This window comes from Scophthalmus maximus, chromosome 19, assembly GCF_022379125.1.
Source record: "Scophthalmus maximus strain ysfricsl-2021 chromosome 19, ASM2237912v1, whole genome shotgun sequence".
NCBI lineage: Eukaryota > Metazoa > Chordata > Actinopteri > Pleuronectiformes > Scophthalmidae > Scophthalmus > Scophthalmus maximus.
The window spans coordinates 11,431,474-11,502,181 of record NC_061533.1 but is presented as its reverse complement, the minus strand read 5'-3'; the positions used below and the strand labels follow the sequence as shown (position 1 = coordinate 11,502,181).

The 70,708-nt window shown below is 41.5% G+C and overlaps 5 protein-coding genes across 10 annotated transcripts in view; 1 reads left to right on the top strand and 4 right to left on the bottom strand.

The window, feature by feature from the left end:
• LOC118314463 (pikachurin) overlaps positions 1-15,871 on the bottom strand; it is a 29,621-nt gene extending 13,750 nt beyond the window's left edge. Inside the window, exons 1-6 of one of the 3 annotated variants that reach the window (XM_035640943.2) lie at positions 15,537-15,871; positions 4,645-4,754; positions 3,219-3,305; positions 2,477-2,503; positions 2,109-2,226; positions 1,869-2,004 (exon numbers count right to left, since the gene is read on the bottom strand). In XM_035640943.2, the coding sequence (XP_035496836.2) occupies positions 1,869-2,004; positions 2,109-2,226; positions 2,477-2,503; positions 3,219-3,305; positions 4,645-4,754; positions 15,537-15,567 (509 nt within the window). In that variant the 5' untranslated portion in view covers positions 15,568-15,871. Of the gene's footprint in view, positions 1-1,868; positions 2,005-2,108; positions 2,227-2,476; positions 2,504-3,218; positions 3,306-4,644; positions 4,755-8,676; positions 9,306-15,536 lie in introns of those variants that run through there. The other 2 variants (XM_035640941.2, XM_035640942.2) reach the window with 2 other exon arrangements.
• Positions 15,872-15,881: 10 nt separating this feature from the next.
• On the top strand, positions 15,882-19,045 carry LOC118314464 (glial cell line-derived neurotrophic factor-like). Its single transcript, XM_035640944.2, has 2 exons — positions 15,882-16,374; positions 17,248-19,045. Exons 1-2 carry the CDS (start codon positions 16,143-16,145, stop codon positions 17,808-17,810), a joined length of 795 nt encoding a protein of 264 aa, XP_035496837.1. The 5' UTR covers positions 15,882-16,142; the 3' UTR covers positions 17,811-19,045.
• A 13,054-nt stretch (positions 19,046-32,099) lies between these two features.
• ndc80 (NDC80 kinetochore complex component) lies at positions 32,100-39,505 on the bottom strand. 2 transcript variants are annotated; one of them, XM_035640962.2, is made up of 17 exons: positions 39,374-39,505; positions 38,844-38,942; positions 38,529-38,612; positions 37,843-37,969; positions 37,239-37,411; positions 36,867-36,969; positions 36,634-36,723; positions 36,350-36,443; positions 36,091-36,191; positions 35,641-35,785; positions 34,983-35,188; positions 34,645-34,794; positions 34,390-34,479; positions 34,184-34,276; positions 33,541-33,671; positions 33,286-33,388; positions 32,100-32,685 (listed from the first exon to the last, which is right to left on the bottom strand). In XM_035640962.2, the coding sequence occupies exons 1-17, from the start codon at positions 39,487-39,489 to the stop codon at positions 32,557-32,559; spliced, it is 2,034 nt and encodes a 677-aa protein (XP_035496855.2). In that variant the 5' UTR covers positions 39,490-39,505; the 3' UTR covers positions 32,100-32,556. The 2 variants fall into 2 exon arrangements, with proteins under 2 accessions (XP_035496855.2, XP_035496856.1); XM_035640963.2 differs by lacking the exon at positions 39,374-39,505 and adding an exon at positions 39,071-39,297.
• A 608-nt stretch (positions 39,506-40,113) lies between these two features.
• On the bottom strand, positions 40,114-66,662 carry nipbla (NIPBL cohesin loading factor a). Of its 3 annotated transcripts, none has more exons than XM_035639901.2 (49): positions 66,282-66,662; positions 64,734-64,805; positions 63,184-63,333; positions 62,841-63,006; positions 61,861-61,961; positions 61,640-61,745; positions 61,180-61,343; positions 60,043-60,191; positions 59,188-59,278; positions 58,664-58,885; positions 58,288-58,539; positions 57,397-58,148; positions 55,963-56,176; positions 55,643-55,819; positions 55,329-55,502; positions 54,582-54,743; positions 54,353-54,456; positions 54,133-54,219; positions 53,641-53,872; positions 52,788-52,939; positions 52,589-52,669; positions 52,331-52,431; positions 52,019-52,148; positions 51,804-51,886; positions 51,563-51,695; positions 50,444-50,587; positions 50,215-50,301; positions 49,638-49,858; positions 49,343-49,445; positions 49,121-49,219; positions 48,890-49,036; positions 47,503-47,637; positions 47,260-47,358; positions 47,121-47,174; positions 46,919-47,027; positions 46,691-46,821; positions 46,286-46,426; positions 46,070-46,163; positions 45,716-45,870; positions 45,391-45,481; positions 44,930-45,103; positions 44,543-44,733; positions 43,947-44,054; positions 43,516-43,716; positions 43,042-43,188; positions 42,509-42,885; positions 42,221-42,395; positions 41,528-41,725; positions 40,114-41,395 (listed from the first exon to the last, which is right to left on the bottom strand). In XM_035639901.2, the coding sequence occupies exons 3-49, from the start codon at positions 63,245-63,247 to the stop codon at positions 41,033-41,035; spliced, it is 7,641 nt and encodes a 2,546-aa protein (XP_035495794.1). In that variant the 5' UTR covers positions 63,248-63,333; positions 64,734-64,805; positions 66,282-66,662; the 3' UTR covers positions 40,114-41,032. The 3 variants fall into 3 exon arrangements, with proteins under 3 accessions (XP_035495794.1, XP_035495798.1, XP_035495795.1); XM_035639905.2 differs by having other exon boundaries at positions 57,973-58,148; XM_035639902.2 differs by lacking the exon at positions 64,734-64,805.
• Positions 66,663-69,230: 2,568 nt separating this feature from the next.
• slc1a3a (solute carrier family 1 member 3a) overlaps positions 69,231-70,708 on the bottom strand; it is a 15,521-nt gene continuing 14,043 nt past the window's right edge. The window contains exon 10 of the mRNA XM_035640860.2: positions 69,231-70,385. Coding sequence (XP_035496753.1) covers positions 70,178-70,385 — 208 coding nt within the window. The 3' untranslated portion in view covers positions 69,231-70,177. The remainder of the gene's footprint in view (positions 70,386-70,708) is intronic.

Sequence of the window (70,708 nt, the reverse complement as noted above, 5' to 3'; positions counted from 1 at the left end):
TATGTCCAGCTTCCATCTCAAGCTGCTGTGTTTGTGTGATCATTTTGGGCGCCTGGAGCTACAGCTATCTGCTGAATAGAGGCGTCTTCGTCACCACTCAATGCCCCCCTTCAGCAAGACCTCTTTTGATGTAAGAGGAGAGAGATTTGCCTATGAGATGGCTCTTTTGTGTGGAAATTGCCCGCACAAGCAAAAACAGACAGTGATTCATGTGTAACTCTTTCGTAGTAAGTGACAATCTCTCGCGCCCTCTCTTTGCTCAGTGGCAGGGTGTTAACTCTTCACCATGATGTGCTCTGTTTTTAAAGCTTGTTTCCTTTTAAATAGTTACAATTTCATCATTTTCTTGTAAAAGCAAAATTATGATGGGAGCATTATGAATTCTATCTGCTTCTTTTTTTCGTATGATTGGTAAATCATCAGATGACGCTTGGCAGATTCTTTCTGACCTCAACTTCCTTCACATTGTTGCCAGAAAACTTGTTGAGACAATGGAAGATTGTGTGTGTGTGTGTGTGTGTGTGTGTGTGTGTGTGTGTGTGTGTGTGTGTTTGAGGCTGGACGCTACTAGACAGAGTATGAAGTTCATTCTTTCTCATGTCAGAACAGAAATGGTTACACTGAACAGAGCTCACGGAGATTGACTGTAAAGGAGCTGTGTGTTCTGTATTACAGTGATGTAACACTGAGAGGATGCAGCTCGTCTGATCAGATAGTCTAAACATGCAGCTAACTTCACCCATAAATGCACACAGATAAAAGTTTGGAAATAAATTAAATTTAGTTTAGACTGTGCACGGTTTCTTAAGTAGTCGAAATCTCCTTGTTTCCTAAAATTTTTGGCGATACATTCTTCCATTAGATGTCGACTTCTTAAGAACGTGCACAGTCCCTCCATGTGTCTCTCCATCCTCAGCCTACAATTCTCCCAGATGGGACGTAAACAATGTGTTACAGATCTCGTTTTAACGAGAATATTATTACGTTTGACTGAGAATATTATCTCATTTTGAACAAGAGCATTATCACGTTCTAACGAGAAAAATAACCTTGTTTTAACGGGAAACACCAAAGATATTTTTATTTCCACAGTGGCAGTTCAGCGCTTCCGTACTTAATTGACGGTCGACCACGGTGGTATATAACTCACTAACTAACATAAAAAGATTTTGAAAATGGGATCTGAGGTTTTAATTACTGAGCTTCGGAGGCGCTGGTAGGTGGGTTTTGTTGCCTTCAGACAGAGCCAGAGAAGCTGCTTCCTCCCTGCTGCTGGTTCCAGATACATTATTAATCCTTACAGGCATGGAGGTGGTATTGATTTTTCTTATCTAATGAGCAAGAAATTGAATCTCAAACTATTGCTCTGAGATACTATTATTTCACTGGCTGCACCATTACATCTGAAACTCTACCAGTCTTGTTCATCATCTTTGATTTTTTTTTGATTTTTTTTATTCTCTTTCAAAACCTTGAAATCTCTATTAGCATTTGGGCTTGATCACTGCCTGTGATAATGGAGCCATCAAGTGATCTGTCCAGGGAAAAAGCTCTCTGAATTGTCTTCTTCACTCAGCTTATCAAGAGAATGGACAGGCAGCCCCATAAAACCAGTCAGCTTTTTCCTTTTTCCTCAGAGTAACACAGCTTTTTCACTCTAGATTTCCCCTCATTGACATGACCACTTCAGATTAGTATCAGTGGGCTTGTTCGATAGTTCGTACTGAATGTGTGTGAGTGTGTATGATTAAATGTATGGTATGTGCCTGTGAACGTGTCTGTGTACTGACTTCTCGAGATGAGGGTCTAATGGACCTAAAGCTTTCCTTATTTGTTTTCTGAAGACTGATCAATCGTTTCCGACTGACCTGATGTAAGCCACCAGGAAGTGAAGGACAGGTGCGCTACCCTCGCTCTCTCCTTGCTGCCATGACAACGCCAGCTCTGTGTCAGACACAGCCATGACAACAGGCTGAGTGGGGGGAGATGGCGGCATGCACATATCTGAAGAAGGAGAAAGAAATTAAATGCATTCAAAGTTATTTTAACTGTGGTATTAATAATAGCATCAGCTGTACAACGGATTCCTACTACTCACATATTCTTACCATGTGAAGAGGTGCTGATGTCTCTGGGCATGCTGGGTCTGCCCTCCCCTGCCCAGCCATACGCTCCAACACTGACTCTGTACTTAGAGTTAACCTTCAGCTTACCAATGTCCACGTCCTAGAGGGCCATTCATATGGGGCAACGGGGTAGAGACACAGATAGAAAATGGAAAAATAAGCAAGAGCACAGCAGCAAGGGTGGTTAGAGGAAGAGAAGAAAAGACCGGAGGCAAAAAGAAAATGGAAGAAAGATGGTGAAAGAAACTTACTGGGAGTGGAAAGTATGTCACATCTAGCTATAAATATTGACTGCGATGAGAAAACAGTGAAAGGCTCTAATTCACGAAAAATGGCTAAATGACACTTACAAAGCTGGCTTGTCCATCAAATTGTCCCTTTGAGAAAATAAGAGCAGAAGTGTCTATAAATGTTTGAGTATCACGGCACAGACATTGCTAAAACGTAATAATAATTACAATAATTTCATACTAACATTAAACATAATGTAAGTAATGTAATTTTACATTTTTATAGAAAGAGAGAAAGGAAGGGCATCGTCACCAAAATATATCAATATGTAAATTTTAAAAATATAAGAATACAGTTTATTTTTCTGTATTTAAAGACTAAATCATTACCTTAACAGCTGGTTCAAGCTGCAGTGATCATGTTCCTCATTATGTAGCAACACGTCAACCAGTGTGACTTGTGTTTTTAATATTTTTTGCACAACAGTGGATCGATGGCACAGAGGAATTACACATACCAGACTTTGGATGCACAGAAAATATTTGGTAATATCAATTCACTGTTTGGTTTTGGTCTTTTTATTGGATTAGTTAAAAACAGTAAAAAAAACAAAAAATTTGAGTATATTGCCAACCTTATCTTCTAAATGTTGGGTGTTTATGTATTTTTTTTAAAACATGTTTCAAGGTGATGTTGTTTTTTGATGCTCTGATAAAGCAGCACTATCACAGTTGGCATTTTTCTTCATTGTCAAAGCTGAATGTTAGAGGCACATCAAAATGTTCCTACATTTCTAAGTGCACTACTTATTTGAATGTAGCATTCAGTGAAAAGCAATGTCAGAACTCTCTGTATACTCACAGTGGTCAGCATATCCAGGCTGAGAGGCACCTCCATCAAAGATGCTGAACCTACTGGATGTCCATTCTTTATCTCAGTATAGAAGACCTGAAAAACATTGACATATGAAAGAGAAACACATGCATAACTTTGTTTACATGAAATTGCTGTTCCAGTTAAATCAACCCTATTTTGGCAGTGTTGGGGTTTGGCAGGCATTCAAAAATTGGCTCATAGAATCATTGTCCATCCTTTTAGCTCCTACTATTGTCACTTTATTGACACACTTGTTGTTGTCTACAACCTATTATCAGTCATAATGCAAACACGGAATCATATGGAGGGAATACCATGAGGAAACAGAACTTTCAATAAACTTCCAAAGTGACTGGCTAAAGGAACGTATGTTTATCTGTGAGTCGTGAGGAAGCTCGGTAGTTGACTAATCCTCTTAGAGCAGACATATGGTCAAAAGCAACACACACACACACACACACACACACAGAGTCATATTAATCCACATTTTGTTAATGGTTAACTTAAATCAAACACTACAAAGAAGGAAGGAAGGAAGGTGGGTAGGGTATTAGATCTTGTTCAAAACTATATATATATTTTTAAAAGTTACTTTGGTGGAAACAAACATGGATGCTCAAAAAGTTATGTCAGAATAAAAAAGAAGAAGGGAGAGATCCAGTGATCAGTCCACTTTGTGCCACAACAATGTTAACACTTTTAAATAACAACCAATAAAAGTATGTCCTTCACTGTATGTCTCTACTGAGTAAAGCAAATACCATCAGTACTTAAGTGCAGCTTGCCTCGGGTGGACCAACAAATCTAGTCTAAAAAAAGAGATTTGAGACAACTACTGTATATTGCCTCAGATGGAGCACACGTTTGGTAGTGAAGGGGTTACATTTATAGACCAAAATGTCAATCAAGCCCTCAAGGCCATCTTGCCAGACAGCCAGTTTGAAAAGCACTTTGAAAGCAGAAAAAATAAGGGCAGCACCTCAAAGAGGGAAATTTGATTTGTGGCATTTGTTAAAAACCTCTCCAAGCATTTCGAAAGAGAGTACTTGAAAAGGAACACGTAGGGGTGTGCTTTTAACCAGCTGGTTATTATTTATTTACATTTTCCTATTTGTCTTGAACTACTTTCTTCAAACTATTTACTTTAAATTCCAGTGTGTGACCTTGCAAGAAAGCCTTTATAGTGAAATGGCTTGAAATATACATGATCAAAACTTTATGGAACCTAAAGACTAATGTTAAATAAGTAGAGAAATTTAAAATGAATAGAGGTGTGTATGAAAAAAGACCTATCAATACAAATCGCCCATTTTTACAACGTTATTGTGTTGTTCATGTCAGCTCACTGCGTTTGATGGTATTGAAAGTTATGTCATTATGTTGAAATAAAATCATGAGTTTGTGATCATACCTTATATCCAGTGATGGTGCTCACATGTCGCCGGGGCATCTTCCATCGCACGCTGAAGGCTGTGCAGTTGATTGTGTCCAGCTGGATGTCTAAAGGTGGACTCAGACGATCTGGTTCAAACACAAACACAGAGACATATAAGGAAACGGGAAAACAAGGAAACAAGCAAAGAAAACGGAAGACACACTCGGAGAAAAGAGCACATTTTATTGTGATTAGGCAGCTACTATCACCTTTATTTAGTTGGTGTGTTAGCTTTAGTTAATATTCAAATGGGGAAAATACAACATACAACAATAATTCATTATTATTTGTCATCTCAACATTTTACAGATCTGATATCAGCATAAGATATAGAAACAAATTTAAGTGAGTAAAAGTTTAAGGTGTTTTACTCAATATTAACAAGGGCTCAAATTACTACTTACGACTACTTATTACTACTACGTTTGTCGTGTGATCAGAGCTCACCACTCTGTGATAAGACTCTGCTCTTACACAGAGCAGACACTAAGAGTTTCATATTTTAGTGTGCGCAGTATTGATAACTGGTATGTCACAAATTATAGTTTTTTATTTGATGTACGTAGGTGCTATCGCCAACAGACTAAAATCAATGAAATGGTTCTCATGTCTATATATGTAGTAGATGGTGGGGTCATGTGGGGAACTTAGGCATTTGGTGTTTGCCTGAAGATTGTAATGGTGACACTACGGGCCCAACCCTTGTTGATTGTGTCTACAGCTTACTGTGACCAAAAATTTGTAAATGTAGGTCAAATAAAGATAAAATAAAGCCTTTTTAACAAGAGCAAGTCCGTTGAAGTATCTTTCAAAATAGCCAATTATATTCTGAACATAACCTCTTCTCTGTATTTCACCTGAGTCCATTAAAACCACTTGAGGTGACATAACCGGCAGCCCGACATGCTGGCTCATAATATCAACTATCTGTGACTTGGGGTGTCATTATTTTCATGGTCTTTGTTATCAAAACCTGGGTCATTCTGTGGCACTCCAGGAGATTGTGATTACTCTTCCAGTGCTCAACCGTGACCTGAAAATAATTCAGTCTCTTTCAGACTCAGAAAGAGAAATGGCCACAGATCTGTAGATCATCGCTGCTGCTGATGATGACCTATATGCATTACCAGGCTTTAATGAGCAGACAAGGGCCCTCAGATTCTCATAGACTTAAACTTTCTGTCATACTATGTACACACACTGGGTGATTACTACATTCAGACCATCAAAAAGCTCCATGAAATGATAACAATAGCTGAATATGTGCATTTTAAATTGCATTTATTTCGATTTTAGAGTAGATTCTGATATGACGTAAAAACACGTCTGCACAGTATTGTTAGTACGTTTGCAAAAAGCTGGGACCAATTGTGCCAAAGTGTTCTCTCTCTGTCTGAGTGACAAAGGACGAGACATGGCTAGTTTAAACTGACACTGAGATGACACAAATCTAAATATAGCAGAGCAGAACTCAGTAAATTGAAATCTCGTGTAGCTACAACACTGCTGTTTTCCACTTTCATTTTTCTCTCCTTGTCTATTTCTTGTGACGACCTCACTCCTGTGCAGTCCTCCGGACTCATCCCCTGTCTGCATCCCTCCCCCTCCCTCGTGCCCTTCTCCCTGTTCTTCCACCGGAGCAGAAAATGCAATATGTCAGCCGAATTCCCCGATCATCCATATCTCCCCAGGGGTGCGGCCCAGCAAACCTTTGGGTGAGCTGAACTCCCAGAATTATAGCAGATAGAAAAGGGGTTCTCAAATCATCATTGCATGATTTTTTTTAAGGCTCAGAGCGTCTGGATGTTAAACTGGTATCTGTGGTCAATATGAATCCTTAAAAGCTTAACATAAACCACGAAACTGGTGGATTACATTCGATCGGCAAGAGATTGGAGTATTGATCCTGCTGCCTCCTTCGGTGGCCTCCTGCTGTAGCTAATGAAGCTGTTCTTGAGCCAACTGCTTCTTTTGATTAGCACCAGGCTGAAGTTGGTGTTTGGACACTTTTTGGACACTCACATGTGTAAAGTTCAGATTTATCATTCTTCCACAGTATATCGTTTGAATGTATATGAAGATGGACGACACGACAGCTCCCCAAAAGCGAAGCCAAATCATCTCGACCGCCCCCTGGTGGCTGGCTGCAGTATAGGTCATTATCCTCGCCTCCTCCATGTTAGCAGACGTGACATGGGTCAAACTTGAAAGTCAAAGTACACATTGAATACATTTTTTACCCCAAAGCTGGTGTCTGTCATTTTTAGGTATTTCTTAACGCTGATGGAATGTTCAAGTTTTTTAGTTTTTCTCATAAGTTTGGTTTTAATTAGTTATTCGATGCTTTTAAAACGAGGTGAAACATCATGATTGACAGCTGTCAACTGTCAACCATGTCCGACTGACGATTGTTCGGTGAGAACTTGATGTCACGGCTCCACAGCGCGGTCACTACTGTTCAGTATATTTCAAGTTTCTTGAGTTTTCCAATATTGTACAGTAAACAGTATTATGTCTCCCCAATTATTTATACTCGACTCGCCGATTTCAACAGATGCTCTTTGAACACTTGCTCTTAAATTCAATTATTGTGTTGCTTGTGAACAAGTCTCCCTTTCTACCGCTCTGATTCTACACCTAAGTGCTGCCCTCTCTAGGTCTGAGTCACCCAAAAATGGACGAGCACAAAGACGTGTGCTCCTCTTTGGCATTCCTTCGGGAATAATAAACATTACCTAATCTGTTTTCTTTGCCTTTTACTAAGAAAAGTGTCATACGTGTGAGGTGAGGGAAAAGATCATTTATAATGCACGTGTTTCATCACAAGTTAAAAAGTTTTGATAAGATATACAATACGCTACAATAAGTGTAAAAATGAAGCTACTGAATAATTCATTGACTCATTTTAACCAGGGTTAATGTCATTCAAATTAAGACCTTTCCTACTACAACCCATTTTGTTATTTAAAGGCTGATGTGATTCAACGAGACATCGAGCGCTGTTTACATTCCCCCCCTCCTCCCAGAGAATGAGGCAGAAAGGGAGACAGCCGTGCTCTGCATGGCAGTCTTGACTGCGGTGAGTTTTCTGCACTGACAGACAAATGTAATAGTCAGCTTGCCATGGCCTGTGGGTCCAAAAGAGTAAGGGAGGGAGGGATAAATACAACAGAGAGAGTGACAGCGGGAGAAAATGGAACTGATAGAAAGAGGGAGGAGGGAAGGAAAGAAACTGGGATGGAGAAATATGTTCAGGGTGACAGGATATCAAAGAAACATATGGAGGGAGCGAGTGAAGACGCTGTGGAAGTGACAAAATCAACAAGGATCTTCGGATCGTCTTCCCAAAGGAGCACACTGCAGGAAACTTTGAAGATGGGCGTGCTATTGGTTCAAAGATGAATATTACCATTCATTTCTCTTTTTCTTTTAAAATGTCTCCAAAGTTGTGCACAGAAATATAAGGACATATAGGCACTTCTTATTTAAAATAAAGAGAACAAGAAATGATCAACAAGCATTAACCGTGATCTTTTCCTCTCGGCTGCGAGTCCTCAATGTGTTTGAATATCAGTTGGTTACATTCCAGATGTAGTGTAATTCTGCTCGTCAGTGAGATGGGAAGTAGCACGTTGCACTGAGCTTTGTTATGGAATTCAATAATGACTTTTATAATGATGATGCTGATGCTGATGGTGTGTCACACTGATGATGAGCACCCAACAAGTTTGTTTTTGTCTTTTTGTCGCATAATGTACAGTTCAAGGACTTTGCAAGTCAAAGAAAGCCACACAGGTTGTCATTATCTGTTTCTGAATGTGAATTATTGCAGTAATATTATGTTTCATCTAATAATTCAAATGTGATCTGACATAGGGTTGGGAAATAGGGTTCATACTTACTACACATGCAAAAGCTGCCCCCATCAAAAAAGTTTCAATTGTTTATTATTATTAATATCATACACATATTTACTGCTTATAATCTGATTTTAGCAATTGAACTTACCAGATCTCCGAACATTTGATCTTCTCGCACAAAGGCAAACGCTGGCTGTGCATATTGCAAAGAGAAGTAAGTACAGAAGACTCCTTTCTTTACGTGTCGATTCCATGTCTTCTTCCGGTCGAAAGTTTCAAAAAGGTCAAATGTTCATTTTGTGACACATTCAAACGCGCCTTTCAGAGCCAACGGAACGGATCCCTTCACCGATACAAGTTGTCACTGTCAAAACACGTTTGTCTTTTTTTTTCTTTTATCCAAATCTTGGCGCAAACGCCAACCGGAGGCAGGCAGAGGCCGCCCGAGAGGGAAGCGCAGCCACGGTTTGACACGGATAAGATTACGGTCTGCAAAAGATCAGTGGGTTGCGCACCGCTCACGGACGGACCGGCTGCTGGAGCTCCCCGACGGGCGCACGGAGGGCGACGTTGACGGTTGTCCGCACGATTCACGCGTAAATGCGCATCAGCGAGTAGCGCGACCGAGCGGCGGGCGCGACCATCTTTACGCACGAGTCTCGCGTTTCGCGTCAGTGTCCGGTCCGCGTCTTGTAGCCAGCGAGGCGCAGGGACGTGGTGCCATTTAGAGCTAAGAGGATAATAAGCGTCTAATCCGCACACTGGACACAGATGGAGAGCGTGTCTTGACGCAGGAGCAGGAGAGCGACTCGAGCCACTGTCACTCCATGGGGATACTCTTTGTGTGTGTGTGTGTGTGTGTGTGTGTCTGTGTGTGTGTGTGTGTATGTGTGTGTGTGTGTGTGTCTGTATGTCGGTGTGTGTGTCTGTGTGTGTGTGTGTGTGTCAGTGTGTGTGTGTGTGTGTGTGCGCGCGTGTTGATTGACTGTTTGTGGGTACAACAATGACCAAAAGGGCAAACCAGTGAATCAGTTAATCCATGGTGGCCAAGCTGCTGTGAACCCATTAATAACTGACCATCTGATAACGGAGTGAGGTCAAAAACCTGCATCAAGGAAGAGCACAGACCACTACGCTGTTTCACCCCCAAAACTTCGGTTCCCATCCGCATCTGAGAATGTGATGTATTTGTGAAGATAGGACTCAAAATGTCACGTTTTTACTGGAAATTACTCAAAATGTCAGGTTTCCTAATCAGCGCCTGGATCCCTCAAAGAATGTAATCACCTGTTGCCATAGCAGAGACCTATCTTTGATCGTTGAAATCCATCCGTAACTTTGTGAGTAATCCTGCTAACAAACAGACAAACAGACAAACTGAGAGAAGAAAAAAAAGTATAGTTTCAGGCCTGACTGCAGCGAGGACTGGAAACTATATGTGGCCGCAGCAGCACCAGACATTTTCTAAGTCAAAGTTGTCCACAGCCACTGACTCATTACACACGTCCTGCACAAATCTCTGTCAAACCGTTCTGAAAGCCTTTGAATAAGCCCAGCTCCTTTACCCCAGTGGGCCACATTTTCACCTTCTCCTGTCGCTTTTCTCATTACAGTATTCTATTATATCAGAGATACCATGGCAGAAAAATCTCAGCAGGAGCCAGAAACCACGCAGGCTGCTTTGTTAAGACCATTTCATTTTCACTCTGCTGGTCATCTACTTAGAGACTAAACCTTCAGACTAAATTCAGAAATCACTCAAGCCCACAATTTGTTTAGAATAATTTATATCTGTCTAATTATGATCCCACATTTTTTTCACCTGGCCCACACTGTCAGCTACGGAAAAAAATCTTTCCACACAGACGTTTAAAATAATCCTTTTCATGACACCTCGAGCAGCTTTAAAAGCTTCATTCTACCTATTTCAATATTAGCCTCACAATGTTAGTTTCTGTTCCTCTGGTTACCATCCTTATATTCATCAGGTAATTACACATAGTTTACAGCATTTTATGGTAATCAAATATTTCCAGCACTGTGTAGGCACTGTCGGTGCTCAGTAACTTATAAAAACAATAGAGATTCAATGTTTTCTGTTTTCTTTGTGCTCTCACACAGTCCTCGCAAGTTGATTTTTGACCAAAGGTATACACTGATATATAGTGTATCTACTGTACCCCATAGTGTATTAATTGTACTCCTTTATACTAATGAATATACTGTATTTAACTACTTCAGTGTATTCATACCTGCCAATTGTCAATACTGTTCATACTGCAGAAATCCTATTTATATTTTACTATACATGAGCCTACTCTGCACTTTGCTGCTTTTTTGCACTTCTGGTTGGATTCTAACTGCATTTAGTTGCCTCAGTACTTAATGACAATAAAGTTTATCCAATCTAATATACAATATATAATACTGTATTATAAGACCTGATGAAGCACCATGTTTTACATTTCAACCCAGTCTTGGTTGACGGTTGAAGCTTCTGACACACCTAAAAGAAACAGTAATGTTAAATGGACTGTATCTATGCACCACTTCTCTAGTCGTATTGTCCACACAGTACAAGTCACACACACACACACACACACACACACACACACACACACACACACACATCACTTTTATGTAGAGCACTTTTTCTATCACACATTATTCCTACGCTGCTGTCAGGGGCAAATTTAGGGTTTTGTGTCTTGTCCAAAGACACTTCAGCACACAGACTGGAGGAGCCGGGGATCGAACCACTGACCTTATGGTTAGTGGACAACCCTCTTCAACTCCTGAGCCACAGCCACTGTCCTCAATGGCGTGCCCACTGAAGTTAGCGCTAAAGTCATGTATTTTTTATTTTGGCATGAGTGAATCAGAATCTGTGGACTGTGGGCACTTTGCATCTGGACCGTCTAACAACTGAGGATGGTTATAAAGTGTAGAGTGGTGATGTGCAGTGGCTGAGGTGATGGACACTGAGTTACATGAGTGAAACTCACTGGTTCCATCTCCTGGACAAATACAAACACACAGGAGACGAAGGAGAGAGAGAGACAGTGATTCAAATATAAACAGAGGTGCAGCCACAAACAAAAATTTTTTTTTTACACTTAACATTGTCATTAAAACAACCAGTATTTCTATCTCTAGTTTCTACAGTAACCTAATAAAAATAATAACCTTTTCCTTCTGGTAAACCCTTTAACTCAAACTACACAGGACACGTGATAGCTTCACGATAGCCTTGTTGAAGTAAAGAAATTATTTGTCACATTTGTATACCATCATAAAACAAAAATAAAAAACAGACTGGTGGTTTAGAAAATTGTGCAGCATGTAGTCAAAAGATTGTGACATGTTTTTTTATCAGATTTAAGGGGAACTAATTGGTTCTTGCTCACCACAACACAACGATAACACTAAAAATATCAACATTGATTATATTCATAGCAAATATAACCTCCCCCTCTCTTGAACTGTCAATGATCAACATCCAAAATGTTTATAGTTTTGGAGGTTGATGGATTTCGTTGTATCAGTTACATGCATCTTATTGCCACCATGTGTTTAAAAATAAAAAGCATCCCTTTTAATTATTTCAGTGTAGCACATCTGTCAATCTGTACCTTCACAAACAGCTGTAAACAGTGCCCACTAGTGGCAGCTTTTACGTCCTACATGCATGTGTGCGTGTGGAATCAGCACATCTGGCTTCAATGTTTTCAACCGGCAGTAATCTGGAGTGGACTCTGCAAGTCCGAACTTTACGTACACACACATTTGCCAGAGCTTTTAATCCAAACAGACTTACAAATGAGGGTCAGCACCCAAGCTTCAGTGCGGCAGGAGAAAATGGAGTAGTCACTGAGGACCAATAGAAGACAAAGTGCTCAGGTAAAGAAGAGCACATCAAGTGTGAGTCAGGTCTGATATGGTGTTAGGAAAGGAGTTGCTCTTGATGAGACTTCAGGGGATTCTTCAAGATAAATATAGAGACACCACTGCTCTTTGGCGGCTCGTTCCACCATCAGGGAACCACAACGCAACAGTCTGCACTGAGATCGCCTTGCGTGTGGGGATGGCATTGCCAGACAACATTCTTGGGAGGAAATGCAGTGGCCGAGAAGGAGCATAATGAGCCTGTATGATTGAAATAAAAGAGATGAGGGCAGGTGCAGGGATCACTCTGTCTTTAAAGGCCTGATTCATCCACCTGCTGTCACCTTCTAAATCTTCCTGACCAGTGATATCTTTTATTAGCCTGCACTTTTAGTCGTGGAATATTCTGCATTTGTGTTCATTTTTTTCTGTCTGTAACTAAATTTCAACTGATCTATTTTGTTCTATCGAGAAAAATTCCCTCAAAGTAATATGAAAACTTAACAAAGTAAAAACAATGTTTATTATACTGATTCTGAAAAATGCAATGGATGCTATTTTCTGAAGTTTGGCTGTAAATTTGGTATTCATTCATTAAATCCCTTTTCAAAGTGGCCCTGTCTTCAGACTGTGGTGATGTCACCGAATTGTACAAATTCAAATCTGTGACCTTGTATATCAGTTGGGCCACTGATCAAGTCTCTGATGTAGCCTATATAACAAAGAAAACTATAGACCAAAATGTTAGTTTTAAATTGAAATTGAAATTTGTGTGTCAGGCTGCGGGGGCCCTGTCCTCAGGGAGAGGGCTGACCATGGTGAGAAGTGAGCCCGTTACTGGGGTAGACTGGTTCTCTCTATGCACCCAAAACATCATGGGAGAGGTTTGTGTCTGGTGGAGGATTGAGTCATGTTTTGGGAAGTGGAACATCATTTACGAGTGTCTCGTTTTGTCCTTCTAAAAAGCTGTTTTGGCAGCACTGATTCTGAGCGAGTAGGAGAATAGGATCAACCGATAATTCTGCAGAACAGCTGGACTTTACGCGATTTTCTCTCAGCAGCTCCGATATTGGTACGCAGCTCTCAGATGTACCTGCCAGCCGTGGGTGAAGCAGTTGAGACCGAGCAGGTCTGTGATGGGTAGAGGACACAGGCTGTCTGGACATGAAAAATGTGATAAGAGAAGGTAGAGCGGAGGCGACCAAATTTCATGGCAAATCCATCAAAGAGCTGTTAAGATTTCTCAGCCTGGACCAACTGACTAACTAATATTGCCTTCACTTGACCCAAGTGCCTCAAGCATGAGGCTCCTTTAACAATATCATTAAACCACTTGCAAATGCAGAAAACAGGACTACAGGACACATTATCGCAAATCTCCCCTCTCTCCCTGTCAGTAGTCAGGATATTCTTTTTTTTTCTGATAATTACTGCACCGGCAGCCATTCCCCAAATCATACGTCCACTCCAAATGTCAGCTCCTGCCTCCCACAAGCCATTCTGGCGCTGCAGTTTCATGTTGGCCGATAATGACGAGTGAAATGACCTGCGCAATCAGCCGATTACATGTGAAACAAACTGCGCCCCCCCAAATGGCTGACAGATTACATTGCAGATCAACCCCCCGATTAGCCCTCTTGCCTTGCAAGCAGGGAAATGGACATCTGTTTGGTAAATCTGCAGCTTGGCAAGAGTGTAATTGAGGTATTTCCATACAGTGAAGCGAGCGAGTCAGTGGAAAGACGAGCTTCTCTTGTGTGATTTCTACACCCATTTCTAAAAACAAAAGCAGAAGAAAACTCTTCTTCTGTACGACTTCACAGTTGCAGCATATTTGAAAGCTCAAATGGTTTTTGCACGTTCAGTGTAGTCAAGTAATTGCAATACAATGTGGCCAACATGTGTACGTGCACTGACACAAACATGATTCATCACGAAACACTATACTTCAAGGACACATGGATGTGTGTATGTGTGTGTGTGTTTACACATCTGCATAAAAATGTCCATGGATCTACAGTATGTATTTTGCATCAGCCGCCTTCATGAAAAAAGGAGAACGTTTGTGTGAAGCAGAGCAGATAGACGATATCACTGTCAAAGAAAATCAAGGCCTATGGTGACAATGAACATCACGAAGGAGAGAAACGTTTCATTTGATTATTGAAGTCCAACAAACTGAGCCTCGATCCATCTGGACCTCGACTCAGATAGAGGATCATGTGGAATACGTTATCATCTACCGTAGATATACTATTTGTTCTGCTTAACCCGACCAAAAAGTCTTAAAACATTACAGCTGTGTGTGCAGGCACTTTTCACTGTGGCGCAGGCTATAGTCAAATAAACAACTTTTAACTACTCTTGGAAGGAGATCCCTTCCACTCGTCTCTCCTCTGTTTCCAATCACTAAACATAGTTTTGTGCATGCATATGCCTCCCTTGTTATGTTCTCTAACACAGTGGATAGGAATATTGAATTTGTCACATTCTTTGATTGCACGGGGAACGGAGGAGGTGGATGCTGACAGTAAAAAACACAAAACACGTGTGGTAAAATGATCCACACACACAGTCTGTTGTCTTTCCCTGTATCATTATATCATGGTCTGATTTTATTTTTGTATCTCAAACATGCAAAGACTAAGCTACTCAACAAAAAACTGAAAATCCATTCAACATGATTTGACCCGTTTAAAATGCTCTTTTGAACCATTTGTTCTTCACATGCAGCTTAATGACCAGAACATGGCATTAATGGAATTAATGAAAATCTAATGATATTACACTTCAAATAAGATTTCATATTGCTGAAGGCGTAAGATGGAAACGATTAAGTTAACCTGTGATGGATGTCAGCTCACAGCCCTTGATGTTAAATAGCATCTGCTCATGGAGTGATTTCAAGAACTAGTAGCAACACAATCCATCCCGTCTGTTTTAACTGGCTGATTAGAATCACATTCCTCATCCAATATCAACCGCAGACTTAATATGGAATCTGATGCATTGTTAGTGGAAAGTGTGAAACTTCTCTCTCCCTCTCGGCCATCTGAGTACACACACACACACACACAAACACACACTGAGCCTCTTTCATAACACAGCTCTTCTCTCACTTACTCTGGAGTTCCATCATGGGTTTGGACTCCATCCCTCTGTGTGCAGGCTGCGAGGGTGGAGACTGGACGAGGCAGAGGATGGACCGTCAGACGTCACCGCCGCTCCCCATCTCCCCTGTTCGACCTCTCTCTTCTCCCCAGTCAGGGTTGATGGTGAGTGGGGATGAGCAGGAGTCTGCGTCACCGCGTTGTGCAATAGAAACCACTGAATGGAAGGACTGTAAAAAAAAAAAAAAAGGACTAAAAAAAACAAGTGGAAATCGTGTTTGGTCTTCCCAGCGTCGTGGGATCCAGACAATAACTTCAAGGGGGGGGGGGGGGGGAGTTCTTTTGCGCCACTGGCTTCGCTTCCGTGCGCCTTGGATCGTGCGCCTTGGACCGTGCGCCAGGCTGCGAGGGACCCGGGGTCTCCAGCTGGCGCGTGAGACTTGACAATACTCCGGCAGTAACACGCTGCTCTTCACCGTTTCCCGTGACAACAGCCCGAGCTGATGTGTCTCCTCTGGCAGCTGGTCGACGTCTTCCAACGCGCCGCTTGTCGTCGTGGCCGGGCGATAACTGTCGGTTTTGCATCGCGCCATGTCCTTCTGTCGGACCGAGGTGGACAATGAAGTTATGGGATAGTCTGACCACTTGTTTGATTCTGCTGAGCGCCGTGCGCGCCGGCCCGCCGCTCCGGGGCAGGCAGCGATCGACGGCCGCCGAGAGGAGAGGGCGCGCCGCCGAGAGTCCCCTGGAGCTCCCGCCGGTCCAGACCAGCCTGTCAGTCACAGCCGCGGGCATCAGGCGCGCCGACGCGGACGCGGCGGAGTGGGGAGAGGCGGCGGCGGCGGCGACATGTAAGAGCCCGCGGATTTGAACGCAGTTGACAAAACCGTTTGCATTCAGCAGGCTGGCAGAGTCTGGAATTCTTTACATTATCTGTGGCCAAAAGATCAGCAAGAAAAAATACACTACAAAAATTGGAAACATGTGGATCTGACCCCTCGATGGGCATTTGACTTAATGAGAAAAACAACTTTCGGCTGCGTTTGATGCTGAACAGCTTATTGCAGAGGACATCTTTTAGATACATGTATTTATTACATTATATTTTAGATGCTACATTGCAATGCTATCTCATTCTGCCCACAAACCCGCTCATCATTTCGGCCTACATCATCCAGAACAAGTGGTTGTTGATGTTATTACTTTCTTCATACAGTTCCCACAGTGTACAACTGTAGATTTGACATAAATAAGTGATGGTGCATGTCGGTTGCTTGATTCAGCTAATTTGGTTAAGTTAAGTGTTATAATGTAAAAATGTTCAAGGGGAGGTGTCTGTTTTGTCCATCTTACTGCCTAATACATATTCATATTTGAACGTTTAGCATATTTGAATATAGAAAATAACTTTTTGACTGATTATTAAAATAGTTTTCCTTTCATTTTCTGTGAATCCACTAATGGATAAATAATGTTTAGCTGTTGTGCTATGTGCCACAAAGCTACATATTGACTGTTGGAGCTTTAATGAAGTCCAAACAGATGTACAGCTTTTCGTTGCATAAAAAAGAATGGGATCCATTTGTGACTTGGAGTTCAAAACACAAACAATGTGTGTGTGTGTACCATTTAGGCATTTGCACATGCAGATGTGTGTTAAACAATACATTCTGTCCAATATGAGATGTCCTTCTAAGAGTGCCCTTTCCCTCAATGTGTTTCAGACATCATGGAGGAGCCCCTGCCAGGTGATGTTGAAGACTTGGTGGACTTCATCAAAGTGACCGTCAGTAGAATTCGCCGCTCCTCCGTGTCCTCGCCTACCTCTTCCTCCACCACCTCCTCCCCCTCCAGAGAACACTTGAGCACTAACACTCGAAATAGAAGGGAGAGGAAGAAGGGGGCAAGCCAGCAAAGTGGTAAAGGAGCAAGAGGAGGAGCTAGAGGTGCGGAGACGGGCAGGAAGGTTAGAGGAGGACGCGGTGGACGAGGACAGGGCTGTGTGCTCAAGCAGATCCACCTCAATGTGACGGACCTGGGTCTGGGCTACCGCTCCAGCGAGGAAATGATATTCAAGTACTGCTCAGGGCCCTGCAGGAAGTCAGAGACCAACTACGACAAAATCCTTTACAACCTCGCTCATAATAGGAGGTTTCTTCCCAAAGACACGCCCCCTCAGGCTTGCTGCCGGCCAATAGCATTTGACGATGATCTTTCGTTCCTGGATGACAACCTTATTTACCACACCGTGAGGAAGCACTCTGCCAGGAAATGTGGTTGTGTGTAGGGACCGTGAACTGGTGTACGTTTGCTACTGAGTGTGTTTTATTTCTCTGAAGACTTTTCACATTGTGAGGAAACTTTCTGGCATGATGGCGTGAACCATGTAGAGTACTTAGTTTGTCTGTAACTGAGTAAACAAGGAGAAATTTGTTCCTTTCCCAAAGCAGTGACTCCGCCTCTCCACCTCGGCCCCACCACAATATCCACGTTAGACTTTACCCCTTAGCTCACAAATGTCTTCAGTGTAATTTGACATATTTCCTTGGATACTAACCAAAATGACTGAAACCAGACAAACTCAAACTCAACTAGAATGGCCCTCAGTAGAGTGCATACCTCCGCCTAGGCTCCTTAATATGCCTGATTATTTTCATCAAGATCCATGCATTATTCCATGGGACATTGGGGAAAATGTAAAAAAAAAAGGAAAAAAGTCCTATCTCGAAATGTAAAAGGAATCTGCCCCTTCATTCAGATACGACACCAAATTGTAATGGGTTCTTTCTTGTCCCATGTCCAATCTTTTCACAAAGTTGTGGAAATCCATTCTGAAGTTACTGTTTAATCCTGCAGACAATCAAACAAACTAACCATCAAACAAACAAACGGACAGGGGTGAAAACGTAACCTCCGTGGTGGAGGTAATGAATGACGCCGCAGACTCATTATGAAAAGTATTTATGAAATGTTGAATGTATTAACTTATTGATATTTATTTCAGTTTTTATATGAGGAATAAATGTTATTTATTACGGTTTTGTGATATCTTACAGTGTGCCAAAGCTTTAAATAAATTAAAGACTGGGTGGTTTACATTGCAAAAATGTTGTTTTTTGCGTCAGGATCTAATGTTAAAGGTGCCCTGTTGAGTTGTCTTGTTTGCGAGCTCCTGGGCACGTGCATGATACAAATAAAACATGTGGTTGAAAAACTCCACAGGGCACCTTTACAATTTTTCTTTGCAGGAAAACTTTCCTCAGTATCTTAACATTTACAATGTCCTACAATATCAGTGTATTTGACTGCATTGTTTGTTTTGTTACTGGGTAAAAAAAAAAAAAATCTAAAGTTATAGCAAAGCGTTTTGTTCCAAAGATTTGAGGAATAGTGGATGATTCACTGTTCTCCTCTACGATGAATTGGTGTGGTACTGAAACCAGATATCCTCATTTTGGAGACATAACTACAGCATTATTTTCATAAAGTGTTCACTTTTGAATTGTCTCGTTTAATTGTTAATAAATGCATTCTTCACTCACAGCGTAGTGTATTCACATTGAAACCATTATCCTACAGTCTTATGCTACACCCAGAACTCCAATTTTACCCCATAATATTATTACACAAACCTGACATCAATCAAATTCCTGTCGGGGGTAAGACCTGTGGTGAAGTGAGTGGTAGCAGGAATTAATCAAAGGGTTTCTGTCACTTTTATGTGAAGAGGAGGGAGGGGAGCAAAAGACATCAACCAAGTCCTTTAAGAAATGAGAGAATACAGATGGATGAATAGAATTTGATGTTATCAAATGAAAGGAACAGGCATTAAACACGGGATAATGGAGTAGATTATCATTATCGATAGAATAAGAACAGAAGGAAGGTGACATGGACAGTGAAGGTTGAAGGATAGATGGATGAAGTGTTGAAAGAAAACAACGCGGAAGTGTGAGCACTGAAGTTTAGAGCTGAAGTGGAACTGTATGTTTGAAGAGAAAAGGAGACCCATGAAAAGACAGTGTGATGAAAAAGTCGGCCAATATCCAGAGTAGACAATGGTGTCAGAGAACATGAGAAGAGATGTCACGCTCAACTAATTTGTGTGGTCGATATCTGACCCGTCCTCGGCTCTCTCACATTTCACAGCCCGTCTTCTGAGCTGTGAGTCAGTGCCGACACCAGTCGGGCTCAGAGCTGGTGACTGGCCTAATACACTTTGACACTCGGGGTTTCACTGGTTGGCATGTTTAGCTCAACAGTTCTGGCCTCGGGCCATAGCCACGAAATTTGAAGTCAAGACGAAGTCAAAGTTCCTGTGCTGGAAATTTTGATCTGGCCAAATTAGCATATGATCCATGGTGACACTATGCGGCCAGTAACGTTGGCACTCAACCGTTTACACACAATATCAATACTTTGATGAAACAAAAATGATTTTTTTTTTTTTTAAACGAGTCAATTTAGAAATGCAAGTGTCAACACTTCACAGAGCAATTCATCCTACTCTACTACTCATTGTTTTAGTTTCCAGACCACAGACAAACCAACTGTAGCCTAATTCAGATTCAAAAAGGCAAATGCATAAATATTTGTAAAAATGTAACAGCCACATTGTGGTTTGGCCAAACAGGATGAAGTCTAATGGCTACTCTGAGCCCAATTACACATATTCCTAAATTAACTATGATGGCACAAAAACTGTTACCGGCCCCACTACGTAAAATATACATAGGTTTGTCAGCCTTAGCTGTTGACAATAGAGGAAATCATTAGCTCTCGCGGACAGTCAGAGGATAGTGTCATTAGTCCGACGTGTCTTCTTCTCTTTTGTTCATGGTGTCAGAGGAGCTTGTAATGAAGGATAATGTTCCACTGGAGTGTAACACAACACAAGTGTTAGCGGTTAAAGGGACGGTGTCCCAACAGGTGCTAAACATAGACAGAACTACACACGCTGACGAGATTCCATCTCAATACAATAGATCTTATGTAACAATTTGCAACAAATTCTACAGCAAAAACAGTTTCCAGAAGCAATACGCTGGTAACTCTGGACAAATCCATACACCTGAGTGTGACCGTTATGTCGGGAGTACTTCCACTCGTAACGAAAAAAGACAGAAAAGGTTGTTCCTCGTGGAAATAAGATCTGTTGTCCAGAGTGACCGCGGCCCATTCTGAGCCACAAGCACATTTCATTTACGTCCACTGTTTCGAGGCATTCATCTCAAGCTATGTCTACACAAAGTGTTTCAGCCATGTTTTAAATCTGTCCCATTGAACAGACCCACTTCTATGTTAATCAGGCCATGTGACAGCTCACGATTTACTCACACTTATCTATTATCCATCTTCTACATGTAATGTTGATGATTCTATATCGGGCTCTGAGTGATGCCAAAATGCAACTGACAGAGACTGTCCTCCAACAAAAACGACCACATGCGTCGTTTTTCAGAGGTCTGCCGTAGACCTGGAAAGTATGTATTTCAATGGTTTTGCTTATATTCTGTACAGTCATCATGCTGATTCTCAGCCATGTTACCCCAACCCAAATCACAAGCTCATCAACTATGGTAAATCAAATAAAACCCCACAATGCTAAACGTCAACCTCTGTCTTTCTGGAGAAAAGCCAGCTTCCTTTAGGTCTCAGCGCTTGATTTCATGGCGGTTTACATCATAAGAGATCCTCCATGGGCAGCTCAAGTTTTCATCGCTCAGTTCAAACCAGAGAAAGAGGAAGCGTTTGTGGGCAGCAGAGCCCCGTCGACCTCCTCTGTGTCGTCTGGCGTGAGAAAAGATACAAGTGATAAACTAAATGTAATCACGGCTCTATCAAACATGTCGCGGGGTCTTCATGAGGGATTAGTCAAACCACAAGACGCTCTTTGTGCCACTGCCGTGGAATCTTCCATTATGACTCATCATTGGGCTATATGATGAGGCACTTGTAAAGACATCCACAGCAGGAGAAAGGCGCGGCAACACAGACGAAAACAATTCAACTACCAATTCAAGACGTATGATAACAACACAATGCCGATGCTGTCTCTCCCTGTTCTTCCCAGTCGTCCTCTTATATTCACAGCCGACAAAGGAAGTGTGTTTTCATGAGGCTTTTCTCAAAAGCATTTTTAAAATGCTGGCGGTCATGATCAAAAGAGCAGAAGTAGGGCAGAAGTTCTTTGTTTCCACACTGAGGTTCTGCTATTTTTAAAACAGACAGTAATAAGTCTAGCAAAAAAAAGCACATTCTGCAACAAAAAGAGGCCCTTCAACTCGCCTATTGCCGAATCCCATAGTTTAAGAAACACTGCTGTGCTGTCATCGCACTGGCTGCAACACAAAGCAGAGGCAGAGGGGATTAACATGGAGCTGTAACCGCACTGCACTGATCATCTTCAACTGGCCTATCGCCAAAACCTCCAGGCGGGACCACCAGCCGCAGGCATCCCCACTCACACACATGCACGCACGCACGCACGCGCACACACGCAGTCTCACTCTCACACACACACACACACACACGCAGTCACACACACACACACACACACACACACACACACACAGACACGTGTTATCAGTCACCACTGTAGTGAGCTGAAGATGGAATACACACTGATGCAGACAATGGACAAAACACCATAAAATCAGTCGCGGAGGAAGTGGCGAGGGGTGTGAATGTAACACAATCACCCGGATGTTGGTGAGTGAGAGGTGTTCAGCTCAGATGTTTAAATATTCACTTGAAACCTGAGAATGTGCGTTACCGTGTTCTGCCACTTCTAACTCTATAACCCTAACCCTAACCCCAACAAGGCCCCTCTCCCCTGATTGCTCAGTCTGGCTGGGCAGCCATCTCCAGGAAGAATCCTGGTCGATCCAAATTTCTTAAATCTAAGAATTATGGAGGCCAGAGGCCGCTGACCTGCATTAGTCTAACCTGAACCATAGTAAGTACTTGCCTAACCCCACTCTTAACCTTGAAGTAAACCTAACCTTTTTGTTTTATGTGGTTCAAATTAACTGTTGCCTTACTAACTGAACATTTTGTAACATATGCTACGAATGGCAGATGTTTGGTTGAGATATACATATGATAAAAATAAATGCTCTCAACTGCTGTTTCCGAGGAATGTGCTCAACTCGATGTATTCACATTGCGATTGAATAAGAGCCTTTAAGTCAGTCAGTTACAATAAACAACACGATACACTGCTTTTAACAGCTATAAAAGCCATTGTGTTAGTTTGAAAAATAATTCAAATTTCAAACCTTTTATTCATGGTTTTTGCTCAATCTATAAAGGGACCTGTGTCACTTAACATGAAAAACAGGAATTCGGGAGTTACATGACAACACAGTGCAACTGCTCCCTCTGGGGTTATAAACATTATAAATGTTGCAAAATGTACACAGCATACATAGTCAATACATCAGTGTACACTGCTCTTATAGTTTACACACATGGCTCAAAATCACCTCTGCTACGCTGAGGTACAGAGTGGAACTGCTCTAATCTCCTTTGTAAACACAGTAGTGTGCGTGCGTGTGTGTGTCTGTGTGTGCGTGTGCGTGTGCGTGTGTGTCAAAGACCCCAGGAGGCAAACCAGACCCCAAATCACCATTCATCCTCCTCTCATGAGGGAAAGGCCGACCTCCCTTCATCCCTTTCTCACTCCTCACTGTCCCTCCGTCTGTCTTTCAGCACATCCCACATTTCTACATACCCTCCCCGCCTCCCCTCTCTACCCTGTGTCCCCCCTACATCTGATGTCCCTCAGCTTATTCCATTAATGTCTCCAGCCCTCCAACCTTCTGTTTTCTGGTAAACGCAGGACTTGGCTTGCAGTCCGCAGCATCCTGTGTTTGCGTGTGTAAATCCACATGCGCTTCTGTGAGTCTGTGTATTCCCTGGTGTCAAAGGGAGGAACCTCTCACTTCCTCCATAAACACCTCAGTGGTATGCAAAGGATCTGTAGCGAAAGATTCTGACTTTTCCACCTTCTGTAACTGCAGCTATGCCTTGTGAATAAGAACCATCAAAAGTTATTGCCAAATGGGCACCCTGGGAAAATCAGACAAATTTCTTGGGCCGACTTTCAAAGAAAATTGGACTAATACACAAAATAAAAACACATTTAAATTTCACAAAATTCTGAGACAAAATACATAAATGTAAAAATAAATTCTATAATCTACAATTTCAGGTTTGTCTATTTTAGTAGACAACGTTACAGCTAACTGGTATGAGCACATTAACCTTCAGAAAGTAGCTTGGATTAACTGCAATCAATGATGGATTACTGCCCGGGCCCTGGAGCCAATGGGGACCCTTGGCCTTAACTATCATTTCTAATTCATAAATTTGATTAATGTGATTTTGAAAATGTTGTATGAGTACAAAATAGTTCATAAATTAGCCGGTTAAATCGTGTGATGTTGTTATGACAAAGGAAGGTAAAATGTTCATTTCGTGGACAACATGGAGAAACGCACGCCTAGCGTGTCACCAGTGTGTGTGTGTGTGTGTGTGTGTGTGTGTGTTTACATTACAAAGATCATAAATCAGTTGAACATAACTTGGGTATTAAAGTGGAAGCATCGTATTACACTGGTTGGTTTTAGCTTCTAACGGACAGTGTGATACACGCAAATATAAATAGTCACATAAGCACTGTATCACTTTCTTCTCACACAAACCACGTCCATGTGTTAAACCGGAGCCAAACGGAAAGAACAACACCGCAGCATGCCAACAATTGACATATCACCGAACCATGTGTGTAAACATAAATCTACTGCTCATCATGATGCTAAAACAATATGCGCCTTCCAACCATGAAGACATCTATTCCTCTGTGATAGCTGCAGCATTGCACAAGTGTTTCCTTATCTTTGTCTTTTACGGAAAATCCAAAGCGTGAAATCAAAAGAAGATGGACTGTTTTATGTCAGAGGGAAAAGAGTCACATCTCAATGGCATAATAAATGAACATTTAAGCTTAAGTTTTTCAGATAAAAGAAACCGCAGAGATATTTTTTTTTTTTGGGGGGGGGGGGGGGGGGGGGGGGGTTCAAGTTATATGCAAAAAGAGTATGAGCTAAATCTAGACACACAATATTCAGATTAAACATCCAGATCATCCCACTAATACACATGGGCACTTGAAAATGACAATGAAGAAAATTCACATATTCTATGTAAAAAAACAAACACCAGCAGGTAGTCATGTAGGCTATAGCAACAAATCACAAAATGCCGTCAATATCAATACATTGGGAAAAACTATAACAAACATAAAGGTTATAGCACCAGATATTGCAGTTCTTAGCTCCTGATCAAATCCAAACATTAGTGTGTACAATGCCAGAATTACCTATATAAGTATTAACAAGCCACTGATCCCCTAACATCTGTTTCCCCCCCCCTGAGGTGAACGGACCCTGAAATGAATCCCACTAAGCCAGAAAATGACTCACAGAGCAGACGTAGGGAGCAAAACAGTTCAAACCTCTGACTCACCGCCCCTTTATAACCCCTCTATAACCTTTCATAGTTTAGAGTGACCTTCTTATGACTCCTCATTGTGCCCTAATAACACCCATGCAGGCCTGAGTGAGCAGAGACGGAACCGACGGAAATATGATACCGCACGCTCCGTTGGCCCGCAATTCACTCACACACATCATATAGCTCTGAGAAAAAAATCTTCATGCACGTATAATGTGCTTGCAAGCATGCACACATGTTCGACATGGACATGGACACATGCACACACAAACACACACACACACACACACACACACACACAGTGGCGGATGTCTGACAGTTGTTCACTTTGATCCAACACAAAGTGGAAAGAAGAAGGGGAATAGAAACATGTCATGTTTATTTGCCCCTTGATTCATTTAAGTTGTACCACATGGTGGTAGGTTCCTGATGCACCACGGTGAAGTGGGACACCTTTTTAAACCCTGATTACCAGTGCGGGAAATACAAGCGTTGACCTCTGCAGTGTTTCTGCCGCACTGTAACCTTTGGGGCACACAGAACAACAGAGACAGTTGGAAAAAAAGAAACTCCGTTCCACTCTGCACGGAAAAACTAAATCCTCACCGCAGGCTACTCGTGACCAAACGACCAAAATCTGCAAACAGGAGCAACAAGATTATAAATGTTATTTTAAAAAGCAATAGTTGGACATTTTAGGAAATGTCCGTGTGTGTGTGTGTCCGTACAGAGTTTGCAGAGAAGATTGATGGTTAGCTCAGCATAGAATAAAGAAATGGAGGTAAACAGACAAACTCTGTAACGCAAGCAACTTACTTAAGATTTTTTTATTGACCTTGAATTTTGCCCACGAAGAGAATATCATGCTATTATACAGAAAAAAATAACCTTGAAGGAACCGTCATGTATTTTCCTGTAATGCGTATCTAGGTGAGATTACTTTTAGAAGGCTCTAGAGGTTTTTCTAAATCTCACGTGCGCACGTTTCTGTTTGTCCTTGTGTCCCAAATGGACAATAAATGAATATCAATCTAAAAGAATGTTAAAAAATGTTTGAGGTTTTCTTAAATCCCCTTTTTACAAAAAAGACGAAAAAGTCAGGACATACCGGCCTCGGCTGAAGTTGTCGTGACCATTTCAATCGAATGCTGTACGCCTTTGAAAAACAAAGAAACCCATTTGGTTTTGAATTTTGTTATTTGTTTATTTTTTCACATGTAGGGCAATTAAAAAGTCCCCTTTTGTGTGTTTGTCTCCTTAAGAATATCTAGAGTAACAATGACTACACCAGGTTTTATTAGTTCACTATGTTTTAAGTATCCGATGTTCAGCACCATGTTTCACCTCCCTGTAACATCAGTATTAGTTGCTGAAGCTGAGTGAAATATGGAGTAAGTTGTCTTTATATCATGCTGGAATCCACAGGAAAGTACAGTAAAGGGAGGTTTCCCGCTGCTTTTTCGCCACTTCTTGCAGAGCTCTATACGTGACTGTGGCATCACTGTGGGACACACTTTGCATCTCGTGTTCTGCCTAAATCTGTAGACGATCTTCCGCACCGCAGACACTGGATGAATTGCCCTGACACAAAAGAATAACATTTGAGAAACCGCTGCGTTTTGTTGCCGTAGCTGAATTATGAGCAAATAAACGAAAATGGAAAAACCTGCTGTGCTAAAACCGGTCACTCACTAAATCTATTATTCAACAAGAGATGCCCTGATTACAGCACTTCACACCGACTGAGGTTGGACACACAGGAAACTGTCAACATGTGCTGAACTCGCACAGGAAGCCGACATAATGTCAACAACGCGCGGCGCCATCAAAGATCCATGACAAGGAGGAGGCGCGGGCCTCACATGCATCAGGAGCAGTGGAAAAAGCTGTCACACAAACACACTTGTGATGACAGGAGTGGACACTTTCTGCTACTATAGTCTGCAGGCGACTTGGATGAATGGCCGCTGACTCTGTCCAGTTCTTACTCCGGATATTTTTTTGCCACTATTTCACGTTAACCAACCAGATGCCTGTGGTCACCACAAAAAGATCTTGACAAAGTACGAACCTGCATCTTGCGTTATGTCTGCACATTTACTGATACTCGTCTTTGAAGGTAGGTATTTTTAAATGTCAGGGTACACAAGCAGACGTTGTTCGTTCTCCAGCACACGGAGAATAAACTGACCTTATCCGAGGCGGCCACCGTGAACAACGGCTCAAACAAGCGCTGCGCAAAGAGCAAACGTCGCACACGACAAATCCTATGTTTTAAAGCCACGTGAGGATGCATCGCTCATTCTGCCATAGAAGGTTATGTTTTGTGTCTGTTTGTTTTTTATCAGGAAATAAGGTATGGATCTAGATGACTTTGCACAGTTTAGTGCATAATAGGGAAATGTTTGTGCTAATGTTGTAAAATGAATATTCTGAGGCTGCGATGTCGACGACTGTCCGTGCCGTGCAACAAGACAGACGGCGAAGTTTGTGAAGTCTGACTCGTGTTACGACGAGTTGCATCGTTTCTGTGGTTTGCCATAGAGCCACTGCAGAAGTTCCTTTTGTCGTCTCAATCTGGACACAATTAGCTGCTGGATCGGGGATCAGAATGCCAGAGCCAGTCATCATGTAGGTCCAAGGAAGATGGATTTCAGCTACACAGTTGTGTTTTGACAGGTAGCAGGGAGGAGGAAAAAATAGGAGAGAGCGTGGAACTAGAAGAGAGACCTTTGCTTTATCTTCCCCCTGTCTCCCTGCCTTCATTCCCCACATCTGCACAACAGATTGCACCACTGGTGGATGGGTGAGATTAACCCCTAATAAAACTCCACATTAGCGCCTCGCTGCCCTACTGTGTCTGCCAGTAACTGATATTGACAGATTGGCTGCTGAAAGAAACACGGTGCATGGCGACGGCACACACACCCATCCAGGTCACAAAGCAGGGAGGAAGATGTTTTTCAATTAAAATTAGCTTTTGTTTTCCACACAGTCACCACACATCAACATCATCACATACCCCTGCTCCTTACATGTCTCTCTTAGAGGCCCCCGTGACAGTTACACACACGAGAAAACACACACACACACACACACACACACACACACACACACACACACACACACACACACACGCACACTCTTTGGAAGAGTTAAGTCTTTGCTCTCAGCCATGGGTCATATCGACTTCCCCTGTGTGAGAGCAGGAACATACAGTGTATTAAGAATTCACACACACACACACACACACACACACACACACACACACACACACACACACACACACACACACACACACACACACACACACACACACACACACACACACACACACACACACACACACACACACACACACACACACACACACACACACACTCTAACCTGAACCAACCTTGACTACCACTTTCCTAACCTTAACCTAAACCCAGGGGCCCATTTCAAGAGAGTCTGGGGACCCACTAGCAAAAGGGAGGGGGGGGGGGGGGGGGGGGGGGGGGGGGTTCAAAGCTACATTGAACCAGGGGCCTTGTTAGGGGGTTTCCAACAATAATGTCTTTGCCTACCCAGCCTAAACCTAACCTTAAAACATGTCTTCATGTTTTTTCATGTTCTTTATGATTTACTTGCCGGGGTTTGCCTTACACACACACACACACACGCTAGAGTAAAAACTACATTACATGTAAAAACAAGCAAATAAACAAACATGGATTTTAGGATAAAACAAATACAAACATTAGGTTAAGCTGGAATAAGCATGTGTTCCCGCACGGGGAGTGACGTACGTTTGGGCCACCGTGTGCAGGCCTCTGGGGGTTCAAACATACACAAATCATGACATTCATTTTCTCACACATGCAAAGGCGTATACACACGGAATTAAGTCTTGTAAAATGGCTTTTATGGATGCCACCTGTCCATTTGGGATCTGATAAACAAACGAGGTCTGTCTTGTTTAATGTTGTTTGAGTCTCTGTAGCTGTCAGCACACGGCACCAGCCTTTCTCCTCTTGTTCACTTCCTGCACAGCCTGTCCTCTCCTCTACGGCGCCCCACCCCACCCAACACACACACTGCCTCTGCTAGTGGCGGAAGTTATCCATCACATTTTCGCTGCCTCTCTCCGTGGAGGCCCTCACAGTCACCTCATCTCTCCCCATCACATCTGCCAAAAACCTTCTCTCACGCCTGCAGCGCTGACAGCTTTCAAATGTTCCCCCTGAGAAAACTTCCTCGACTTTACTGTATTGACACGGTTGGGCCAGTTTTCAGGTTGAGCCATCACCACAAATCCCAGGATGACCCTTCAGCCTTCGCTTGAAACACTCTCAAAACGGAAATGCTCCACTGGTAGATACACTGCAGATATGTGGAGGTCAGTGTTAAGAGTCACTTCGATTGCAGGCAGTGATTGTATTACCGATTTATCTGCAGATTTTTTTCCCCGATCAATTGATTGTTTGGTGCGTGAAATGCTAATTTCACAGCACCCAGGGTAACAGCATCAGTGTCCCGTTTTGTCAGGCCAACGCAATGATTTCCAGTTTACAATAATATATGAAAATAACAAATCCTCACTGGAACAATTAAAAGTATTCACTTGGACAATCTTTCAAATGACTGATTATCCTTTTCATTTCAACAAAAATGACAAATAAATTACCTGAATAATCATTTGATTTGATTGGTATTTTTTAGTTCCCAGTAAACTTTTCAACAGGTTAAAAGTTCAACAAACCCTTCGCCAGTATCGGACACTAACATCAGCAAATACACCTATTATATTGCTGCAATGATATTATCTCTGTGTTGTTGTTTTTTTACACATTTACAAAGTAGAGAACAACACATCCAAATATGAATGAAATGATATGCAGACTTCGGAGCGTTACACTACACACTCAACAAGACAACTAGAAAAACTGGGGGAAAAAAGTGTTGGCAACCTAATTCCAAAAAGATCCAGCGGGTCTCTGATCCTGAGAGTTTCATAAGACAAGTTTGACAAACACTGGACCGGGGCCGATATTACAGACAGATTTAAAGATTCTCCAGAATCTCTGGATATGGATGAAAAGAAAAGAAAATCTAACATCGAAGGCCAAGCATGCAGAACACATTGAAAACAGGTAGTGAACGATGAGCGATGTTGACAACGAAAGAAAATATGGTCCACTTCCGGTTTGTGTTCTCACTGCCAACTTTGAGTCCGGCCAAATGATTTGTAATAATCGCTCCTGCCAGAAGTGCAAAAAAATTCCAAATAAACTTCAGATCTTTAAATAAACACTTCAATTACTAATGAGCGAGTCCGTCTTAAAGGTTTTTGCCAATTTATGGACTTTAAATACACAAATGTGCTCAATAAAATTAGGACAAATGAGACTGACACAATGGAAACTGTCATATGTCATCCTGTTTCCCTGAACCAATATCCAACTTCAATTTATTCAAGCCTGTGGACTAAAAGTTAGTCTGATGCAGCAGTGCATGTTTAGTCCTATTTCTCTGAGTAACCTTTAACAGTGAGTGGTATCGGCCATCCCATTGCTATCCAGTGAACAATAAACAGCAGATAAAAACCAACTAAAAGTCAGATTTTTTTGCAACATGATTCAACAGTATGGAAGAATTCTTTGAAGAAAAGGTGTGAAGTTAACATCAATATAATATAACAGAAAGGTCAGATTTATCTGGGGGGGGGGTTCAGCCAACAAGCACCTGTGACTTTCAGCAACCAGTGGTGTGTGCTGCCTTCTAGTGGCTCCAGGAGTCTATCTGATGGGGAGGGGGTCAGTGAGAAGAAGAACCTATGATCAGTCTTGCAGAGCAGCCACAAACACAAACTAAGAAAGGCATCACAAACAATATTCGGACCAAATCTTGAAAGCCTTTTTTTTCTTTTTTCTTTCTGGTAAGGAGTAAAACAACTCCACAATGAAAAAGTCCACACATCTTTTAGCCATTTTCCCCTTGCATCTTGTTGATGCATGTTCAATCCTTTTAAATAGGAACTGGAGGGGTTTAAGACTTTTCCAACGAACTGGCTCCTAATTTGGTTCTGGTTTCCGACCCAGCTAAAACAAATCACATATAATTATGGTAAGCATGAAGCATATGTACAGGATGAGGAGAAACTCACATGCCAATATCAACCATTTTTACCGAAGCAAAACACACTTCAAACGCCAAGCAACTAAATCAGCATGTCACATAAACACGTCCAGCATGTCCACGTATGGCGGTCGTGATATTTCATGCTAACACCACTTACAGATTCCAACGGTATGTTTCTTCAATCTACGACCAAACATCATCGAACAAGCAGCCGGAGAAGAGCAAGAAAAAGTTTGTATCAGTGACATATATAAATAATTTCTTATAAATGATGTCTTACCTTCGATGTTTTGCCACGATAACCTGTGTTTTGATCCATAAATCCGCTTCTGCTAACTCGCACAATGGGAACTCGTAGCTTTGAGCTGAAGTGCGGCCTGTTTCACCGCTGTTTGACTTGAGCGGAGGATTCTTATGTGAAAAGGCTTCGACCTCTGAAATTCCTCAGTTCGTTCACTTCCTCATAGTGAGCGAATGGTGTTGCTGACAGGGATTTGAAGGCCTTCCGTCGATTCCCCTGCGGCTCTGACCGTTTCGATAGACGTGTCAATCATTCTCGCAGTCCGTCTGACCATGTCCCCGCTGCAGCCGGTAACTCTGCTCTGCTTCACTTCATCAGTATGACATTTTGCACAGATAAAGTTCAGATGTTGTTGTATGGATTTGTAGAGGAATGCGATTCATCTGCATTATTACATAGGGGATATTCACTTTGAAATTATTTTTTTCAGGCAATCATGAAATCTTTCATTTATTTCGTGTTCCATCTTCATTTACTCTGACCCAGTAACATCTATACTAAATTTACACCTCTGCTGAAATCTCACCAGTGTTACCAAGATTATTCATAGAGACCTTGTAGTTGCAGAGATATACTCTTCTGGTTTTGGGCATGTCATTTTCGAGCACGGACCTGCAAAAAAAGCAGCAAGCATTTATTTTGTATGCGTTTATTAATATTAACAACAACAGAACTGAAAAATGTTGATAGATAATGACACTTAACACACATTAGAAGATCTGAAAATCTGGAGTCTGCGAATACCATATTAACTTTAGATCCGTTCAAACTTAAAAGAACACAACTACAAAGTATCTGTGACGGCAAAGACACTGCTGGTGTAAATTTGTTTCGCTAATACTACGAGTCATACAATATTGAGAAACTTGTTAAAAACACATGAAGGAAAATCGAATTAAATGTTTCTTCTTTACCGAGATGGACACACACACACACACACACACACACACACACACACACACACACACACACACACACACACACACACACACACACACACACACACACACACACACACACACACACACACACACACACACACACACACACACACACACACACACAGAGGCTGCCGTCCTGCTGTCTCTCTTTACAAACAGGTTGCCTTGGACTTGAAGCTCTTCAAGGTTTCCTGCATCTTCTGTACAGCAGCTGTGTCTTCTTCAACGGCCTTAGAGCAGACACGCTGCACTCTGCTGTGCAGATCCTCCAAGCACTTCTGCAGAGCGCAAACCACAAGAGCAACGGTGAGCAAAAAATCAAGTTGTAGTGCTATTAGAACAGCCTCAACACATTTACATACATATAACGTCATGATGCTTTAAGGTTAGTGGTTAATTTATAATTGATTTTTCATCTTATTTGTAGTACTTTTTTGCTCTAATTGACCCTGCATTGCATAATACCTTGGAACTCGGATCTCCGAGCTTGGAATTGGGGGTGGTGATTTCCCCCCCGGCCTACCGAGATTGAATTCTGACTCGGCGGGGCAGGTCAGTAATTCCCAGTTCCGAGATCAGAATGGAAAGATAACCCAGACTTCTGTGTTCCGAGGTATAACTGAACGCCGCATTATTCCCTTTATTTCAAGTGACTGGTTGTAATGGTCACATCTAAACTAAAGATGTTGTTTGCATTGAGAAAATAAAAACTTGAACCACTTAACTTGATGGCACATCCGTCTTTTGTTCTCTCTAGAATAATTAATACTTTGTGTATTGAGAAGCGTGTAGATTCCTACATAACGTAAATTCAAATAAGTTTTCTGACTGACAGATTCTTCTTTGCAAAACAGATGCTGTGTCGCAGGAAAAGTTACCTCTGTGATTGACAAGTGGTTAGCAGCTGTGGTAAATACAGATGCCAGGTTGTTGGCCACCGTTCGCCTTTCCTCGTTGGTCTCCTGCAGCACCAAATGGTACCTGAAAGAGGAGAGGACCACAAGTCTTTTATTCTATGTCGACTGATGAAAACAGAGGCCACAAGGATGTTAAAGCTCACACACCGAGTGTGAAGATATAATATTTAAGACATTAATATTGCTGATAAATATTTAGCACTGGTAGACTCTTACTGTTGTTGTGCTGCTTTCAGCTGTTGCACTGATTCATCGTAACCATAATTTACTTTCTTCTCCAAAAGTTTACGATGGTTTTCCACTGACTCCATCTCCACTGCCCAATCCTGTTCCTCCTGGGCCAGTTCCTGTACAGACACGAACATATGGAAAACTAGTTGTTAACTTTGTGTCACAAACGTGTTAATACATGAATTCCTTTTGGTCAGTTCAGTGGGCTGCTGACAATCCCAGTACAAACGGAACTCTTCATAGAACAGGTATAAAGATTTCTGAGGAACAAGTTCCTTAATTTAGTCAAATGTTTGGGTTAACAACCATAATAAATTGAGTTTACGCAATTTCAAAAATCACTAACAACCAATGCCTTCAAGGGGAAATGCTAAAAAATATCATAAGAACATGGATTGTAGTTTCATTTTAGGCAAAATATATTGTCATTTTACTGCATAGTGTCATGCTAATCATCTTTCCATTTTTATGGGCCTCAGAACATTATGCCTTATCGTTTGAAAGGCTGTTCGCTCCTTGTGTATAAATTAATGCCAGCGGTGTTACTGTTGCCGATGGATTATAATTGGCGGATGGGCACTAACACGGCACAACAATTTAACCATATGAAGCAGAGGATGGACGATACCTGCATGTCAGAATCCAACCGTTCATCCAGCTTGCGAATCTGTTCCCTCAGCTGCTTTAGATCATTGGACTTGTCCAAGATGTTAGAATTAAACTAAAAGACAAAAACAAAGACACACAATCCCATCTGACCAAGTTGTGGCTGTTGTTGACAACTGCAATACGTCTGGCAACAAATAGTGCAACAGTTAAACTTTTTTTTTTTACCTGTTCACAAGACTCCTCCAGACTGAGGTTCATGTTGGCTAATCGACCGTTCTCCTCCTCCACATCGCTGATCAGCTTTCTGAGGAGCATCTACATCACAGAATACCAAAAGCTATTATCACACAACAAAACAGATTTTGATAAAGAACTGCACAGAGGCTAGTCTTAATTTTAATGTTATGAATTAAAATATGAAAGATATGCACTTACACAGATTCAAATAGTCGTGTATTGTGAATAATTCACTGGAAGTACCTGTATCTGTGTTTTATGCTGAACCATGCTGTTGGGTCCACATTCAAAAGGTTTGATCTCAAAATCATGACCACAGGCGTTCTCTGCAGACACTGGTATCAGCTTCAGTTTACGTGCCAGCTTGTGGTACTCCGCTACCTTCAACTCAGCCTAGAATTGAGGGAAATACCAGGACGGAATGGACAAAGACAGGTGAAATCCCAGGTGAAATATATGTGGCATTTTCCAGTTAAACCCTCATTCACTTGAGACTGAAAGCTCATGTGACATGTACTTCACAAGCAAATGGGTCAGTGCCTGCTCCTCTTTGCTTTACATACTACATGTACATGCAGTACCTTCTCTTTCACTTTGGCCAGCGCGATCTCTTCGTTCCACTTGTGCTGTTCAGCGTCCTCAAGAGACTTGTTGAGACTGGAGATGGTCTGTTGGAGTTCTTTCTTTTCTCTGTTGATCCTCTCCACATCAGCCGGAGTAAACTTCTGATTCTGCAGCAGGCGCTGCAGCTCATCCCGCTCGTGTTTTAGAGACTCCAGATGACTGACTGCAAAATGAGAGCAAAGAATAATTAACTAACTAAACAATGTATAGTTAATCATGGCCAATCCCCAGTTCTAATTGAAAAAACATGTTCCATGCTGATGCACAACAACTGAATAAACGTGGTGACCACATAGCAGTTTATCTGAACACCTGGGTAAGCATTAGGGATGGGCATTTCAAGCAAAATACTATTTTATATTTATCCATGGGAACTATTGAAATATTATTTGAAGATACCCCAGCCACCCCACCACCTCACGTTTTACTGGCTCCTGGCAACCTGGTGGTTAACGTGGTCTTCTCCTTCTTTTTGTTTTTATTGGTGGTAGGCAAACAACTTTTAGGTGCATTAGTAGTTAGCACATGGAGACAGAATATTCAGACCCAGACATCATCAGTTGCACACAGGATCTAGTGTATCCTGCCAAAGAACTGGCTGACTAGCATGCTTACCAGTGGTCTCCAGCTCATCGGTCACTTCTGACGCTTTGTTTTCCAAGTTGGCTTTAAAGGACTCCAGGCTGCTGCGATAACTCTGGAGTTTCTTGAGGTCGGCCTGCAGCTTCACCTTCTCCATCCTCTTGGTCATTAGGCGGTCCTATCCAGGAGAGGAGGACGGCAAATTATATGTGTGATTTGTCACTGCTCTCCCTGCAGATGTTTCATATTACTGACAGAACTCAGCACAATCAAACATAATCTATTAAAGCCCAAAGGCTGAAACTAAGTCAGCTACAGTTTAGGAATCTTTAAATTTCCTATAGTCATCAATATTTCCTACCATGCATGTTCAGGTTTTCACTTTTTTCCACTACAATAAATGGTAATGGAAATGGAAATTCAAATATTTAAAGTAATCTAATCTGTACACATGAGGATTAGTCAATATAAAAGGCTCCTGACCGTCTGGCTCTCCTTCTCCAGTCGTTCAACCTCATCACTGAGTATTCTGTGCTTCTCCTCCATCGAGGTCAGCAGGACTTCGTCAACATTGTAAAGCTTCTCTGTGAACACACACGCACACAAAAATATTTGATGGTATTCTCATTTTCTTTAAATATAAAAATAAAAATGAAAACCAGTTACTGAACATTACGATCAATACGATACAAAGAAACTAATTCTTTGCTAAGAACTAATTTTATAGAGATGCTATGCTTACTTAGTTTAGTGAGGAACGATTCATCCTCATCCTCAAATGTGTCATCACCCTGCATGAACTTGGAGTATGTCTCAGCTGTGTAATCCACGAAAAGCTGCACAGGGAAAAAGTGAAAGAGAAGATTAAAAAAAAACACACAGAGAGAGAACACATGATGGCAGTGTATTAAAACTGTATCCGTAAGAAAACAGTCTTGTGCTTAAATCCAACAAATGTACAGTACAATAAATCCTCTCGACAGGTTTTCACACATTATGGAGTGTTTTTTTTTTAAGTCAGAATACCTTGTTATATTCAGCTCCTTCCTCGATATTGTCATTGTCTTCACAGAAGTCGCTGAACAGCAGCTCCTGTTTACTCAAACTCCAGTTGATCTGAAATGCACACACGCACACAGAATTAGCATTAATTTCTTTAGACAAGAATTACATCAGTTTGGTTTATTGTTCTTTTTGTTGAATTCTACATCCTATGTTAAAGAGCCTGGGTTTGGATAAAAATGGCTGTTTGGTCTCACCTTGACGTTGTCAATCAGCCACATGAGAGCACCCAGGGCCTGAGGCCATGTATGAGGAGCTCCAACAGAATACATTGAACACTTGGAGAGGACAAACGGATACCTTGAACAAGGAGAGGAATAAACCCAAACAGTCAGCAAAGTTTCCTCAACCATAGAAGAGGATGCAACTTCAAGGCTCACATCAAATGTACAGTATTTAAACACTTGATGAATGTTTCTTGCATTACTTTAGATATCTAGCCCTTTACTAAACTGCCTTTGAATACACATAGTTAGGCTACCAATTGCCTACTATGATCAAAAAACAACAACAAAGACAATACTTCAGTATAATAATGTAAACTATACTTAAAACTATATGCATTTCACCTCAAAGCTTTCAGGATAGCTGGAACCTCCTCCTCAACTTTTGAGTTTGGCATCTCGAAGGTTGGGTCTAGCTGGCGGTAGATAAACTCAAACATCTTCACAAACTCCTTGGTGGAGGGAGACTGGAGAGTCTTGGCCGACAGAGTGCCAGGGTAACCCTGCTCTGATAAGAACTAGAAAGATAAAAGACAGAATATCAGGTTGAACATAACCACATGTAGTTATTAGTGTAACGATTCTAAGACTGAAACTGTGAAAATGTTGCACAGGACGACAGAACCTCGATACCCCAACTTGTTGCCACAGCTGCAGGCTGTTGAACTCTTTTTCAACTTGAACTCTCAACTTTTTCTGGTTAACCTTTGGTGAAATACCGTGCTAGTGACTTCAGACCAGGGTTTTGTTAATCAAGAGAGCAATATCTCTCTCCTGCCTTAATAAAGCAATGTGACAACAATGAGCCCGACCACACTTAATGTGAAGAGCAACACATCCGTGGACAACTGTATTTGCTATTCAAACAACGTGGGCACTGGATGGGAAGATAACAACTGTGTCAGTCTGGGACTAGCAAAAACACGTGCGATTCACTTTGAGTTTTTACCTCATGCAGCTGCCTGATACACTGCTGAACGTAAGATTTATCGTGCAGAGGTCTGGCGTCTTTTATCTTCTCCGTTCCTCCGAACCCTGACATGGTGCTGTTGCGAGGCATGCTGGCTCCACTAGTCCTGAAGGTCGAAACATCAACATACCACCAAAATATCAAATATCAATTTCATTAGCGGGAATAAAGGAAAAAGTAAAAGCTAAAAAATACCAGCTTCGTTTCATCACCCGAATAAGTGAAATGTGGAAATACTCACTGTATGAATTGATAATTAACACTTAATCTGGTTGATTGTACCTTGAGCGGGTCAATCCACTCATTTACTTATCAAATTGACAAATTTTAGTAACTTTTAACAAATTTATTCTGTTAATTCTCCTTAGCTGCCTTACTGGTTTAAATGGAGTACGTGACAACGGGCTCATGCCAGAGGTTTTCAAAAGTACAGTAATACTCTCATTGGGGCCATATTACAGAATATTTACATTCAGAAGTCTCAATCAACACTGTGTAAGGTTAAAATGACATTTGAATTCATTTACTACATTTGACTGAACTGTACAACTGTACTGTGCTGTGTTCGACTCACTTCATTGATGCACGTATACGTCATGCTGTCATGTCTATTAGCTCTCAGTCATTACGTCGAAATGCAATTTTGTAAGTTTCTATTCACGTACCGGGCACCGAAGAAGCTGGTGCGCCGCTCAGAAGTCACCGATTGGGGTTTGGGAATGTTGAGCTTTCCAAACGAAGGCTGTTTACTGCGAAGAAGAAAAGCAACCACTGTGAACCTGTGTGTTCCATTTGCAGACTCACATTTGAGCGAGCTGCCCCACATCCAGTATCCGTCATCATCACCAACTGATCCCGATGTGGCACTTTGGAAGTCAAGTGGTTAGATGCATTCTTCTTGTGTGGGTGTGGTTCACACGGTGGAGTAGCGCAGTATATGACTACATGCGATGTGTGAATGAGTGTTATTGTAAACCCACCTCTGGGGCGTCGTGTACACCATGCTCATCCTGTTGCTGTCTTGCACTCGCATCGGCAGATCCGATGGCCGGCTGAGTGTCGCTCGACTCATCCTTCCACTGGCCAGTGTTCAAAAAAACGAAACACACGTTGTTTATTTGTTATTCTGCAGTTTCACAAAGACCCCCCCCCCCCCTCTTTTATTGTCTCCACCACCAAAGCCAATGACGGTCAGACCCAGTGTCACCTGTGTGGTAGCTTAGCTAGCCAACTAGCGTTGTAGCTATTGTAATCGTTTGGTGATCTGACCGAGACGGAACTAAAGACGCCGAGTCAATGGGGTTGCAGCTTCACCTGCAATGGTTGTAAGGAGGTGAACTAGACGTGTTTAGAACAGTTAGTAACGGTAGCAAGCGTTCACGTTAGCGCCACTGGCTGGCGACACCTTCGCCCAGTTACGAAAATCCAGTACATTTAGTCAGATTGTTATAAACAAGTTATATTCAACCAATCGCTAACGCTCAAGGGTTTTAAAGAGTTTGAAACGTACCGCTCCATAATTCGCAGGAAGGAAGCCGATATTAACCAAAATGAACAGAACCGTCGGGTAACGTTTTGAACTGCGGACCCGCCAAAACAATACAAAATACCGGAAGTCGATGACATCACCAGAGTACGGGGAGCCGCTTGGTCCAAGAAGGTTTCGTTACGCACTGCTTTTTCTGACATTATCATCGTAAAACACAAACTGGAGGAAGTCATTTAGCATATTTTGTTTCTGAAAATAGAAGAGGAGGAAACCCAAGAGTTGCAGAAATAAACCTTTAAAATGTAAGTCCTGTGGCCTGGTACAGTATTTTCCTTTGTGTTGACTGTAAAAATCCTGAATGTGATAAGTGATCCTACTGTTGTATGTACTTCATAAACCGGTATATGAATATCCAGTGAAACACAGCAACATATGCAGATACCGGTGGCATTTGTATAAACTTATTCTCCAAACGGTACAAAAAAGAAAAACCCTTACATGATGGCTTTTTCACTCACTATAGAAATGCTTAAAACCTCTAATGAAACACGTATGACCATAGGTAATTTCTTTTGACATCTAAGAGTATTCATACTCTTAGATGTCGTCTGGCATAATTTTGTTCGCTCTCTCCCTCGAGTGATTACCTCTGAATTATTTTCAGGCCTATCAGTATTTTTTTTTCCTTTCTAATATTTAAGTCCACACCTTTCTTCCATTTGCAAAATGAAAAGATCAGATTAACACTTTGAGCAGACAAGTGACAAAGAAGTAGAAAATTTATTGCAGTATTTGTTCCACCAAAAGGGTATGAATCCCCTTTCTTCTTATTACTAGGGTGACCTAATACAACAAAATCTACATTTACAAAATATCCTCCTGCAATAGGCCACATATACTGCATGCGTAGTTCGAAATAGAATAAATTATATTCAGAGGACTCTGCCATTGTACAGCATGGACAAATAAAAGTGAACAAAAATAAAAATTTATATATTTTTTTCTTTTTTTTCATCTTTTTCTTTCAAATATCTAAAAGCTAAAAGGAAAAACCATCAGGGTGCTAGTAGTATAATAAACTCCAAAAACACTTTAATAAGAACATCAAAAAGACTAATTTCCAACATTCACTTAAGGTTTTATTCTTTTTTTTACAGCTTTTTTGTCTTCAGAGATATAAACATTTTAGTTTTTTGTTGTGTTAAACTATGATACAGTGGGAGTAGAAATGAGCGACTAGAATCTGCTGCACAACAGCGAAGGAGCTCCCACAACAATGTTGACAAAACATTTCCCTCCAGGTCTCTTTTCTGATAGCCTTTTTAAGGGATAATTTGGGTGAATTATTCCTTTAATGCCTTCTGGATTCTATCCTCTGAACTTATACACAAACAAAACATGAGCAGTCCCTCTAATATAATATGTCTTGTGTCATTTTTGCAAGAATAACTCATGTAAAAGTATGTAGTGTCAAATATTCTTGCCCTCTTGTGTTTTCTTACAAAAATGAGGAAGGAGAGGAGGAGGGTCGGAATCCAGTGAAGTTTGGCTGTGTTGTTGGAGGTGGCAGGTTGAGGAGGAGGAGCAGGAGCAGGGGAAAAGGATGATTCTGATAAAGTAGAAATTGAGCAGGGGGGTAAAAAACAAAACAAAACAAAAAATACCACCACACGGGAGCTATTAGCTAGCCCCTCCTTCCCGCGCTGCATACAGTGAGCGTAAAGTCTGTACTACTTTGTTGCTCAGTTTGTGGTTGCTGGTCAAGGCAATCTTCTTGTAAATGATGTCCGACTCCTTTATTGTGTCCACCCAAGGCACCTGTTTGCGACCATCGCGTTTCTTGGCCTCCGCCCAGGGCCCCGAGTAGGAGCCGGCCATCCAGTGGATGCTGTATCCACTGGAGGTCTTGTTGATGACTCTAGCTATTTGTGGCCGGTCCTTGTATTTGGGGCAGCAAAGGGCAATCACATCCATTGCCTCCACTATCTCACTCATACGACCAGGGTCCGAAGGGTCACCCGCTCGCCTTGACTTTCGAGAGGACTGCAGGGAGGAGAGATGAAAAAGAAACATTGAGCTTTTTTCTCCAAAGAATTTGAAGTGTATTTTATAAATAGTGTGTGTGTGTGTGTGTGTGTGTGTGTGTGTGTGTGTGTGTTTATCCCTCCATCTCACCCCCGGGGTTCTTTCGTCACCATCACTATAATCATCATCTGTCTCTGGTCCTGCTTGGTAGCGCGGACTGGGTCCAGACATGGGGCCGGAGCCTCCCAGTAGGGCGTTTATGGCTTTGTTTCTGATGTTGGCGCTGGCAGACGCTTCTCCCTCCTCATCCTCCTCGTCTGGGTCCAGATGTTCCATCAGCACCTTGAACTGTGTGGTGTTAAAAGGCAAGAAAATCATTTTGAGACACGCTTCACACTCCTCAGCAGTTAGATGTTGATATCTAGGAAACAAATGTGAAGGACTGGAGTTGGAGTAACCACTGCAAACTTATGAGCATTGAATTATTTGAAGGGCAGCACTCGCCATGAGCATTCAAGGCATATATAAAGGTGATGTACAGTATAATAAACAAGTGAAATCTGACCCTACATATGAAGCAAGCTGCCATGGTCTTCAGAGAAATGAAACGGAAATAAAAACTCTTAGCAGGTAAGCAGTTGTTCTAACCAGACAGATAACATTTATTGCAAACAGCCAGTCAAGGCCTTATATTTTATTACATACATATTCAGGTCCACAAATCTTTTTGCATTTAAATGCTGCAGTAACTTGGACAAAAGTATTTCAACCCAAATTAACTTTCAATCTGTGATGTAAAGAAAAAAAACGGGCAATAGCGCTAGATACAGCTTCGTTACTTACGTCTATGTACTGTTTGACTATCCGCCTCTTGACATCGTCTGTCAGTGAGGCGCGAGCCATGTTGTTGGAGATGAAGTCAATGGTTTGACGTGGGTGGAAGTGAACAGTGCTTTTTCTGTTCACTGCCTTATCGTAGACCTTGGCTGACTCTGTTGGAGAGTACTTCTGAATTTTGCTGTTGGATGATTAAAATGTTTCAGTAAGAGAGAACGTGAAGTGGTACAAGTTATCCACACTGAAAAATCAAGATACATTCCTGTATAAAAACAAGAGTTGTGTATACCTTACCTGTCAGAGAAGCCATACTGGTTCTTCAGATGCTGTTTGAGCACCAGCAACAACAGGATGCCCTGAACAGCATTAGCAAAGTCCAAGAGACTGGTGGTATTATCTGGGAGTAGCCTCATTACTTTTTCCGCATCCTCCATGTCCAGATCTTCTAGATCAGAGTCTGACTCTGAGGTCTCTGGTGCAACAGGTTTTCTGGCCTTTTTGGGCCGCCGTACCACATCTTCATCATCATTATCATCACTGTTGCTGTTGTGTTCGGCATCACTCCTCCCCGGAGAATCACAGTTCATCTTTTCCTCGTCCTCCCCATCTGATGTGTTCTTCCACTCCTTCTTTACCTTCTTCTCCTTACGCCTCGGCTCCTTTAACAAAAGCTGTGCCGATAGAAAAGTAAACTCAAATCAATAAGAAGAATATTTACAACTTCGGCAGGTGAGCTTTTCAGAATTGTTCCAAACATACTGCTCGAGGCGACAGACAATCCAAATTAGCATTTTAGATGTGAGCTACATTCAGAAATGCCAAGCTACCTCTTTGAAGGTTTGCAACAAGTTGCTGCCAGACACAGACAGAGTGATGTCTATGTGGTGCATGATGAAGAGAGGCTCCTCCTGGCTCTGGTACGGGAAACAGGCGAGGTTGTCTGCTACAAATAGCAGCATGTTCACTTCTGATTTCTGCAGAAAGAAATAAAACAGGGTTTAAATCTTGAAAGTAAATAATTGGGACAAGCTCACAATGCAGTGTCTGCTTATTAGAATTTATATAATAATGTGATCCAACACATTTCAATTCTATAGATTTTGTTATTTCTATGACTGCTTTAAAATTAATTTTGTCTGCGGGCTACATGCCGTATAAAGCACTATAATTAATTCTTCCAAAAGCACACTGCTGGCAAATGTGTAACAAACATGAAGTCAATTTTGACTTGGTTTGTAGTTAATAAGGATTTTCCACCAAGCTGTGCAAATACGTTTAATGGCGAGTGCAGCTTCACTCACAGAACTGTCATCAAAGAGGTTCAGCAGTGAGATGAGGAAAGCCCTGCGGTGCTGGCGGTTCCCCCGGATCATACTGAAGAGGTGGGAGCAGAGTGCTGAGTGGGTCTCATCCTGTCTGAAACCTCTTATGATACTCTTGCGAGACGACTCAATGGCCTGCTGCAGATTGTATGACATCTTCATCCCAGCAACGGCCTTCATCTGTGAAAGAATAGGTTGAAAGAGACGCGTTACAAACCTAGCATTTCAGATAACTGTTGAGATAGCTGTCGCAAAGGGAATGTGCCATATTCCTTTTACAGTGCCAGCACTAGAAAAGTTCCATAAGCATTGTGGAAAAAGGAAAAAACAGACTGACACTTATTTTAAAATCATATCAATATAAAGAGTCGTCTTCCACATTCTGTGAAACAACATTGACATTAACTCACATGGATGAATCCTGTGTACTTCTTGTCAATCTCCACCAGCTGCTGGTCAGATTTGTTCCTCATGCTTGGCTCTGGGTCTGTTCCCATAGCAATGAGGTAGGGTACACACTGCATAGGTGGGATGAAAATAATGTTCACACTCGCATGTTTATATGATTCTGTTTACCAGGTAACAACAAGTTTGAATGGAATTAACGAAGGGTAAAACTAAGCCCATTCAATAAAATATCTTATTGCATGGGCTGTTGTTTTTAGAAATATTTGTAGACTTGAAGATGCTTTGTACAATAGAATGTTTTCATTTCTGGTAACAGAAAAATGAATTGCTTGATATCATATTGACATTTCCAGCTGAATCTGAGAGTACAATTCTATAATCACAATTCTATTACAACAATATATACTGCTCAAAAAAATTAAGGGAACACTTAATGGTCACAGTATAACACCAAGTCAGAGTTAAACTTCAGGGATATCAAACTGTCCTATTAGGAAGCACAAGTGATTGTGAAACAATTACACTTAATTTGGTGCAATGAAAGTGATAACAGGTCAATTACTGGTGGGGTGGAGTGTTTCTGGCATTGCCTTCTTACCTGTACAGGATGAATGAGACCCTGGTTGAGTGTGAGAGCTATGACATTGAGAGCAAAGTGCCGTACACTGGACTGGTTGTGGAAGAACGCCTCCAACACCTGTTTCAGATAAAGCTGCATTATAGAGCTGCTCATCCCTGAAGAAATGTCTCCCATCTCCTTCAGATCCTCTTGTTTGGACAGTTTTTTCCCTGCAATGATGAAAAATGTTTTGATTATCACATTATATGACAGTATATGTTTACTACTATTTTTGACACAACAACTTTTACAGGCACAATTTTTAATCAATAGCTCATTAAATCACTGAATTGTGGCTGCCAACAAAATCAGCATGCCATCAGAGAACTCATCTCTGGTGGTGCTGGATACCAAAGCTTCACTCACATTCTCTGTCTGCTTCCTGCATCCGCGTGTCCTCCTCTTGGAGGTACGTCTGGAGGTTTTTGAGGATCTGGATTTTGAGGTTGATGGAAGATGAGGCGTCAGCCAGGATGCCATTGTATAAGGTCTTCACCTCAGGCATAAACATCTGACTGGGATGCATGATCACAAGGAAGCCTGAGGCAAGAGAAGAACAAACAGCAAAGGCCTATAAGAACAAGTAAACAACACAATCTCCATCGACATCACGTCCGTCTGTTTGGACAGACTCTTGCACATCTCTGACCTCACTATTGAAGCTAAGTGAGTTGCTAACATGACCCTGTAAATCAGTGGCTCGGCACCACTTCATTCATTTCCTTCAATCTTTATAAACAATGAGTGGCAAATATTTTTTGCAAACAATCAATATGTTGATCTTAACATTTGTCAAACATTATTATATTTAAGAATAGTGTTCTTGCCTAAGCCAATGATGGCTTTGGTCTTGACCTCCTCGTCCTCATGTTTGGTGAAGTATAGCAGCAGCTCGAGAACTTTCTCTTTGATAACAACCTGCACACAACATACATTAAAACCACAGTGAGACAGTGTACATTTGATCATTTGTAGAGCATTGGCTTTATTTTCCAATCTCAGTTAGTATTGGTTGTGGCTCAAACCTCCGACACAGAAGCTAAAATGTTACTGCTCTAGCCCAAAAAACTGATAACTGAACTTGCAAACCACAACTTTCCTCAGGTTTTATTTCAAATGTTAAATATCATGACACAACGACTGCTATCCTACCTTGTTGGTGCCCTTGAACTCCTCCAGATCAAAATCAAAGTGTCGGGCCAGGGCACCCACAGTGAAGAGTGATCGCAGAAGGAAAGGCTTGTTTGCTACCAACGTTGCACTGTTAGGATCCTCATGATGCTGAACCTTGAGCTTGTTAAGTGCACCTGAAGAAAAAAAGAAAGGAAAAATAACAAAGGACCTAGATTATGGGTGTGTCCTTCTTACAGTGCTCAAGTTATTTTCCCTTGACCTGGTGACTCTTCTAACGGGATGTGGGGATACACCAAATATAAGGACCTGCTTTGAAGGTTGAAATGCAAGTTGTAGTTCCTTCTTATGGACTGTGTGAAAGGTGACACTCACCATAGAATCTGTTGAAGCAAGCCCAGACAAACTTGTAGTTGTGTGTAACTTTGTTCACAACAGCTCCAAGACAGCTCACACAGTGCTGGACCACCTAGACAAAGGAAGGAAGACATCATGTCATCTTTACAACATTCACGTTTCCTATGGAGAGCCTGGTTCTACATATATATACATATATATATATTTTTTTTCTAAAAAGCCACTGCCACGTACAGTCATGCCATATTTGATGATAAGCTTCATGAGGTCTTCTTCGATGGTAGCGAGGAAAGTTTCACTGGGGTGCTCCATCAATGGTACCACAAGTTCCAAGATCTTTGCCACATTACAGATGACCATGAAGTCATTGGCAGTCTGCAAGGGAAACAATATATATAGATATGTCATATAGATTAGGCACCGAAAATTTATAAATTGGTCTTTAAATTAACCAAATTCCTCAAATAAACAAGCATTCTGTGTTTTCACCGTATTCAATATGTAGATTGGGTAGTCATTTTCTTATTCTGTTAATGTCTCTCTTCTGGTATAAAGGACCATTATTACACATTGTTGTTTTTTTTAAAATTATTATTAATAATTCTGCAATAACAAAATTAATTAGTAAACACAACTTACGTTACACTTTGTGGTCAGGTACGGTTGCATGGTCATGGCATGTTTGACCATAAGCTGGGCCCTGATCTTGCTGAACAAGTACAAGGTGGTGATACACGCAACTAGCCGTGTTGAGTTTACACCCTTGTTATCTACAGAGAGAGAAAAATAATTATAGATCGATTAACTCAACTAGAAGTACAGACAGAGTTAAAAAAATATATATAATCATATGATACATTTGCATACCTGAAAGAGACTCCTCATATTTGAGGATGTGCTCTACCAGGTTGTCAACTAGCTGAACACAGGCCTTTTTGGCTGGTTTGTACGATGCGTCCTCTTCAGACTTGAGAAGCTAGAGGAAGAGAAACAATGTTCATTTGAAAGATTTTAAACAGCAATATGTTCCCCATCATGCAAATCCCCAATTCAAAATCAAGATTCTTACATTCTGAAGAAGTTGCTCAAACCAGTCATAGCCAGTGTCTCGACACGCTGCAACCTGAAATGATCACACATGAGTATTCAATGTCACAATGATATTGGGTTAAGTTTGATGAGGGATCATTAAAAGTGTTAGAGCTTACCACATCAGTGATGTTCAGGATCTTTCTGGTCATGGTCTCTTTGTCATGAGCTGGAGTTGGAGTAAACCACAACTTCTGGAATGTCTCATTCACCAATTTCTACAAAGAACACAAGTTTGTGTCTCATTAGTTGGAATCTACACTTTGTACAAATCTATTAAGGCCCTGGTTTTGTGATGAATATATTGCAATACAGAGAGTACAAATAATAATGATGAAACAAGAGACGCAGTTAATCCATACCTTGATACCTTCTTCGTCATTGACCCTACGGATCATCCTCACACACATCTCAGTGACCTTACTGAAGGTTGGCTGCTCCAGACAGATGTCTCGGAGGATCTTGATCACCCGTTTTCTTACGCTGATACCAGTGTCCTGTGCACAAACAGCAATTCAATCCGTTAAGGCAATTTTTTCTGCAAATAATAAATGAAAAAACGATGGAGGGAGGGATGGTACAAAATTCGGTACAAAACTTTTTAAAGGGGCTCATTTTTGTCATCATTTTCCATTTTTTGTCAATTGCTCAGGAGATAATATATGGCTGTTGATATAAATAAAAGAAGACTTTAGAGACAGATTATCAAACTACTTCCTTTCCCTTTTTCTATTTAAACAGATGTGTGTAGAACTGTTTGGCATTGGCAGAGGTACCAGGTCTCCTGTGTGTTTTTATAGTTTACATATTTGCATGGAGTGCAGTAACATTTGTCTGCCAATAGGTGGCACTATGAGACTGTAATGAAGAGTGAACTTCTGATGAACCCTCCTGAACATTTCCATGGCAACAGGCAAAACAATTCCAATGAGTTCACTTCTCATAAGCTGATCACAAAGAATAAGTGCAAGGCTTTTGTTTTGGACTGCATTTCAATATCTGTATCTTATATTACAATGGTAATCACAAAGATCTGTGTTAATCCTAGTCTTTATCCTGTTTTTAAAAACTGGCTGCTGAGTTACTTATTCCGATCATTTCGAAGCGAACATTAAAAATCCAAAATGAACAATTAAAGGCCACTTTTTATCAAGTTCAATCCCTGCAGATGCTTCTCCATGTACACTCAAAAGTGTCCCTGCTCTTTCCATTTGCATTTGTACTAAAAATAAATCTGCAGCTCCATTTCCACACTAATTCTTCAAGCTAGTAGTTTACCCACATCTTGTGGGTGTCAGGGAGATCGGCCGTTTGTCTACTGGTGAGAATCTCAGAAAAGCACAATAAATGAACCACAACAAAAATAAATGTAAACGTGGGATGTTAGGTGCCCAGGGCCAAAACAATCAATTGCCAGTCAACACTACTATAATCAACATCACAATACAGGTTTAAAGAGCAGAGACAGGTTAAAAATGGTATATAACAGCCAATGATTTGAAAAATGTTGTCTGTTCTGATAAAACATCTTTCCAACTGTAGCATCACAATGGTAGTCAATGACAGGTGTGTAACCAGTATGCGGACACCACATGTACACAACTGGGCAGATGTAGCTGTTGAAGGAGCACTGAACTGACACATGGATACCTGCAGACAAACATTTTGATGACACAGCATAACACCAATCCGTCATCGCAAACGAGGCTCATCTGTTGAAGGCCAGTATTGAATGGCTGGGCAACTTACCAGTATCCTCTCTATGAGCATGTCATAGTACTGTTCAGTGAGTTGGGGTCTGCTGAGGACAAATTTGCCCAGCAGCTCAACAGCTGCCTCTCTCACACTGGTGGAGTTGTCCATCAAACGACCGTGGACGCCACGCTGCATGTCAGACTGCAGAAGTGGAAAAGAGTGTCAGAACATAGCACGGGGGAAATTTTTTGTTCACATTATGACAAAGCACAGATCCTGACTCACCCTTGCCAGTATACTGGGGTCCACAGCCACAACCTCAGACAAACATTTCATGGCTTTAGTCCTTACAGCAATGGCACTTTCCCCAAGGACTCGCAAGATCTATAAGAAAAAAAAAAGCCAATGATTACACAAACTGATCCTTTAACTCAACAGTTTACAATAACAAAGAGAGAGTGAGCTCTAATATACAAAGATACTTACAGTTAAATATTAAATCCTTACCTGTGTTAAATAAATATCAAAGCTCTGGGCGAACGGCCTCATGGAGGCCAAATAACGCACGATCAGGCAGGAGTCTTCATAGTCCACAGTGTCAGAGTTCATTCTGTAGGAGAAGGGCACAGACGAGGAATATTACATGATTTTAATGTCCTTTAACTGGCAGTGAGACTGTAACTCACAGGCAACTGTGACAAAGAGAAACAGGACAATGCCATCATAAAAGATAGGAATGATCAAATAAAGTTCTGTTGTACCAGTGATGTGGATTACTTTGACAAGACATTCCCATCCTTACTTCAGTGTAGCGAAATGAGCTGGTATGGTCTTGATGATGTTGCGCAGGAACTTCTTGCGCTTCTCAGCACGCTGCATAATTTCACCGGTACTCTCCAACTCCTTGGCGTGTTGTGGTCCATCTGATGAGTCCTCATCCTTGGGATTCTGGTTCCGCATGGACTTCTCAGCCTCTGTGGTGGCGTCCCGAAACCACTGGGCAATGTAGAACTTTCTAGCAAACTAGGGACAAAGAGGGTCTTCGGTGTCAGGTGGAGATGATTCAAGGAACATAGTTATTTCTTTAGAGTAAGAAAATCTATTACATAATGAGATATGCGCCTTTATGTTGCCTTTAAATTCTAAAGAAAAGAGTGGTAGTAATTTGAACTTACGGCTAACTATTTCAATGTAAATTTCTGTTTTGCAGTGGCAGTTAACTATAGGAAGGTGCTTCTATGTGAGATTAAAAAGCTAATTTAATTGAATTAGTACTGAAAAGCCAATGTGACACTCAGAACATGCTCATAGCTTTCTGATATAGAAAGCTCAAACAGTGTTTATAGTCACCACTTGCAGTCAGTTTCATGTAAACCCACCACCAGTGAAGCATCTGTCTCAGCGTTGTCTTCTAAGTAGTCCAGTAGAGCTTTCTGGAGCTGCTGGGTGTCATCGCTACCTTGAGACTATGTGATTAGAAAGAGAAAAGTGCCATTAATGCCAGTTTTCAGCAAAAAGTTGTCAAGCAAAGGAGAACCTAAATTTAAACATAAATTATCTGCTTGTTCCATTTAACTTATTTTTGTTACTATGACGACACTCATCTACCTGTTGTAGAATGCGATCAATTGATCTCTGGTCCATCTTGCTGGTGACCGCGTCCTTCCTCAGACGGGCTGCCACTGTGCCCAGGTAGTCTAGAGATGCTACTCTCAGAGCCATCTCTGTTTGTTTATTACTGAACTGGTGGACCTGAGGGGAGAAAAGACAAAAAGAAAGAACAAAAGAACATAATAGATGTCAGCAAGAAAGGAATTTTTGTGAGGTATCATAATTACAAATATTGAATTTCATTTGCAAAAATTAAGAGAAGAAAAAAAAACTACTATCATTGCATCAAATGTTTTTTTGTACCATTAGGGGGAGCATTTTCGAATGGAGTGCGTACCAGTGTATCTTAAGTCTTTTACAGAGTGTTAAACTCGAGGGGTTAGTTGAAGCCTCATGTTGCTATGCTAGCCAGTGTTTTTAAGTCTGTCTTTGTGAAATTAATTCACCTTAAAATATTTCCTCTGCAGGCTGGTGTAACATGTTCTACTTCCACCAGAGAAAATAAATCAAAATCAAAAATAAAATTCACAGCATCTCCTGACATCTTCACTGCAGAAATGAAAGTGTGGAAATATGTCTGATAGACTTACAGCTGTCACAAATGATGAGCTAAAAAAGCTATATTGATAAGAAAATAATTAGGCTACAGGAAAGAGATCGAGGAATTGACTTGCAACAGTAACTTAGTCCACTCAGACAAATTGGGGATTATCCAACAACCTGTGTTCATAAAAATTGTAATGATAAACACATATGTTCACAACGCCCAGATGCTTCAACCAACCCCAAGCAACTTCTAAGACCTCCAGGAACATGGGAAAACCCTGCATTCGTGCATTTACTATTATTTAATTTCTACTTTACACATCTTTAAGTGTTTAAATACTTCACTTCCAAGTTATCAAAAAGCAATCATGCTGAGAGCAGACACTTGAGCAAGTAAACTAGCATTATTAAAATCAGTGCTTAGAATGAAGAGAATAAACACAGTGGGAGGATGTTTGGAAAGGTCCATAAAACTATCCACTGCTATTAATTTAGATCATCTATTCTTGGAAACTCTAAAGCACAACTAGTTGCGTTTACAGTTTAAAGAAAGCGTCCGGTCCTACTAACCAGTAGTCTACCAAGCAGACTGAGCAGCAGCTCTGCAGCAGGCCACTCTGGCTTGTTTACTGTTGAGAGCAGGTCCTGGACAAAGTTCTCAAACAATGGCCGGTAATCTTCTTCTCCCTGCTTGCTGCCACACCTTAAGAGAGGAAAATGGCATCAGAGGAGGAGAGGGTGTCATTACATGGAAATAACAGGAACAAAGGGAGAGCACAATGATAAAGAATAGGCAAGAGCCATTTATTACTTTTTGAGGAAGACTGAGAGGAAGTTTTGTGCTGTTCTCATTGCCGTCTCATACGAGTTGGTTATCAAAACATCTTGATCCATCTAAAAACAAGAAAAAGGACTTGAGCGAGCAAATTATGACTGAATGTAGGTTTGTATTTGTATACATTGTTTGTGCCATTGTATCATTTTTTTGTTCGCATGGCGGTTTCTTGCATCAGCTTGCTCTCCTACCTTGCTGTCATACTCGTCGAAAGCATCCCGGTCACTGGGGAGGTGGACAACACACTGGATCAGCTGCAGCACCAGAGCAGTCACCATTTGGATGTACATTGGTTCTCCATCCTGGTCTGAGCTGTTCAGCCTAAGAACACAAGGCATCAGGATATATAAGAAGTTACTATAATGTATACTACCAAAGAAAAATAACTAATAAAGGTATGTAAGGAACAGGCCTTCTCATTGGTTAGGTTCACCTCCGCTACTTTTTGCCGTGCTGATGGCTGGACATTGATCAACCCTCTCATTTCATGCCCAAAAAATTACCTGAAATTCCTGAGGGAGCGTTTGCTGGTGGGCAGTCTGGCCAAAGAGGTAAAGATCTCCTCCAAAATCAGCTGCCGATGCTTCTCATAACGCGAGAACACCTAAAGACAGGATTTAATTAAACCGTTAGTCTTTACCGTTGGTTTTGAAGAAAAAATTAGCAAGGTTTGCACACCAAGGGATGTATACGAAACACTGCAAGGAAGTACAGTGTCTTCAGATAAACAAAGAATGTGAGGATGAGAAACAAAGACTTACTGCTGTAACTAGTTTAATGGCACACAGCTGCAGCTCACTGACATTCTCTACAAAGAACGGAGTGATTCCCATAGAGGAGACCTGAGGAAAAAAGAGGGAATACCGTGAATCATCATCTAGTTTGCAATGCAGTTATTGACGTAATAAACAGATAACCTCACATCATCTCACTTTTTTATTACGTAATTTAAGTTTTTACCTGTAGGATGGTGGTGTCTGTAAGGAGCTGAATCTCAAGGAGCTCTGAAATGTTGCTGACAATGTCGCACACTTTATTGTACAACATGACAATCACACGCTGCTTGTGTGTGGAGCATTTGGCACGCTTTGCCTTGGAACTCAACAAGCCGCCTGGATGGACGAAAGAAACCCCGATAAATACTTAGTCAAAATGTTTTTGATCATGAGCCAAATGTTTACATCATAACAAACGTTATCCACTTCTTTTTATGGAAAAAGGTTGGGTAACATTTTGCAGGCACTTGAATTAAACTCTCCTTGAATTGCAATGACATTGTTGTACATCATGACAGAGCTGACTGCTTCATAAAAAAACATTTCGTAAATGTAATAATAGTGTTTCTACAAAGTAATGTCGAACCCAAGTGAAAATAATTCTGCTCGCTTAATTAGTTTAGCTAGAGTTTTATTTCTCAAAACACTGGTGTTTACATGACTGAAGTCAGTAAAAGAGAAAAATAACCCTGTAATTTCCAGACGTCAGAGAATAATTTTTTTATAACCACTTGTATATTCACCACATCGTCAGATCATAGCAGTATAAGGCCCATATAAAAATCAGATAACCAAAGAAATAAAGCTTGTTTTCACTTGGAACATGCATGTCGCACGTTCTCTTGCGCACCTGGTATGAGAGCCACACAGAGAGGAACAGTAAACAGACTGACAGGGCTTGGAGGGGCTTTTTGACGTTCCATGACCTACTAGTGTGGAACGATGGCATTTAGAGTGAATGTCAATAGGTAATAAAAATCTATTTTAATGCTAGCGGGCTGCCACTGCTAAATAAAAATAGAAGAAACAGATCTCACCTCCATGCGGGTCCACCCTGTAGACCGGGTCATACTGTGGATACAGTGTGTTCTGAAGATGGAACTTGGTGTATTGTAGCACCCGCTCTATGACGTCCTCGATGTAGACAGCCTTCGGCATGTGCAATGAGGTCATGATGTGAAGAGCCGTCAGACAGGCGTCGGCTGACTTTGTGACTCTCTCCATTATCAGGTCTCTCCAGAGTTTCTCCTCATCTTCGGCATCGTGGTCCTGAGGTTACAAAGAAAAAGGATTTAAAAGAATTTTACAGAAATACACAACGATCTGGAGGACAAAGGTTTAAATTAATTCGATGCTAAACCTTTTGTAGCATTTGAAATTTTTTTTTTTTTCCGCCGCCAGAGACAGTATTAGTTTTCATTTTATTAAATGGATGCAGTACAGATGTCTGCACTATATCACTAAATTCTTATGATTTAGTACCACTGCAAATAATATTAAAAAAAGAAAGAGGGAGGAAGGGAGCTCACATGGTTCATCAAGGTGGTGAGCTTGGACCCATCCTGGATATTCTTCTCCAGTATGTTCAGCAGCTTCACCAGCTTGTCTGATGGAATCTACAACAAAAGAGACCATTATCTAGACCTGCACCTCTCTAGAGCAGCATTGTGCATCCACAACGGTCCATCTGAAGAAGGTATAGTAATATATTGTATATATATATATATATATATATATATTGTACTGTACCCTGCTGGAGATGCCCATGGCCTTAATCTTGGCAGACTCACTGCCCAGCTCATTCAACTGGTGTTTACCAAGCAGCAGTTCCTGAGGTATCTCATCATCATCTGCTGCGGGAACATACAAAAACAAAATATTACAAAAAGTCACAATAAGATATAGTAAGGTTGATAAACTTGGGTTTTCAAAATGGACCAAAGTAGCAGTTTGAAAGCCAGTCAGCAATAATATTTACCCATGGTAGTGAAATCCACATCCTCCAGATTCTCAAGTATGTTGTCAATGCTTGTTAAAAACCTCTTGAATGTGGATGAGTCCATCAACTCTTCCTGGGTCAGCTTGGGTTCATATGCTTTCCGTTTCTTCTGCTTCTCCTTCATCTTCAATTTCCTGGCAACTGAATGAGAAAATTTGCATCTTAGTTATTTTTTCTATCTGTTTTGTTTCCATTGTGTGCGCCAGATGTCAAACTGTCTTACAAGTTCACTATTTTAGGTAATCTCTTTTATCTGTTTTCTACAATTCAATTTGCCACATTAACTAAGACATTACCTAGGACTTTCAAGGCCCAATTACTTTGAATTCATGCACACAACACAGCTTATTTTGAGACAATGATTGAGGTTAATTACTGTTACAACACTAAGAATTTTGTCATGAGAACCTCGTAGGCCTCAGAGAAGCTCAGAGACAACAATTAAAGAGAGAGAGAGAGGTTGAATGAGTTGTGTTACATTGATGGCCAACAAACTTGGTGTGTTGCACAGGATATATATTAACGTACTTCCATGACCCATGTGTATTTATGTTTATTTTCCAAAACGTTCAAGGTCTTTATTTTTTCCAAATCCACAAACGTCCATGTATAATTATGAAAGAATAAGGGCCGTGGAACCAGTGACAAAGAGAATCTAAAAAGTTCTATCCCCCTCACACACATTTCAAAGGAAAGAGTCATAATTGAAAAGACTTGTATTCAGACCTTCACTAATGCTGGGTGGTGGCGAATCTTCCTCGGAGGAGTCTCGGTAGCGACTGCCTGAGCCTCGTCGGCCATCCCGCTGGGCACTTTTACGATGTTCCCCCGAACCCCGGCGCTCCCTTTCTTCAGTGTCCCAGGTCCTGTCTTTATCTCGACGCTGCCGCTTCCTTGCGGCTGTGGAGAATAAACATAAAGGCCAATCCTTAACAACAGTGAACTGATATTCAGAACAAGGCTTAAATGTCCAGTACATTTTTTTTATATTTCTAAAATCAAAAGACGAAAGCTGACACAAATTAAATGATTTGACTCACACTCTCCGTTTGCGTCAAAGTCGTCATCTGAGCTGACCTCGGCATATTTGGGCTTCTCGTTTACAGTGCTTCGTTTCCTCTTGTTCATCTTTACTCTTTCACACAGGGGCATGGTTGACTCAATCTCTGCAAGCAGCTCTGGGGGCAGTTCCTTCAGAACTGCTGGGTCCATACCAACTAAAATTTTAAATTAAAAATTTATATTAAGTAGCTAATTACGTATTTCCTTAAATACATGTATATAAGTATAGTATAGACAGTATAGGTGAAGGTCTAAATTTAGGAGAACTGCTTGCAGTTCCACAGCTTCTTGTTCTTACCTTTGCCAGACTTTCCTGACGAGATCCTGTTCTTTCCAGACTTGCTGTGCCTGATGATCCTCTGAATCTGGTCAATGGAGAGCTTTTTCAGAACCACTACAGGCTTGGGCCTCTTCTCGAAGTCCTTCACCAAACCCAGCCTCTCCAGTTTCACCTTGGGCTGGCCCCACATTTGACCTTCAGTTGACCCACTGCTATCCTTATCACGTTTGATCTGGAAAAAATAAAAATAAAAAGATACGGTAGTCAGACTTCAGTTAAAACTCACTGTTCACTCAGTTTTGGGCAGAAAAAATGTGAGCCATGTTCACAGAAAAGAAAACCAATTGATAAAATGTAAACAATGGTTCAAACTGACCGACATGAGGTTAGTGATTTTGATATTAGTTTCCAGTATAGTTCTGTTAACAAAGACTTAAAAGAATATTCCACCATTGTTCTAACATTGGCCCTTTAATTGTAGGGCTAATTGTCAACACTGCAGTGCGGAGGCAGCAGCTACCCCCTGCCACAAGGGCTGACAAGCAAAAACTGGAGATGGCGATTGTGGATGTTTGTTCTCGTCAACAGACACAACACTGACAATTGCCAAAATATCATCATGCCAAAGTTTGTGTCCGAGTTGTGCACACCTAACTCTCAAGTGTTTTCCATTGCAACTTTTCTTACTAAGCACCTGCAGGACTTGTCAGGCTGATAGCCAGCTTTTCAGTAGACAAGCCAATCTGGACAACAATCTGGTTTGCAGTGTGAGTGATTACACTGACTGCAATATTAAACAATCAGCAATGTAATGTTGTTTGCTTCAGGCTAATTATGGCTTCCATACAGTCGCTGCTTCGACAACTGTGATTATGTTTGTCCTTTGTGCTACAAGTGAAGTCTCTAGCAGTGTAAAAGAAGCTATTGTGCTTGTTTTTGGAAGGAAACACACAAAAGCTACCATGTTAAAATATCAGCCCAGCACACTGTACTGTGGTTGGGGGCATGTAACTGTATGCCTTGACATGTGGCAGGGGGTTGCATTTCTGGACACTTTATTGACAATAGATATGGCGAAGGGGAATAAATAAATTGAGGATTAATTGTAAAGTTCAAGTTTCCGGGCGCCACCATACTGACATGTGCAATATGCTGGTCATATGCATCTGAAAACCAGCGGTGGAGCATTTCTTTAAGGCAGTGGCTTTTGTTTACTCACAGGACTGACAACTTAATAACAATTTCTACTTATAATAATTAGGTGTGGGTTTATGTGTAAACAGAATATTTAGATCACTCCCAGAAACACAACAAAAGGCTTATGAATGGAAATGCAAAAAACAAAAACAAAGCATGAGAAGTGGTGTATTTTGGTTTTGTGAGATTGCAGGCAGTGACAGTTGAATGATTGGTAGATGAGTAGATTTTTTTGTTTGGGTCAGCCCAGATCACCTTAGGGATCTGGAAGTTCTTCAGAGCGCCACTATGCCCTCCCAGGAGCTGAGCAGGGAAGGAATCTGGAAGTATAACACCAGAAGCAGACGAGGCTGGTTTGGAACCATCTTGCCTACTGTTGCTCCGACCAGGCTCTCCAGTGGAAGAAGCCCGGAAGCCAGACCTATCTCTGTCACTTCGGCAGCGAGAGTCAGGGGAGCGTCGGTCTCGACCACCAGTCTCGCTCCGATGCCTCCTATCTCTGTCAGATTCTCGGTCCCTGTCTCGTCCATGATCCCCTCGGTTTGATGACTTTGGCATCTCTCCCCTTCTGTCCGAGGACTTCTCATCATGTCGGTGCTTTGATGACTCCCGACCTTCTCTCCTGCTGTCATGTTTATCAACCCTGTTCTTGATGACTTCCGGCCGTCCATCTGGTTTTAACCGCAAAGCGGTGTCAGAACCCTCCACTGCAGCCGGCCCACTAGCTGGTTCTTCAGGCCAGCGTTGGGCCTCAAGGGCTGGAATAGGAGCAGCCAGACAGGGGTCGAGCTGGCCATCAGCTCGGCCAGCCTGCTGGAGGTCGATGCTCACCATGAGGGGAGGGCGGCTGGCACCGTTCCCAGCTGCGGTGGCCTCTTGCGGGGTCAGTTTGCCAGCATTTCCCCCGCCTGTTGATCCACTCCCTGGGGCACCTGTGGGGCCACCTGGTCCCCCTGCACCTGGCTCCAGCGGAAAAGAGTCCTGTTTTCTCTTCTTCAGTGGCTTGTCTGCAAAACAGATAACCATGAAAATAGGTCATCAAGGTCATAGTTATCCACTAGGGTGTTGAATAAGGAACAAGTGGACTAGGTGGCAGTTTAGTAAAATGACACACTCATAAAACATCTTCAGTTTACGACAATTCACCTTTATCTTGCACTTCCTTGGAGCACTTCTCACTGGCAGCTTCTCGCTCTATCCTTTCAATTTCAGCGAGGGCATCCAGCTCTGCCTCATCGTAAGGGGAACTGGGAGGCTGGAGACCACTGGCGCCACCTGCCTGCTGGGAAACCTGCTGTTGTTGCAGTCGAGCTCCAAGATTTTGCTGGAGAACAGGCACCTGCTGAAAACCCAGTTCCGCCTCAATGTTGTCCTGGTCCATACCTGGCACAACCTCACCTGGGATATTAACAAAAACACTTGAGAAGGGCTGATGCTCTCCAATATTCAAAGGGTTAAGACTGACTAGACTGAATTTTTGGTAGTGCAGCTAAGACTGAGCTGACATAAAATCTTCTCTTACCTGGGGTATCAGACTCATTTGACTTGACCCTGGACAGTTTGAGGGTGAGTTTTGTCGAGTCCTTGTTTGGAGAGCTAACAATGTCATACATGTCCTTCTCCTCTTTCACTGCTGGGGGTTTCTTCCTTTGCTGGAGCAGCTGTTTCTGGTCAGGTCCTCCATCCCTCGGTGAGGGTGTATAAGGAGGGGGTGACTGCAGAATCAGTGGGGGGCGAGAACCGGCTGTGAGGGAGCAACACCAAATAGAGAAGAGAGTTATCCTTTAAATGTATGTAAAAGAGCACATACCTGTCTGAGAGGTTTTATTTATCCAATAATGGGAAACTCTATGGCCAAAAGTGTGAAATGAAAATCCCTCTGGACTTGTATCACTTTTGAGAGATAATGGCCTCAAACTATCTGCAGCTGTGAAAATGAAATTATGAATATTTCAGAGCCAGAATCAGTTTTTCCCTAAATGTAAAAAGAAATGCAGCCAGGATGTATGCAGTGTAGTCCCTCTTTTCCTCTTGTAGTGGCCTTACATTTGGGTGTTCCATCACTGCCTGCTGGAGAGCAGCCGGACTGTGGAGACCTCAGAGAGAAAGAAGGATTCCTCATGGTGGAGTCACCCTCCTTGACAAAACAAAGATAAGTATGAGCTTTACAGTGCACTTTCAAATTTAAAAAAATGTTATAAAAATCCGTAACACACTTTACAGAAAGTCACATTTTGCCCCCAGTTGTCGCCAATAAAGCTTCTAGTTATAGGCAGCATTGATTCAAGTGTTCTGGTACGTCCCAATTGTAGTTACAAAGGTAATTGGAGGGCCAAAATAATTAAAATTTGACGATGATGTTGTCCACCAACTTAGAAGCTTAATGCTGACTTGATATTACACAGAACACAGAAGCAGAACCTCCCTGATGTGTGCACATCATTAAGCATGTGTTGTATGTTTACACCAATATTTTTCACCTGGAAAAAACATACATACTGTATATTGCTTCACAGGTTTTGCTCACAAAACTCCATCACTTCACCTGACTTTTCTTTCCTTTAGCTCTGAGCAATTTGTAAAAATGTAGCAGCTGAATTCTTTTTAAATCTGTTTGTATGTTTTTTTTCTTCCCTCACATGAAGGCTCGTTGGCTGATGCTGACTGTTGCCATCTCAGAAACGATAATGGGCATTTTCATGTACAGTAACATGACATGCATCTCTATATGCTGCGCAGAGAAAATGTGTTTTGGCTCACATTACAAATCTTCCAAACCGTAAGCAAGGACATTTCCCATCCCCCGTTTAAAAACTGTATTATTCATGACCACGACTTTGTTGTCTGTGCAAAGATTTTTTGCTCATATTTCAGTAAACTTTTAGATGTTGTCAGTCATACCTCACTGCCCAGCCGTTGTACAATGTTAAGGTAGTCCTCGGCGCCATGTCTGTCTGAGTGGTGGTTCGCAGCATTGGCTATCTGCCCCGATACTTTGCCCTCATGTATATTCCGTATGCCACCAGGAACCATGGGACTGGCCACAGACACTGCCAGAAAAAAATTAAGTTTTTTTTTTTTTTAAATCATAACATTGGCGATCATGACACAAAAAAAAAAACATTCACATTAATGGATGATAAAACAAATATTTACTGAACCAAGAAGAAATGTTATTTGGTTCAACTGCATCAGTTCTCCCAGGAGTCCCAGTGAGTTTTGAGACCCAGCAAAAAATTTGAATGTCAATAAATATACATACTTGTCTGCCAAGTTGTGCCAACATATACAACAATGACAGTCTGGTGATAAGGCAGCACTGATTTAAAGTATTAGCCCTAATGCAAACATCATTTAACTATCACACTGGCCAAATAAATCTGACTGAGCATTCACAACAATAAAAACATACTATTAAATTATTTTATTTCTGTTTTTCACAATTGTATCCAAATCAAAATATTTGAATTAAAAATGTGTCGTTTCGCCAAAAAAATATTCCTGCTATTTTTGATTGTGTTAGTTTCATAAAATCCAATTCAATTTTATTTGAATTGCGCCAAGTCACAAAAATTCCCACCATGAGCATTCAGGAAATCTCTGGTTAAACTGAAACAAATGAGACAAAAATACTGCTGGCAATCTTTAAAGAAATCTACTGAATGAGGCAACTCTAGAGATATACTACGAAGCAACTAAAGGAAGTGTGACGTTAGCATTAGCAGTCTTTAAAATAAGAACTCATTTAATTATATTGTGGGAAAGATCTCCTCGAACGTGCTTTAGCCATACATGTACAAAAATGTAAGACACCAGCAAAATTCAAAATGTTATTCTTAATTGTCCATTGATGTCAGCGTGTCAACTTCAAAATGTCTGAAAATGTGTTGACATCTTTCAACAACTTATAAACATCATGTACACCAGCCAGGTTCACACCCTAACGCACACAGGCAAGAAAGCACAGACCCATATTCGGAGACCTCCGTCCCCTCGTGCATGCACACAGACATGCAAAACACACATGTTCAATCTCACCTTGTTGTATCTGTTGGTGTTGGTTATAGCTTGGTGGTTGTTGGTGGGGATAAGGCTGTATGTAACCAGGGGCGGGGCTTTGGGGAGTGTAGGGGCTTGGTACTGGACTGTTCTGCTGGCCCATATACCGGCTACTGGACCCGGTCTGGGGCGCCACAAACCGACTGGACAAAGTAGAGGACAGAAGAGGGAGGGAGATGTTGAGCAAATAAGTAGAAAAAACTTGCATGATTTTAAAGTGAAATAAATAACTGTATCTAACTTAAAACATTATTTTTGTAATATCTTTTAGTGAAATGATACTGCACACAGTATACATATAACAAATCATCCATGAACGCCACATATTCAGATGTTACTGAGATATACTAACAAAAACAAGTGAAAACACATTAAATTATTACTATTTTTAATGTTGTGATATATTAGCTCCGTCTCCTTCTCATGCTGCTTGACCAACCTTGATGGACTGGGTGAAATAGGCTGGAAGTTTGCAGACTGGGCAGGGCTATGCATGGAATTCTGGGTGATCTTGAACGGTGGTACCATTGGTTGCTGCATAACATCTGTTAAGGAATAAAAATACAGTACATTTGTTACAAATATCAACATGAAGCTCGTCTGTACAATTGCATGCTATCGTGTCATATTGTGCAACAGGTACTGTGTGCATCTCCATACTTTTCTCCCTGAAGATGCCAGGGTTCCTGGCCAGCATGGTCTGCAGCAACAGTGGTGCATCTCCCTCTGGCTCATCACTCCCCAGGTTGTCCTTCAGCTCTCTGAAAACATGTACAATTATTGAGATTTACAGTATAAAATTTTGGGGGGAAAGAAAAGTAGGTGGAAACACATAGCGATAAGTAGAAATAAAGAGTACAGATGTGTTTAAACATTAAATTTCAGGCATGAATTTAATAAATATATTATTGATTTTATAATTGTGCAGCCAACCAATCTAGTTGGGCTTTGTCAACCTGTAGAGATTTTGCTAATCTACAAAGGTATTCCTTTAACATCTGTTTCTATTAGGCATTTGTGGGCAAAGTTGCAAATCAATCAGCAGAAATGCTCTGTGACAAAATTAGATTTACCGGACTTTTGCATCAATGCAACGCCTGATACTAATAAGTCAGACAAGCATTCAGCGTCATACATATCAAATGAATAAAAACAGAAATTACATTTTAGCCTCATTGCCTCCTACAGATACACCACATTGGATTTGATTTGTCCTCAAAAAGAATTACACATTTAGTTTAATAGCCTTTTAAAAACGTTTTATAATCTATGATTTTAAACACAGTGCACAGTAATGCAATGATTCATCTAGTAAATTTACCCACAGGTTTAGTATTAACATGTATTCTGGCATCAGTCGTACGTCTTTGATGTATGCATCTCATGAAATATTAATCTTTTTGAACTTTAAAAACTACTCATCATCAATTCCTTCTTCAGAAGTCAACAGTGTTGTCACTTCTTTTGTACAGTGTTTTTCTGATCTTTTTATTTAAGGCAAAGTTTCGCTGGACCCCAAGCTGCAAAGCTGAAAGCCTTTAAAGAGATGTATTACCTCAGGTCTTTGGATAGAGCCTATATTTCTGTTAAAGGTTCAAGACACAGTTTTGGCATTTAGACAAATTCACCTGTATACTTACATGTGCTCTGTAGAGACCTGGTTGAGGCCATGGGCTAGCTGGGAGGCCAGATTCTCATCCCGACAGCCCAGCAGGCAGGTAACTTCCTCTGCGATCCTCCCATTATATAGGAGGCTCTTAGTGGTGGTGGCCGGGAGAGGGGAAGGGAGGGGTAGCTGGTTCAACACTGAGGCGATAAGAGAGAAATGATGGAAAAAGCAGAGGTGGGGGTATGAATAAATACACAATACAAGAGACAGGAAATGTACATCTTTTCAAACTGAATATTTCAGTCTTTTACACTGGAAGAGGAGACATAAGGAAAACAGTCACAGTTTGTTTGCAAGACAGCTGTGTTACTCACAGTCTGTTAAGCTAGCAATCCCAGCAAGAGTGGTGATGGGAACATGAGGCATATCCCCATTCATGCTGAAGGTGAGGGTGGGGGAGTGTGTTGATACACAGGTAGATCAGGGGGTCGATGGACGACACCCGTCCTCACATCTCCTGACACCTACGAGAGAGAAAAGGGTTAGTTAGAGACGGGAATGGGGAGCCAATGTGATGGATGGGAGAAGGGTAAAAAAAAAAAGGATGAAATGGTCAGAGAAAAAAGGGGATGAAAAACCCAAGGGCAAGGGTAACAACTATTTAAAAAAATAACTTTCGTTGATATCAAATGCATCGTGAATGGCAGGACATTTGCTACTGTATGGCTGCTGCATCATCAAGTCATAAATTTAAACAAGTCCTTTGACTCTTATATCTGACTCCTTATTATTGTTAAGTATTATTATTTATGCATGCTACTGATCCATTCGCGGGGTATCCTCAGTTCTCTCAGCATACAGATACAGAAATATGCCACTAGCATGGCTGCAGTTTTAAGAGATGTTAAACACAAACAAAATGCAAATTGTGACATGATTAAATCTAGGCCTTCTGTTTACATTACAAGGTCACCAACTATTATTCACCCTGCTGCTGCATGTAATGTTAAATTATTACACAGCTATACACATTATCAGGAACAAATGAACAATTTATAAATGAATAAATTTCTTTAAATCATGGTGATTTTTGTTACACCTTGAAGAGTAAGTCATAGTTCAGTCTCAATGTACTAATTGATGCATATTATGAATCATTTAAATGTCATGTCAGATTACTCTGATTTCCGCAAATGGCAGATATGAAATACACATCTTAACATCTAACATAAACAGGTAACCCTGTGCATTAACTGCATTCAAAATATACAGTGAAACCGCTGTAAACACAACAAAATATTAATGTAGCATTTTCTTCTTGTTGATACTCACGCATTACACTGCCATCGGTATAAAAAATTTAACTATACAATAATAGAGTCGATACAATGCCTTGAGTGGATTTAAACCAACATTCCTGTGATTTCTCTTGACTTAATTTTTACAAATGAACACACTTAAAGACAATTCTGTGAAACAGAATAAGTAGTCAAATAAGGTAAATCGTCTCTGCAATTTCCAACCAGGGGGCTTTTCACAGGCAGCATATTATGGTAAATCGGCACAACTTGGGGCCCTGTGTTGCACTTAATCTGTCCAACATTGCTTTGATTGTTATATTTCCTTGACCTTTCGAGGAAGACTGTACAGGAGGTCAAAGAAAAACAGAGGTAAAAGCCAGCTGCAAATTTCAGAACATCTAAATGCAGCCAACGCTTCAGGGACAAACCTGGTTGCTACAACATGCAGCATGAATACAGGCCAGTGCAAAGGCTCACATGGTACAAGATGAGTTAAATTGTTTACATGTTGTAGACATCAAAATTGGATATTGATTACACACACTAGCCTTGTCGAAATGAGCCGTCAACAATCTCAATTGTCAAGTCAGCGAAAAGAAAAATGAATAAAACCATTATAATACCTTTTTGAAGAATTCTGTGCAGTCTCGGGTGGACTCACTGACATTTCAGATAAAAATTCCTACTCCTTCAATCTGTTGAAAGAGAACACGGCCCTGCATCAGACGTTGTGACATAACCCTGCATTTTCATCTCAATTTGGACAATTTCAGACGAGGCCGTGTCTACAAGAAGTGGACTAAGACATTTACCCAAAACAGCAAAAAGATGCTAAACGGGCATCAGAATATGCATTTCATGTGTGAAATGAACGTTATCGGTGCTTCAAAATCCTCAAACCGGGAGTGTTGCACCGTTGACCTTGTGTGAAATCCTTTCACTGGCTTCTACGGAAATACAACGACATTTCAGCAACTTCTGCATGATACTGGTGCCATGCAGACCTGCAAACAGTGTTGCATCCGACCCTGAGTGCAAGCAACTAGTTACTGCGTGGAACAGAGTCTGCATGTCATCACCGCACCATGGCATCGACACATAGCCAGCAGTGCTGTGTGCACGGCTCTCTCTCGAGGTGCAGGGGCTTGGCTGACAGCTGGGAGACTGACAAGCAGGAGGCAGCACAAAGGAACAGATGCACCGGGACGGTGGGGGGCTGCATCCTCCGGCGGCCAGGAGCTGCAGCCGCCGAACGCATTCTGCAAAAGTGGTGACCGCGGAACGCCACCGACCTGCATTTGTTGTGGACGAGACAAGGTATCCACGATATCCACGACCCCCCCCCAACAACAACAACATCCCATCCAAACTCCGGTAGCAGAGTAACTACAGCTGAGGCGACGGGAGCTTGTGCTCAGTCAAAACACGGACAACAGTGATCACGCGGAAAAAAACAAAACAAACAAAACAAAACAAAACAGTGCAAGTCGAACAACACGCGCGATCACCCAGCGAACGTGCAGCTGCAGCGCGCGCCCGTGTCACTGTTTATCTCCGCCGGCTGACGGAGCAGACGCAGCCCGCTGCCTGCAAACAAGAGCGAAGTTCGTCTGTGCGGCTCTCGCGGGCGGACTGCGACGCTGCTGTTTGCACTCACAATGACGGATACAGTCGCCATCGCCAGCTGCTCGACGTCCCCTCACAACAGTGGTCGTGTTTCAGTAGCTAGCTGCTTGTGCTAACGAGCGCTAACTGTTGTTAGTGAGCCCCTAGCGCCGCTGCCCCGTTCAAGGAGAAGGAAGGCGATCCGACTCGTACAAGGAAGCGCGAGCCGAGGCTAATAAATGTCCGCCGTTTCCCCCTCCAGGCTCGCGGGGACCGCGACGGGCTCGGGTGAGCAGATACAGCGGGCAACTGCGCGGATACGAGACCCGTGGCATGGGCCCAATCCCCGGGCTCGACAGATGACATCCAGTCGAGGCCGTGCGCCTCGGCGGAGCAAAAACACAGCTAGCTAGCTTGGCTGGCTAGCTCGCTAGCTTCCGTTACCCCCCGGTCAACGGTTAACGACGCCGTCGGTGGTCTCGCAGCAGCGCACTCGCCAGCGCCAAAGATAATAATCGCAATTTAAAAAGTTGGTCCGGTGAAGAGAGACGTGTGCTCATATTTACCTTCGGATGCTGCGTTCGAAGGGAGGGGAATGTTTCAGCTCGGTTTGTGTCCGTATCTCTAGCTCCCCCTTTCTTCTCTCTCGCAGCTCCTCCAGAAGGAACTCGACTGGCTTGCCAGCTAGCTGCCGAGCTAGCTTAGCTAGCTATCAACAATAATCCGGGTCGGGCTGATTCGCTCTTCTTCCGCCACTCGAGGGTGAATGTTTCGGCGCACATTCACGGGGAAACATTCGTTCTTCGGCGTTTCAGTCGGTCTGCGCCGACGTAGACAAGGAGCGCAGCCAATTTCGACACTAAATTAGAAATATGACGATTGTTGCGATCACCGAGAGGCTCTCCTCTCGTAGAACAAAATGCCGACCGGAAGTTCTGCCGTCTGACTGACCAGAGATCTCAGGAGTGACTCCCTCCATCGGCGCCAAACAAAATGCCATGCGACGTATCGCGTTGGAGCCGCTGGAGGGCGCTGCAGGACAAGTCTGTCCTCTCGGGCCCTCCTACTTTGCAAATTCCTGTTGAGCAAAATACACAAATGATACATGTACATGTAAACAAATCAGCATTTAACAACATTATGCAAATTCTTGCAACTGTAATATATGTCCTTATGTCTTTTTTCTATACATTTCCCAGATGTTATTTTATTATCTTTCTACTTTGTGAAGTTGAGTTGACTTTGAGACAAAAAAAAATTGCATTACTGATAATAATGACAACGAATCTTGAAATCATGGAATAACCACATGTACAAGTTACTATATACTCATTTCCTTGCAGTTCCTCCTTGTATACACAAACATACAAATATAACATGTCTTAATGATTATATTGGACATTTAAATTAAATAAAAATATACTATAAACATGCATTTTGGAAATACCTTGCTAACTCATATATGTTCTATATTGTGTGCTATGGTAGATGATGTAGGCTACTATAATCCTTAACCTAGAATGTAGCAGCCCAATATTACTATTTAAAAAATATATATTATTTGCAAAATATGTTTAAAGTTAAATTAGTCATCATGCAGAATGACCCTTGCAGAGACATACTGGATTGTTCGGTAGCATTTTAATGTTGCGACACGTTACAATGGCACTAAGTACCTACTGACACTGCAGTTTAATCTATCAACACATGAAATGATATGGGCTGATTATATGTTTTGCTCATAAGCTCTACATCTGCAAAGTAACTCTTGGTCACTTAAATGTAGAGGAGTTAAAGGTACCATATACCATAGGAATAGCAATGTGCAACCATGACGACAATTCTGGAGTAAATCTAATTAGTTGTGTTCCACCACTGTGTGTTTCAGATCTCATCTGGAATGGTTATCGTAAAATACTTACTACTTAAGTTCTAACAACGGATCAGATGAGACAAGTATAGTTAGATGAAAAAGGGAAGAACATGTAAGTTCATAAAAAAATATATCTCAAATCGCAACAGCACCATAAATTGTCTGTAAATTTAAAATATGAAATATGTGCTTAGTCAGTGCAGCACAAAGGAGATACCCTGACTGTTGGATTACCGCACACTGGAAAAATTAGGCGCCAAATCTACAGACTTAGGCAGTGAAAAGCAATATGTTTTGCAGCAGATCAGATCACTGTTTGACCTCAGGGTGTCAGCATCGTCATTTGTGAAACATGGTGGGTATTCTGAGTAAAAGCTCTGTTTGATTACTGTAAGAGTGGCAGCAGCACGAACGAGCAGCAGGTGGAGAAGATTGAGAACTGCCTTCCCCTCTAGTACCAATGGCACAGCCTTGATCTAAACTCACTGTTCAGTATCTGTCGGCAACATCACATCCCCCTGGGCCGCTCTCATAAATATGTTAAGTTCTCCAGGCAGCTAATCCCTAAACTGGTCAAACAAGGATGTAAAACATTGAACATTTACACACATCTTTCCTTGAGACTTTGAAGGCTTTGAATTCAGAGATTTAATATTCGACAAAATCATAGGCAAACAACCACTGATTTCAGTTTTTATTAAAAAAATCCATGCAAAACAAAACCACAACTATTATTCAGTCTCTCTCTCTTGGTGTGTATGTGTGTGTGTGTGTGTGTGTGTGTGTGTGTGTGTGTGTGTGTGTGTGTGTGCGTGTGTGTGTGTGTGTGTGTGTGTGTGTGTGTGTGCGTGTGTGTGTGTGTGTGTGTATGTGTGTGTGTGTAATATCAAGAGAGACAACAGTCACTGTAAACAAAGGAACTATTCAATTTCCTCGATTGTGTAGGAAAAAAAACATTTGGTCCAGTTCTGAATGTATAAATAGAACTAGAAGGTTTGTTAGTTTGGTCACTAGGTTTGATAAGAGCACGGTTACTGCATCTTTACATGCGCAATCATCAAGCAACCTTTTACAATTCAAATCTGCAATTAATTTACACTTTTATCTACATTTCTCTTTACAAGCACAGTATATTCAGAAGGATCTCCTATAACTTCGATGTAAATGTTTACATTTGTTATTTATACTGAATTATTTCAATTAAAAAACAGCACTTACAAATTCAAGCTTGCTAAAATAAAAGGTGGGGGGTGACATACATTCATATTAAATCAATTGAGATAAGAATTAGATTATATCTACAACTACGGGAAGCTGAATGGAGAATTGAAACCATTTGCATTAGTCGAGACACAGTTAAAAATTATACTTCTAACTTTACTGATTACCATTTCACAAATTTTTTTTTTTTTAAAGAAGACATTTCATACTGACATGTGAATGTTTGAACCAACTGATTCTTAGTACCGTGGCCATGTTAGAGGGTCTGGAAGGAGTTGACTCACAATCAACATTAGAATTTATCAGAAATACAATCATCACTGTCCTCCCATGAAACGGTCCTGCATTATTGTGTAGGTTAGTGATTTATTTTGGTATAGGGTGGGTAGGATTTAATTGAAATATGAAAACATTTGGATTGTATTTTGGTGTTTGCTTGTTTGTTTTTTTTTGGTTGAAATGTAATGGCTTAAAGTTCTGATTTGATGACAGTTCAAATTCTCATCTTAGCAAATGAACCACATGGCTAAGAGATTTTGGTTCATCAGTCTTAATGATTGTAGTGATTGGTTTGAGAAATATGTGTCACAAAAAAAAAAACAGGGCTGGTTATTTGCCAAGACAATAGCAGTTGCTGGTTTGGACAGTTTGGGGACAGAAGTACGGGTGCCTTAAGGTAAATTACATCATTCATACAGCTGACGTCTATAAACCAGATTATAGAAATCAAAGCCACCGATGACTGTACAGAATTTTCAAAGCAGACTGCCCCCTTCCCACAAAGACATTGGCCTGGTCACTCCAGCGTATGTGCATGATATCCAACACTTTTCATATCAGTTTCCAGAAAGATTTGTACTACATATTTCACAGATATATTTCACACTACCCAAACAAAAACAGAAAAAGCAACAGCAACAGCTGTACAGTGAGAAAAAAAAAGTTTCTATCAAGATGTGAAAAGTCTGTTCAAGTATGGACTGCAATCTGCTGCGGTGTTAAGGTGAGATTAGTCATCACCATTCTGAGAGAAGTTGGATATGGCAGGCAGGCCACAGACCACCAGGCTCTTGAGTAGTTCATGTTTAATAGTAAACAGCTGCCACCCTATGGCAGACATGTATAGTACTCTTAGGAAGCATCGTAGTCCAGACCCTTGGAAAAAACAATGCAGCAATGAACAATTCAAGTGTATAGTGTGTCAGGAAAGCCCGTAACAGACCTCCCACATTATTGGAACTCACTTGGCGGAAATATATCCTAGCTGTACATCAATTTGAACGCTCCAATCATGTGAGAGGAAGGTTTGCAAATCAAGAAGAGATTAGTTAAAAGACAGCATGTAACCTCAAATGAAAATCCCCCCCTCTACATCTTGGTCTCGCTGTCGGCAGGCCTCTCATTCTCATACTCATTCTCCTGGCAGATGAGCTGGTAGGGCTTCTTGTTGGCCTCCTCCACCACGGAGTTGCCCACCTCAGGGTCCTTCTTCTGCAGCTCATGACGAGACAGGTGCTCCACTATACCTGCACCAATTGAGTCTCCAAGGACATTGGTGGTGGTGCGCAATCGGTCCCTGGGAAAAGACGAGCAACAGTTGTGAACAGGAGGTGGGGAGTGTAAAGAGAAGAAAGGACAAAGCCGATGAGATCAAACAAGAGGGGAAAAAAGACACGGTGAATTAAGAGAAGGAAATTTAAGACAAGACAAAAAAGAGACAATACAAGATTGGACAAGAGACGGCAAAATAAGACAAGAGAAAACAAGCCAAGCCAAGCCAGGGCAAGATAAGATGAAATAGGAAAGAGTCAAGAACACAGAATAAGAAAGGATAAGAGAAGAAATGACAAGAACAAAGGAAGACAAAATTATATAAAAGATGACAAAACTAAAGAAAAC

Excerpts from the sequence above, each read along its gene's own strand:
- LOC118314464 (XM_035640944.2), top strand. The coding sequence starts at position 16,143 with ATGAAGTTATGGGATAGTCTGACCACTTGTTTGATTCTGCTGAGCGCC. Across the intron at positions 16,375-17,247 it reads GGCGGCGGCGGCGGCGACAT|ACATCATGGAGGAGCCCCTG; the intron begins GTAAGAGCCCGC and ends AATGTGTTTCAG.
- ndc80 (XM_035640962.2), bottom strand. The coding sequence starts at position 39,489 with ATGTCATCGACTTCCGGTATTTTGTATTGTTTTGGCGGGTCCGCAGTT. Across the intron at positions 35,786-36,090 it reads TGGAGAAGGAGAGCCAGACG|GACCGCCTAATGACCAAGAG; the intron begins GTCAGGAGCCTT and ends TCTCCTGGATAG. Across the intron at positions 34,277-34,389 it reads TGGAGGAGTCTTGTGAACAG|TTTAATTCTAACATCTTGGA; the intron begins GTAAAAAAAAAA and ends TTTGTCTTTTAG.
- nipbla (XM_035639901.2), bottom strand. The coding sequence starts at position 63,247 with ATGAATGGGGATATGCCTCATGTTCCCATCACCACTCTTGCTGGGATT. Across the intron at positions 50,302-50,443 it reads TTGATCGCATTCTACAACAG|TCTCAAGGTAGCGATGACAC; the intron begins GTAGATGAGTGT and ends CTAATCACATAG. Across the intron at positions 49,220-49,342 it reads TTGATATTTATTTAACACAG|ATCTTGCGAGTCCTTGGGGA; the intron begins GTAAGGATTTAA and ends TTTTTCTTATAG.